The sequence below is a fragment of the Coregonus lavaretus genome (genome assembly GCF_964263955.1).
Source record: "Coregonus lavaretus genome assembly, chromosome: 19".
Classification (NCBI taxonomy): Eukaryota; Metazoa; Chordata; class Actinopteri; order Salmoniformes; family Salmonidae; genus Coregonus; species Coregonus lavaretus.
In genome coordinates this window covers 30,317,891-30,371,445 of record NC_140006.1, presented here as the reverse complement: position 1 = coordinate 30,371,445, position 53,555 = coordinate 30,317,891, and the positions used below count along the sequence as shown (strand labels likewise).

Below are 53,555 nucleotides of genomic sequence, written 5' to 3'. Positions count from 1 at the left end.
CATATGGAACATTTCTGGGATTTTGTATTTAAGCTCATGAAACATGGGAACAACACATGTTGCATTTATATTTTTATTTAGTGTATTTTGATAAAATAATTAAATTATTAGTGGGTTTTATGTTTGTGGAAGGCTTATATTTAGCCTAGGTATAAACTTCACAAGCTCTGAATTCATTAGATTATTGCTGACTGTTTGAAATACAGTGTATTTGACCTTTAATTGTACAACAACGCTTATTTGGAGAAAACAAAAAAATTGCGATATACTGTATATCGTGAATCGCCCATGAGTTTGATAAAATCGAGGTATGATTTTTAGGCTAAATCGCTCAGCCCTAGTCAGTCCCCAGCCAGTCAGTCAGTCACAATAAAGCCTAATTTATACCTTTACGCAAGTATAACACAATTAGCTATAAGAAAGAGCATTGTTCATTCACAGTCTGATTCACAGGGAGTCATCCTCTCATCTTCCTGTCTGGAGAGGAATCTTCCTGATATGTTTCACCTGTGGAGTGACATATTCAACAGGTAGGCTTGCATGTCCATCAGAATAATACCATGACACATAACCCATCTATGGTCACATGGTCACTAATAAACCACATGTCCATTGTTTTTTAACGACAAATTTGGTTGATATTATTTGAGCCCTTCTCCCTCTCTGCTCTGACCCATGAACCCTTAACTTGACCCACAGCCCGCACTTTGATGATGAGGAGCGTCTGCGTGTGCTGGTCATGATGTCGGCTCAGGAACTAGCCAATGGGATCTCTTACTCTGGTCACATGTACGCCATGACGAGGGCGGCTCGCAGCCTGACCCCAACAGGAGAACTACAAGAGACCTTCGGAGGGATGGAGCAGGTGAGAGAGGGGGGAGTACAATGAGGCTGAGGGTTTAGCAGCAAAGAAAAAGCTGTATGATGAAGGACACTGGTTATTGTACCCTCTGAGTGAGAATATGATGCACTTCTGTACACTCAAATGAAATAAATCTCAGTTTTCTTGTGTATCTTGAATATCAGGTCAAGTTCATGAAAAGGATTGCAGAGATGCCAGACCTCACCCAAGTTCTACGGACACTTCCTAGAATCAAGAGACACATTCTCAACCCACTGAACATGAGGTGGGTATAGTCTTTACACTGACAGCTACTTCAAGATTTTACTATAATTTCTCTATGTTGACTTGAGGGTAAAGTAGATTACAACTTCTCGTTGTTCGGACAGATGTGCGGTCAACGCAACGCCTCAGAAGATGTCTGATGCCGCAGGACAGTTGGATAACTTCATGTCTAACGTTGCTTCCAATAAGAAGGAACGCAAACCCGTCCGGTCCGATATCATTGAGGTATGAATTTGTCAAACTATCTTGGTACTGTACTGAGACTGCACTGTAACAAAGTGAAATAAATACTTGGGTATGTCCCGAATGGCAGCCTATTCCCTACATAGTGCACTACTTTTGACCAGAGCCCATAGGACTCTGGTCAAAAGAAGTGCACTGTGTAGGGAATAGGGTCCCATTTGGGACGTAGCCTGAATCTTGCTGTGAGTTGACAGGTGTTCTTTTAATCCTAACAGAGACCTCTTGACCCACTGGCAGCTCCTGGATCTGGCCCAAGTAGAAAACTAATCGCTGTGCGTACCGCCTACACTTTTAAACTAGGCTCTATGTATCAAGCATAACCGTAGGAATAGTGATTGAGGATCAGTTTAGCCTTTTAGATCACAATGAATAAGATTACATGTTGGACAGGGGGGGCCTGATCCTAGATCAGCACTCATACTCTGAGACAATTGATCCATACAGCCTCTGAACATTAGTTTGCTCTTCCTTTCATTGTTGTTGAGTAACACTTTTTAATAATTGGTTTCTGACCATTGACCATATTCTACCATTGAGCTAATGTCAGTGTGTTTGATCATCACCCCACAGGAGCCCAACTTCAAGCCCTGCCAGATGAAGACATTTTTCCCAATGCCCTTCCCAATCAACTTTGTCAGCGAGTGTATCCGCACAGTGCCCTTCACCCATGAGGACTATGCCAGGTGACTGTCTTAAAGGGATAGTTTGGGATTTTTATGTCTCTGCGTTCAGTTTGAAGGAAGTTGCTAACTAGCGTTAGCGCAAATGTTAGCTGTTCCTGTAGATCCATGTTCATATTTACTAGGGTTGCAAAATTCTTCTTACTTTCCCAAAATCCCCTGATCTTCCAGAAATCCAGTTGGGATATTGCTGGAATCAGGAGGGAATAAGCACAAAATGTAGGATATTTCTAAAAGTTACAAATGTTGTAACCCCGTATTTACCCATGCTCGTCCCCTCTCTCTCCCTCAGCCTGAATATCCTGTCCCGGATGATGACTGCTAAGTACCTGCACGGAGAGATCAGAGAAAAGGGTGGGGCCTATGGTGGAGGGGCCAAGGTGGGAGGAGGACTATTCACCTTCTATTCATACAGGTTTGTAGTGTATTAATGTACTGTAATACATCAGGATTCTACTGTAGTTAAACAGGTTTTAACAGTAGTTACACAGATTAAGACATGAAAAAGCTGCAGAAAGACATGTTGCAGAAAATCTCCAAAACTGGAACTTTTCTAGAAATTGAAGAAACTGCCATATTTTACCATTGATGAACATACAATCACAAAACTTCACAAGCTATTTTGAATACATTTTCTTGATCCTAGAGTCATGAAATGTTCAGAGTACATTAAGGGGAGTTACACATTTTAATTAATGTACGGTTTGAATACATGTATTAAATAACTTCTTGGCATATTTCATTAGCTTTAACCCATTGTTCCATGTCCCTGTGTTGATTTCAGAGACCCTAACTCGGTGCAGACTCTGTCAACGTTCCGCAAGGGTGTGGACTGGGTCAGATCAGGACAGTTTACCCAGCAGGACATCGATGAAGCCAAGCTGTCCGTGTTCTCAGCCGTGGACTCCCCCGTCGCCCCCTCCAATAAAGGTGAACAGAGGATGCATCCCAAATGGCACCCTATTCACTATATAGTGCTACTTTTGACCAGAGCCCTACAGGCCCTGGTTAAAAGTAGTGCACTATATAGGGAATAGGGTGCCATTTGGGATGCGGCCAGGTCCTTCCATACTCAACAGAAACCCCACAGGATGACAAATACCACAGCTGACAAAAGATGTGCCCTTCCTTATCTCTCCTAGAGTTGCCTAAATGCCAGCTCTAAACCTCTTCACCTGACATTTAACATGCTGTTCTTTTATGTCCTGTTAAGTTTTACTGTAGTAACTTGTTATAATACATTTATAACATGAGGACAGCACTGGACACATTTAGTGTCTACAAAGAGAGACATTTACTTAGAGAGGTTTTCCCTTACCAGCGTCTCACTTTGGCGAGAAACATGGCTGACTTCTAAATGACATGTTATAAATGGACCATGATAAGAGATTAAAAAGACCCAAGTGTCAATCCTTGTCTTGACATGTGATATCACATCATCGTGTTGCAGGTATGGGCCGTTTCCTGAGTGGAATCACAGATGAGCTGAAACAGGCCCACAGAGAGAGACTCTTCGCTGTCACAGACAAGAACCTGGTCGATGTGGCTGGCAGGTAATGTGTTTTTTTGTTGAATATTATTTCAGGTGTTGTTAAATCTGTTTTTTTGAGTGCTCCAATGCCTGTTTAGCATGAATTAGTCCTTTTTGGATTTTTTTTGAGTATGCCCTATTATTGGACTTTGAATGAAAGTGAAAATGAGGAGTATGGCCTTTTAATACACTGCTCAAAAAAATAAAGGGAACACTTAAACAACACAATGTAACTCCAAGTCAATCACACTTCTGTGAAATCAAACTGTCCACTTAGGAAGCAACACTGATTGACAATACATTTCACATGCTGTTGTGCAAATGGAATAGACAACAGGTGGAAATTATAGGCAATTAGCAAGACACCCCCAATAAAGAAGTGGTTCTGCAGGTGGTGACCACAGACCACTTCTCAGTTCCTATGCTTCCTGGCTGATGCTTTGGTCACTTTTGAATGCTGGCGGTGCTTTCACTCTAGTGGTAGCATGAGACGGAGTCTACAACCCACACAAGTGGCTCAGGTAGTGCAGCTCATCCAGGATGGCACATCAATGCGAGCTGTGGCAAGAAGGTTTGCTGTGTCTGTCAGCGTAGTGTCCAGAGCATGGAGGCGCTACTAGGACACAGGCCAGTACATCAGGAGACGTGGAGGAGGCCGTAGGAGGGCAACAACCCAGCAGCAGGACCGCTACCTCCGCCTTTGTGCAAGAAGGAGCAGGATGAGCACTGCCAGAGCCCTGCAAAATGACCTCCAGCAGGCCACAAATGTGCATGTGTCTGCTCAAACAGTCAGAAACAGACTCCATGAGGGTGGTATGAGGGCCCGACGTCCACAGGTGGGGGTTATGCTTACAGCCCAACACCGTGCAGGACGTTTGGCATTTGCCAGAGAACACCAAGATTGGCAAATTCGCCACTGGCGCCCTGTGCTCTTCACAGATGAAAGCAGGTTCACACTGAGCACATGTGACAGACGTGACAGAGTCTGGAGACGCCGTGGAGAACGTTCTGCTGCCTGCAACATCCTCCAGCGTGACCGGTTTGGCGGTGGGTCAGTCATGGTGTGGGGTGGCATTTCTTTGGGGGGCCGCACAGCCCTCCATGTGCTCGCCAGAGGTAGCCTGACTGCCATTAGGTACCGAGATGAGATCCTCAGACCCCTTGTGAGACCATATGCTGGTGCGGTTGGCCCTGGGTTCCTCCTAATGCAAGACAATGCTAGACCTCATGTGGCTGGAGTGTGTCAGCAGTTCCTGCAAGAGGAAGGCATTGATGCTATGGACTGGCCCGCCCGTTCCCCAGACCTGAATCCAATTGAGCACATCTGGGACATCATGTCTCGCTCCATCCACCAACGCCACGTTGCACCACAGACTGTCCAGGAGTTGGCGGATGCTTTAGTCCAGGTCTGGGAGGAGATCCCTCAGGAGACCATCCGCCACCTCATCAGGAGCATGCCCAGGCGTTGTAGGGAGGTCATACAGGCACGTGGAGGCCACACACACTACTGAGCCTCATTTTGACTTGTTTTAAGGACATTACATCAAAGTTGGATCAGCCTGTAGTGTGATTTTCCACTTTAATTTAGAGGGTGACTCCAAATCCAGACCTCCATGGGTTGATACATTTGATTTCCATTGATAATTTTTGTGTGATTTTGTTGTCAGCACATTCAACTATGTAAAGAAAAAAGTATTTAATAAGATTATTTTATTCATTCAGATCTAGGATGTGTTGTTTAAGTGTTCCCTTTATTTTTTTGAGCAGTATATTTTGGATGTATGTTTTACACAGGTACCTTGGCATTGGACAGAGGACATGTGGAGTTGCTATTCTTGGTCCTGAGAATGACACCATCAAGAAAGATCCTTCATGGGTGGTAAAATAACAGGACATCATGGAAAATGATCCACATTTATCTTCTCCAATTAAGAGACTTCAGATGCACTGTGATAAGATGGTAAACATCAGTGTTACTTGATTGTCCTAAAAAACTGGACTGTTGGTACAGTTTTATAATATACATTTATTATTGAATTAACCAGAAAGTTGCTTTGGTTTTGGATGTTGTTACGGCTTGGTGTTTTACACAAAGTTGAATATTCCATTGAGGTATGTGTATAAAGCTTTTTTGTAGGCAAATACTGAATGCGCACACCAGTAAACAGATAATCTCGATATCATGTCTAACCTCACCCGAATACCATATTCATAGTGTATCAAATATGACAACATACATTTAATATGTTAGTATTTCTTTGATATAGAACCCTACCTCTGGCTTCAGAATGTGTGCAAGTATGTACAACGATGGCTTCTGTTTACTGAAATATTGTATTTCCATAGTACATTAAATGATCATGACGTTGTAATACAATGTGTTATTTGTTATCTAGTCCTGAACTCACACCTTCCATACTAGACACAATGCTACATGCAGGTTTATCCTGTGAGATTTCCATGCCCATCCTCTGACCTCAAATGTTGAATAGTGTTGTGAGGAGAGGTGATGTGAACATCACATTGAGGTTTCACAATTGTCATCACAATAAATATTCTTTAATACTTGGAGAAAACACTTGGATCACACAGTGAGTTAACATTAAAATGGGTTTCACAAACACATCCTCAACTAAGCCACAAAATACAGCAGCAGAACTAACATGACCTACTCTTAGATGCCAACCCAGGTTTGATACAAAGTGCAAGTACGGAGTGACAACACAACATAACACTGGAGTAGACCTACAGTAGGTGGCGGGATAAACAGTCAGCTCTCCCTTTAGAAGACGGAGAGAGAAAAAGCACCTATGGGAGTAGACTCGGGTTACTTCCCGGTTCTCCACCCTTTTCCAAAAGTGTGCACTTGCACACTCCCCATCATGAATTTAAAAGGATTGGTGTAAGCATTGGCTGGAAACAGTTTCCACCAGTGTAAAATCCATACGAGAAAGTGTGCAAGTGCATCCTTCGGAAGAAGGGTGGACAATTGAGCCCTAAGTAGCTTCTGAGGGGACGTGAGTATGGGACGGACTGAAAGTGCTGGTAAGAGTTACCGTGATAGGAGCTAAGTTACACTGAATAGATCAGCTCAGAGCAGACCAGGCCAACTAGCTATCTGCTGGTCAGTCTATGCTGGCCAGCGAGGGAAGCTGGTCAATTCAGTCCACCTTCTTGGGCCTGACCCGGGTCACATGCTCCAGCTGGCCAGAGTCAGACACGTCATAGCTGGTCTTGTACTTAGCCAGGATCTTCATCAGGGGGCGAAGCTTCAACCACCATTGTTCCTTAGGGATCCTGTGGCTGATAGTGTAGAACAGGACAGGACAAAACACACACACACACATTTTAGTCATTTAGCAGACGCTCTTATCCAGAGCGACTTACAGGAGCAATTAGGGTTAAGTGCCTTGCTCAAGGGCACATCGACAGATTTTTCACCTAGTCAGCTCGGGGATTAGAACCAGTGACCTTTCGGTTACTGGCACAACGTTCTTAACCACTAAGCTACCTGCCGCCTCAACACAGAGACCATGATGACACAAAATATACAGTTTGAAGCTTTAGTTAATGCACTCAATTTGGCATGTTACGTTTGAACAGGTGGACATTGTCAGTTAAATTGAAGGAAGAATTGTACTATGTTTTAACCTTGTGCTACTATGGTCTACACAAATGTTGTCTTACACAAAGTCTGTCTCGTCTTTGAGCTGCACCACTGGTTGGAAGACCATGGCTCTGCGACGCATCCCCAGCAAACAGGCAGTGTCCTCTGTGTTCGCAAACACCTTCCCTGCACATGGAGATAAAAAAATACAGTCAGCACACACTTATGTGAGTCCAAATTACACCCTATTCCCCTATGGGCCATGGTCAAAAGTAATGCATTATATACAGTTGAAGTCAGAAGTTTACATACACCTTAGCCAAACACATTAAAACTCAGTTTATCACAATTCCTGACATTTAATCCTGGTAAAAATTCCCTGTTTTAGGTCAGTTAGGATCACCACTTTATTTTAAGAATGTGAAATGTCAGAATAATAGTAGAGTGATTTCTTTCAGCTTTTATTTCTTTCATCACATTCCCAGTGGGTCAGAAGTTTACATACACTCAATTAGTATTTGGTAGCATTGCCTTTAAATTGTTTAACTTGGGTCAAATGTTTCGGATAGCCTTCAACAAGCTTCCCACAATAAGTTGGGTGAATTTTGGCCCATTCCTCCTGACAGAGCTGGTGTAACTGAGTCAGGTTTGTAGGCCTCCTTGCTTGCACACGCTTTTTCAGTTCTGCCCACAAATGTTCTATAGGATTGAGGTCAGGGCTTTGTGATGGCCACTCCAATACCTTGACTTTGTTGTCCTTAAGCCATTTTGCCACAACTTTGGAAGTATGCTTGGGGTCATTGTCCATTTGGAAGACCCATTTGCGACCAAGCTTTAACTTCCTAACTGATGTCTTGAGATGTTGCTTCAATATATCCACATCATTTTCCTTCCTCATGATGCCATCTATTTTGTAAAGTGCACCAGTCCCTCCTGCAGCAAAGCACCCCCACAGCATGATGCTGCCACCCCCGTGCTTCACAGTTGGGATGGTGTTCTTCGGCTTGCAAGGTACCCCCTTTTTCCTCCAAACATAACAATGGTCATTATGGCCAAACAGTTCTATTTTTGTTTCATCAGACCAGAGGACATTTCTCCAAAAAGTACCTTTGTCCCCATGTGCAGTTGCAAACCGTAGTCTGGCTTTTTTATGGCGGTTTTGGAGCAGTGGCTTCTTCCTTGTTGAGTGGCCTTTCAGGTTATGTTGATATAGGACTCGTTTTACTGTGGATATAGATATTTTTGTACCTGTTTCCTCCAGCATCTTCACAAGGTCCTTTGCTGTTGTTCTGGGATTGATTTGCACTTTTCACCCCAAAGTACGTTCATCTCTAGGAGACAGAACGCGTCTCCTTCCTGAGCGGTATGACGGCTGCGTGGTCCCAAGGTGTTTATACTTGCATACTATTGTTTGTACAGATGAACGTGGTACCTTCAGGCGTTTGGAAATTGCTCCCAAGGATGAACCAGACTTGTGGAGGTCTACAATTTTCTTTCTGAGGTCTTGGCTGATTTCTTTTGATTTTCCCATGATGTCAAGCAAAGAGGCACTGAGTTTGAAGGTAGGCCTTGAAATACATCCACAGGCACACCTCCAATTGACTAAAATGATGTAAATTAGCCTATCAGAAACTTTTAAAGCCATGACATCATTTTCTGGAATTTTCCAAGCTGTTTAAAGGCACAGTCAATTTAGTGTATGTAAACTTCTGACCCACTGGAATTGTGATAAAGTGAAATAATCTGTCTGTAAACAATTCTTGGAAAAATTGCACCAAGTAGATGTCCTAACCGACTTGCCAAAACTATAGTTTGTTAACAAGAAATGTGTGGAGTTTTAATGACTCCAACCTAAGTGTATGTAAACTTCCGACTTCAACTGTAGGTGATAGGGTGCCATTTAGGACGTAGATTAACCAACATGCAAACTAAAGAGGCCCCAACTTTTTAGTATCATAGAAATGATTAATTAAATTCAGTACATGCACTCTACCTTCTTTATAGGACTCCTTGAGCTTTCTTGAAATCCATTGAATCGCTTTGGCTGCAATCTTCGTTCCAAAGTTCCTGTCAAATGGGGAAGGAGCACCTCCCTTTGGAAATCAAACAAATAATCTGTTTTACAGGTTCATGTCATAATAAACTGTAAGCTAATATGTGGATTACACAGCAACATGATCAATATACAGTATGCCGTCATTTAATTCACATCTGAGTGGTATCAGTTGCAATCGGGCTCCAGTGAGTGTGAGTGTGTCTGTAACGACACCTGCTGCATATGTCCAAGGACGTTCTTCCTGCAGTCAAACACTCCTTTCCCCTCCTCAGAGTACAGCTGGTAGATGAAATCTGTGGTGAAGTTCTCATTGGAGTTCTCATTCCTGTAACGTCACGCACACATACAATGTCAAGGTTCCATTTGTCCTGCTGATGCGTTACAGGGTGATTCTTCCTACTGAGTTCAGTTATACTGAGAAATATTGAGTGGCCTCTATAGAGCCTCAATAGACCATCACAAAGAGTAGAGTATTTTAACATTCAAATGAAGAGTTTTCTTAGACAATTTGTATTAATAGCCTACACAGTGTGGCATAAAGATAGTAAGACTATCATACATAGCTGGCTACGTACATGTATGCCTTTATTGTTAACATACTGTCCGTCTGTAAAGAGACTATCATGTTAGACGTGAGCTCTGCCTTACCTCAGCACCAAGCCCCTCTGGATGCCCGTCTTCATCTTCTCTGTCAAGTGCTCGACGTTGGACTGAAGCAGAGAGAAAAGCCTCACATTAGTGAGTCTGAAGTATTCCTCCTCTATCTGTAACCTACATGAGCTTTCCGAGCTGCAGAATGAAGCTCATTCCTCTGCTGTGTCTCAGGGACAGAGTACTGCAGAGTGCTCTGGTGACCAGGAGGTGGCACACCTTACTGCTGTTCTGTTCCCTACTTAGATGAGTTGTCGCCATTCACTCCAATTAATGTAGGCTACAGTATACAGCATGCCGATGGAACATATGCTAGACCACTGAATTACACCAACTCAACATTATCTTTTATTTATAATGTGTGTGCTCTTTGCAACACATGGGTAAATATCGACATCACCTTGTTCCACAATGTAGCATATATATAACATTCATTGCATTAAAGAATACATTCATTATTTCATCTGTCATTGGTCTGGTCTCAGAAGGAGCAACCTTATGTAAAACAATGTCCCTCACCTGGAGGTCTCTGATGTCGAAGGGTTCCTCATAGATGTAGACAGCATCAGCCCCCGCAGCCAGCCCCCCGACACTAGCCAGGTAGCCACAGTACCCCCCCATGGTCTCAATGATGAACACACGCCGCTTGGTCCCACTAGCAGACTGCTTGATGCGGTCACATGTCTGACACACACACAGAGATGCTCATAGTGAGATCAAATAGACACACAGGGTGCATCCCTAATGGCACCCTATTCCCTCTTTAGTGCACTACTTTTGACCAGGGCCAATAAGGCTCTGGTCAAAAGTAGTTCACTATATAGGGAATAGGGTGCCATTTGTGACTCATACAATGTTAGGGTATCAATAGCATGCAGAAAATGTTGTTTTATTAGGTAGTAGCTACTGTACATGCAAAATGCTGTCTATAGGTATCAAACATGCCCACACAATTACCCAAAACATGCTCCATGTCACAATATAATACGATCATAAAAGACAAACAGTATCGCAAGATTTACCAGGACTCAGATCGAGTCTCAAAGAATTCTTCCATAACATCAAACCAGAAACGAGTTAGTAAAGGAACAGGAAGTCTATAATTCTAACTAGTAAAGCATGTTATGTTCTATGTATACACAAATGGGGTTGTTTACAGTGTGTGTGTGTGTGTGCATGTATGTGGGAGAGAAATCGTGGGAAATGTCTGTCTGTTGTCAGTCTATATTCCCACAATAGTTTCACAATGTCAACTAGGGTCGCACATCTGTCCAATAAGTGAACTAGTTTTTGTTTTCGTATTTGAGCTAACACAACGCTCATAAGTATGACTTGTAGATCTCTAGGAAAGCAGACCACATAATAATACAAATCTAGTGATGACTGATAACTTCAAATGGTACAGTATAATTTCACCCCTGTTGAAAGCTGTGTTCTAGCCTGAGTGCCAGTCTGTTTGTGCTATCATGCCAACTCATTGTCACTCCTCATTGTCACTCCTTGTCATGCTTGGCTTGACAATATAATATAATATAATATACCATTTAGCAGACGCTTTTATCCAAAGCGACTTACAGTCATGTGTGCATACATTTTTACGTATGGGTGGTCCCAGGGATCGAACCCACTACCCTGGCGTTACAAGCGCCATGCTCTACCAATTGAGCTATAGAGGACCACGACACTAATGGAGTTGGCAAGAGCACAAACAGATCTGGGATCAGGCTACCTTACCTCCACGATGGCATTGAGGGAAGTGTCTGCCCCGATACTCAGATCAGTACCAGGCATATTGTTACTAATGGTGGCAGGCAGCACACACATCGGGATGCAAAAGTCCTCATGGCTGGTCCGGGCCTCATAGAGCTGCAGCAGACACTCAAACGCCTGATGAAGTGATGCGGCACAAACGCTTTAGACCACTAGGGGGAGTATCTCAGACTCAGAGAGACCTTACTACATGTTACCCTAGTATGACCTGTGTCCCAAATGGCACCCTATTCCCTATGTAGTGCACTATGTGGCCCATAGGGCTCTGGTCAAAAGTAGTGCACTATAAAGGGAATAGGCTCTCATTTGGGAGGCAGACAATACTACATGTTACCCTACTAGGGCCTAATCTACACCCTACACCACAATATGTAGTATCTGTGTGTGTATCCTGAGGATGTCTCTTTCCGTGTGATAGAGGGGTTGGCTTGGCATCCCATTGGCAAATAGGAGACAGAAGAGGGGCGGGGTTGGTTGGTCACTCTGGCTGGCAGACAGACAGAAGTGTTGTCGTGGAAACAACAGTAGACTCAGTCAGTCACGATGCAGCCTGGCGACACTGCACTTGACCTGACGACATGAGGGAATGTTTGTACGCGAGTGGCAAAATGCTGGACGTTATTCGTCAGGTCCACTACCCATGCAGACAATCGTGTTCAAAACAAGATGGAGGTCTGGCCTGGTTCAAGACAACAATTAGATAGGCTATTACTGTTCTATGAATCATTCAATCTCCCTTTTTTTCTGTATATCAGCAACAGATTGTCAGTAAACTCACATTAAAATACTGTATTTGTTTACAACAAGTAGGTTACTTAAGTGAATTAACTTATTTATCCAATAGAGTATAGTGGCTATTCAAATGCTTTTCAGATGCTTAGTGAGAATCTAGTTTTGGTTGATGATGGAAATAAAATCAACTAGAGAAGACAACATCTAAATGTTAGCTAGGGGTTGTGTTAAACCAGACCAGGGACCAGTCATCTCATCGTGTTTAGTACACAAGCATAGAAGGGTGGAGGTGCAGACAGAACATTGGAAGCCGCAGGGTCCAAAACACGCCACGTCACTAGTGCATGCCCCTCTCTATCACTTACCTGGGACCTAACTGACAGCTCCACTATGACATTTACCAGCAAAGATAACAGACACCAGAGGCCTCAGACTGAAAGAAGTAGCCCTAATATAGTACTACTCCCCTAATACTACCCCTACCCCTAATATAGTACTACTCCCCTAATACTACCCCTACCCCTAATATAGTACTACTCCCCTAATACTACCCCTACCCCTAATATACTTACCCCTAATACTACTCCAACCCCTAATATACCTACCCCTAATACTACTCCAACCCCTAATACTACCCCTACCCCTAATATACCTACCCCTAATACTACTCCAACCCCTAATATACCTACCCCTAATACTACTCCCCTAATACTACCCCTACCCCTAATATACTTACCCCTAATACTACTCCAACCCCTAATATACCTACCCCTAATACTACCCCTACCCCTAATATACTTACCCCTAATACTACTCCAACCCCTAATATACCTACCCCTAATACTACCCCTACCCCTAATATACTTACCCCTAATACTACTCCAACCCCTAATATACCTACCCCTAATACTACTCCAACCCCTAATACTACCACTACCCCTAATATACCTACCCCTAATACTACTCCAACCCCTAATATACCTACCCCTAATATACCTACCCCTAATACTACCCCTACCCCTAATACTACTCCAACCCCTAATACTACCCCTATCCCTAATATACCTACCCCTAATACTACTTCAACCCCTAATATACCTACCCCTAATACTACTCCACCCCTAATACTACTCCAACCCCTAATACTACTCCAACCCCTAATATACCTACCCCTAATACTACTCCAACCCCTAATACTACTCCAACCCCTAATATACCTACCCCTAATACTACTCCAACCCCTAATACTACTCCAACCCCTAATATACCTACCCCTAATACTACTCCAACCCCTAATACTACCCCTATCCCTAATATACCTACCCCTAATACTACCCCTACCCCTAATATACCTACCCCTAATACTACTCCAACCCCTAATATACCTACCCCTAATACTACCCCTACCCCTAATATACCTACCCCTAATACTACCCCTAATACTACTCCAACCCCTAATACTACTCCAACCCCTAATAGTACTCCAACCCCTAATATACCTACCCCTAATACTACCCCTACCCCTAATATACCTACCCCTAATACTACTCCAACCCCTAATACTACTCCAACCCCTAATATACCTACCCCTAATACTACTCCAACCCCTAATACTACTCCAACCCCTAATATACCTATCCCTAATACTACTCCAACTCCTAATATACCTACCCCTAATACTACCCCTAATACTACCCCTACCCCTAACACTACTCCAACCCCTTATATATCTACCCCTAATACTACCCCTACCCCTAATATACCAACCACTAATACTACTCCAACCCCTAATATACAGTGCCTTCAGAAAGTATTCACACCCCTTGACTTTTTCCATATTTTGTTGTGTTACAGCCTGAATTTAAAATTGATTCAATGTAGATGTTTTTGTCACTGATCTACACACAATACCCCATCATGTCAAAGTGGAATTATGTTTAAAATCTGAAATGTCTTGAGTCAATAAGTATTCAACCCCTTTGTTATAGCAAGTCTAAGTAAGTAAAAGGCTTAACAAGTCGAATAATAAGTTGCATGGACTCACTCTGTGTGCAATAATAGTGTTTAACATGATTTTTGAATGACTACCTCGTCTCTTTACCCCACACATACAATTATCTGTAAGGTCCCTAAGTCGAGCAGTGATTTTCAAATACAGATTTGACCACAAAGACCAGGGAGGTTTTCCAATGCCTCGCAAAGAAGGGCACCTATTGGTAGATCAAATGGTAAAACAAATGTTTGGGACATTGAATATCCCTTTGAGCATGTTGAAGTTATTAATTACACTTTGGATGGTGTATCAATACACCCAGTCACTACAAAGATACAGGTGTCCTTCCTAACTCAGATGCCGGAGACGAAGGAAACTGCTCAGGGATTTCACTATGAGGTCAATGGTGACTTTAAAACAGTTACAGAGTTTAATGGCTGTGATAGGAGAAAAAGGAGGATGGATCAACAACATTGTAGTTACTCCACAATACTAACTTAACTGACAGAGTGAAAAAAAGGAAGCCTCTACAGAATAAAAATATTCCAAAACATACATCCTATTTGCAACAACGCACTAAAGTAATACTGCAAAAACGTGGCAACGCAATTAACTTTTTGTCCTGAATACAAAGTGTTATGTTTGGGGCAAATCCAATACAACACATTACTAAGTACCACTCTCCATTCTTACAAGCATAGTTGTGGCTGCATCATGTTATGGGTATGCTTGTAATCGTTAAGGACTGGGGAGTTTTTCAGGATAAAAAATAAATGGAATGGAGCTAAGTACAGGCAAAATCCTAGAGGAAAACCTGGTTCAGTCTGCTTTCCACCAGACACTGGGAGATGAATTCATATTTCATCAGGACAATAACCTAAAACACAAGGCCAAATCTACACTGAAGTTGCTTACCAAGAAGACAGTTAATGTTCCTAAGTGGCCGAGTTACAGTTTTGACTTAAATCTACTTGAAAATCTATGGAAAGACCTGAAAATGGTTGTCTAGCAATGATCAACAACCAATTTGACAGAATTTGAAGAATTTTGAAAAGAATAATGGGCAAATGTTGCACAATCAATGTGTGGAAAGCTTTTAGAGACTTACCCAGAAAGACTCACAGCTGTAATGGCTGCCAAATGTGCTTCTACAAAGTATTGACTCAGGGGTGTGAATACTTATGTAAATGAGATATTTCTGTATTTAATTTTCAATAAATCTGCAAAAGTTTCTAAAAACATGTTTTCTCTTTGTCATTATGGGGTATTGTGTGTAGATTGGTGAGAGAAACCCCCCCAATTTAATCCATTTTGAATTCAGGCTGTAACACAACAAAATGTGGAATAAGTAAAGGGGTATGAATACTTTCTGAAGGCACTGTACCTACCCCTAATACTACCCCTACCCATAATATACCTACCACAAATAAACCTACCCCTAATACTACCCCTAATAAACCTACCCCTAATACTACCCCTAATAAACCTACCCCTAATATACCTACCCCTAATCCTACTCCTACCACTACTAATCATATACTACTGTACCTCTCTACATGGGTTGAGCTTTAATGAAATCACAGTTAACTGCTTGCTGTTTGTACATTACACAGTCTCTGCAACTGATCAGAGAATCAGTTGTCATACTATATCTAACTATTTCACTTAGTGTTTATTATGCCCTTCTCTGGCTTTTTAAACTCCACCTAACTATTTCCTTTCAGATGATAAAGTAGCACATGCATACCTCGGTCAACACAAATCAGTATGGTGCCTTTAGGTAACGCTCATTTACGTTCAGCCAGTTGTGATGCTGGTAAATGCCACGCCCTGAGCTGCGATCAGTGAAGCCCCCAATTCTGATTGGCTGGTGGGTGTTCTTAAAACACGTACACTTGTGACCTCTGACCCCCAGCCAGACTTACATCAGTAATAGCATTCAAAGCTGTGTCTGCGCCAATGCTGAGGTCAGAGCCCGGTATATTGTTGGAGACCGTGGCAGGGACCATAACCATGGGGACACAGAACTCATTATATTTCTCCCGGGCAGCGGACAGTTCCATGACTCCCAGGAAGGCCTGCAGTACAGGGCAGAGCCAGGGCTTTAGAGCGGAGAGTTAATGGGGCAGCATCCCAAAATGGCACCCTATTCCCTATTTAGTACACTACCTTTGACTAGGGCTGGTCAAAAGTAGTGCACTGTATAGGGAATAGGGTGCCATTTGGGACACAGCCATTACTAAAGACAGGACAAGGTGGGAGCGGAGCCAGTGTGAGAGGACCAGGCCTATCACAACGGACAGTGTGACACAGAAAAGGAAGCACCACACAGTGAAACTGACACAGAGATGGGGGACACAGGAAGGAGAGCCTGAAGGGTGCTAGGAGTTGATAATCGTAGGAGGGAATAATTGAGAATATTTCGTAACTTTAGATTGTGAAATGAATGAATACAACCGTGTGAAAGACTTAGAAAAAGATATGAGACAAGAGTATATTACAGTGTATTTCTCAAAGATTATTCTTAGTATTACTATTAGAGTGTATTACTATTACTAAGATTCTAATTTTACTCAAAAAATAGGACTCTAATGTAAGATCTTCTCAGTGTGCCGGACAAAGCATTTAACCATCAAGTACTTAAAGTATTTGAGGATTACTAGAGTAGACAATGGTAAAAACTTTTAATATTTATAAAAAGTACAATATACAATTTGGTAATGCATAGTAGTGGTATAATACTGTAATAATATTCAACTGTTATTTCAATGTGAAATGCATTTGATGCTGTGATGTGCTGTACATACCTCAAATCCACCGATAACAAGCAAAGCATTGATGTTATGTATCGTGATTTGTTCAGCAATCTTATCAAGATGCTTCGCTGGAAGGGTTCTAAAATAAGAAATGAAAATCTATGTTCATCTACAGTACCCGATATGTCAGTGTTGAATTTCCACGCTGCAAGTTTTGAAACACTTGTTGAGTCCCAAATGGCACCCTATGGGCCCTGTTCAAAAGTAGTGCACTATATAGGGAATAGGGTGCCATTTGGGATGAAGACATAAACATTAGCCTACCTCTTTGTTCCCAGTATGGACCCCCCTTGTCCAGTCCAACCACCTACATCTCCCCATTTAATCTCCTTTATCTATGTGGACACAAACACAACAAAACTGCGTTTGAGATTGAGGTTTCAAATGTGTTCTGAGCAGTCTACATAAAGCTCTGCTAAATGCTTACATCCTCATTCATTATGTTTATTTCAAGGGGACACAAAACATGCTAAATGGATGAATGACATTCTAAAAAACAATCACGCAGATCAGATTTGCAGTCAATGATATAGACCTATAACATCTATCCTGCTTTGAATGACAGCTTGATTGTACTGTATTTTAGCTCACTGAAGCACACAGGCTCTAATCTCCCAACGGTACTCTACCAAGATCTCCCTCATCCCTCAGTGTTGGGCGAGGTACAGTAGCATTTGACCATGGACGAAGGAGCAGACCATTATTTTCAATCACTTATCCCTGCCTCCATGCTTTCCTCCAGCTGAGTGCACAGGGCCCTTGAAACAAAGGCTGACCCATGCAGTGTTGTTTGAGGTCTGGTGACAGAGAGATGGAGTGACAGAGAGAGGGAGTGGGTGTGAGGGTGAGAAAGTAAGGGTTAGAGGCCTAGGAAAGAGTGGGGGTGAGAGAGAGGCCTGCATAAAGGACAGGCTGTAAGAGTGGGGGTGAGAGAGAGGCCTGCATAAAGGACAGGCTGTAAGAGTGGGGGTGAGAGAGAGGCCTGCATAAAGGACAGGCTGTAAGAGTGGGGGTGAGAGAGAGGCCTGCATAAAGGACAGGCTGTAAGAGTGGGGGTGAGAGAGAGGCCTGCATAAAGGACAGGCTGTAAGAGTGGGGGTGAGAGAGAGGCCTGCATAAAGGACAGGCTGTAAGAGTGGGGGTGAGAGAGAGGCCTGCATAAAGGACAGGCTGTAAGAGTGGGGGTGAGAGAGAGGCCTGCATAAAGGACAGGCTGTAAGAGTGGGGGTGAGAGAGAGGCCTGCATAAAGGAGAGGCGTGAGAGTGGGGGTGAGAGAGAGGCCTGCATAAAGGACAGGCTGTAAGAGTGGGGGTGAGAGAGAGGCCTGCATAAAGGACAGGCTGTAAGAGTGGGGGTGAGAGAGAGGCCTGCATAAAGGACAGGCTGTAAGAGTGGGGGTGAGAGAGAGGCCTGCATAAAGGAGAGGCGTGAGAGTGGGGATGAGAGAGAGGCCTGCATAAAGGAGAGGCGTGAGAGTGGGGGTGAGAGAGAGGCCTGCATAAAGGAGAGGCGTGAGAGTGGGGGTGAGAGAGAGGCCTGCATAAAGGAGAGGCGTGAGAGTGGGGGTGAGAGAGAGGCCTGCATAAAGGAGAGGTGGTGAGAGTAGAGGTGAGAGTAATTGGCTTACTGTAAGCACTGCTGTTTATCTCCCCACACAAGTATTTTCTACTCTGCAGAGCCAGTCAACAAGGTCACTATAACCTTTAGCTTATCTGGCTTGGTTTTATGAATCATTTTAAGTATGCGCTCTGGTTATTCTAATGGATTTGAAATATGGTGTAGACTGCATTTCAAGATTAATGGTGTAAAACAATACTAGGGGACAAATATGATCAAATGTGTTTAACAGTGAACAAACAAGGCTATCTTCTTATCACATTGACCTGTTGATCATATGGCAGTGAAACTATAATCCTTATTGGGCAAGAATGGAATGAGAACAATTATGTGTCTTAACCCCAGTACCTGTCCCTTGTAGAATCCCTCGAAGCCGTCGTTAACGGCGAACATCTTGTGCCCCTCGGTGATGCCCACCCTGACGGCGGAGCGGACAGCTGCATTCATGCCCGCAGCAGGGGCGCCCACGTTCAGCACTGCCACGTTGAAGGAGCTCTGAGGATCAACAGCACAGCTGTCACACACACACATTTTGAAATACACACACACACACACACACACACATTTATTTAGAAATACATACACATTATAAACTAGCAGAGTTGGGGTCAATTCAATTTATATTCAGTACATTCAAAATGCTAATTGAAAAATGGCATTTGAAATGGGATTGACCCCCACCCATGGATACCCATATCGCCAAACCCTTCTGTATACATTCAGTGCATTCGGAAAGTATTCAGACCCCTTGACTTTTTCCAAATTTTGTTACGTTACAGCCTTGTTCTAAAATTGATTAAACTGTTCCCCCCCCCCCATCAATATACACACAATACCCCATAATGACAAAGCAAAAACAGGTTTGTAGAAAGTTTTGCAAATTTATGAAAAAATAAAATAAAATAATAATATGACATTTACATAAGTATTCAGACCCTTTCCTCAGTACTTAGTTGAAGCACCTTTGGCAGCGATTACAGCCTCGAGTCTTCTTGAGTATGACGCTACAAGCTTGGCACACCTGTATTTGGGGAGTCTCTCCCATTCTTCTCTGCAGATCCTCTCAAGCTCTGTCAGGTTGGATGGGGAGCGTCCCTGCACAGCTATTTTCAGGTCTCTCCAGAGATGTTCGATCGGGTTCAAGTCCGGGCTTTGGCTGGGCCACTCAAGGACATTCAGAGACTTGTCCAGAAGCCACTCCTGTGTTGTCTTGGCTGTGTGCTTAGGGTCATTGTCCTGTTGGAAGGTGAACCTTCAGCCCTAGTCTGAGGTCCTGAGCGCTCTGGAGCAGGTTTTCATCAAGGATCTCTCTGTACTTTGCTCCGTTCATCTTTCCCTCAATACTGACTAGTCTCCCAGTCCCTGCCGCTGAAAAACATCCCCACAGCATGATGCTACCACCACCATGCTTCACCGTAGGGATGGTGCCAGGTTTCCTCCATACATGATGCTTGGCATTCAGGCCAAAGAGTTACATTTTGGTTTCATCAGACCAGAGAATCTTGTTTCACATAGTCTGCATCCTTTAGGTGCCTTTTGGCAAACTCCAAGCAGGCTGTCATGTGCCTTTTACTGAGGAGTGGCTTCAGTCTGGCCACTCTACCACAAAGGCCTGATTGGTGGAGTGCTGCAAAGATGGTTGTCCTTCTGGAAGGTTTCTCCCATCTCCACAGAGGAACTCTGGAGCTCTGTCAGAGTGACCATCAGGTTCTTGGTCACCACCCTGACCAAGGCCCTTCTCCCCCGATTGCTCCCCCGGGCGGCCAGCTCTAGGAAGAGTCTTGGTGGTTCCAAACTTCTTCCATTGAAGAATGATGGAGGCCACTGTATTTTTGGGGACCTTCAATGCTGCAGAAATGTTTTGGTACCCTTCCCCAGATCTGTGCCTCGACACAATCCTGTCTCGCAGCTCTACGGACAATTCCTTTGCCCTCATGGCTTGGTTTTTGCTCTGACATGCACTGTCAACTGTGGGACCTTAAATAGACAGGTGTGTGCCTTTCCAAATCATGTCCAATCAATTGAATTTACCACAGGTGGACTCCAATCAAGTTGTAGAAACATCTCAAGGATGATCAATGGAAACAGGATGCACCTGAGCTCAATTTCGGGTCTCATAGCAAAGGGTCTGAATGCTTATGTAAATAAGGTATTTCAGTTGTAATTTTTAATATATTTGCAAAAATTTCGAAAAACCTGTTTTCGCTTTGTCATTATGGGGTATTGTGTGTAGATTGATGAGGAAATTGTTTTATTTAATATATTTTAGAATAAGCCTGTAACGTAATTTTTTTTGGAAAAAGTCAAGGGGTCTGAATACTTTCCGAATGCACTGTACAACTGCTCATAGTGGTTGATATTGGGTAGAGATGCTCTACAAGCCTGGCAAATCTGTTGTCTCTGTGGAGAATGGAGCAGCATGCATAGATAATCTCTCGCAAGGCCTCATGCTACAGCTCCAAAATGCTGCATCTTTATAGGCTGTTGTCGTACTTCACTTAGACCACTGGCTCTGAGCTCAGGAAAATCCTTTAGCTGTCAATCACATGATCACAGTGAGATCATGGACAGATAGACCCCACGTATATGAGTGACCTCATAGGCGTGGTAATCTCAAAGTAATCTCTTACTTTGAGCAGATCACAAGCATGTGTCTGATTGATACTTTTCTGCAGCAGAACTAGTTAGTAGGCTACTATGGCAACAGCAAGCATACTGAAAGTGCAGCAACACGGCACTTCTTAGCAAGGTCTACGGCGCTTCTACTAAGCAGAGCCACTAATAAATAAGTAATGAGGGTTAGGCTACAGCAACAGGCACAGACATCTGTCATTTTGTGGCACTATTTATGCTCAGAATGGTCTAATCCTACATTTACTATGTCAAATGCTGACCTAAAAGCTACTTGTTGCTCTATTCTACAGTTTTTTTTTTCTAAATGCATAGTTGACGTTCTACCATTGATGCAGCAAATTAGTATTTCAAACAAAGCCTTGTCCCAGATCCGTTTGTGCTCTTGCCAACTCCATTGTTGTCATTGGCAGGTAGCTTAGTGGGTAAGAGCGTTGTGCCAGTAACCGAAAGGTCGCTGGTTCTAATCCCTGAGCTGACTAGGTCAAAAATCTGTCGATGTGCCCTTGAGCAAGGCACTTAACCCTAATTGCTCCTGTAAGTCGCTCTGGATAAGAATGACTAAAATGTAAATGTAAACACAAGAAGTTGGCATGATAGCACAAACGGTATACATATAGGAGAACTTAGCACTTGTCAAGAGCTGGTATATTATAGTAGGCTACAGTACAGTACGTACATTATATGGGAGCTCATCCTCTTCCTATTCCCTCAAGACAGAAAACAATTTAACAAAGACGCTCTGTTAATGTCACAAAAAGACCTCAGTATGACCCACAATGCACCTCAACAGGAAGTACCTGATCCTAATGCACAAATCTGAGAAATGCTGGAAAGACACAAAGGTTAGGGAAAACACATGTGAATGTCACAGTAACTTTGTCAACGTACAATATAAATGTTTACCTTGGGTTATCTGAGGATACTTACATTTGGGAGTTCAGAGTCTGCTTTCCGGTAAGACAGGAGTTTGTAGGTGTTCAGGTTGTTTTCGAAACTCCTGCAAAATATTAATGAAACATACTGTTATTCATCCATCTACCTTTGTCCAGAAGCCTCCATTACTAAGTTACATAAGCTTTTAAAGGCAGAGGAAAACATTTATCTGAATCCTGTAAAGCTAGACTAGACTGCTGGCCAAATAAAGATATGCATCTTATAAATACAGAGATATCAGTTTATTTTACCAAAGAATGTATGATAGACACAAAGTCAGATAATATACCTGCCACGCAGTCTCACAGCTTCCTCAAAATTCTTCTCATCCATGGCTTTCTGGACGTCTTGTGTCTATTGAGAAAATAAATACAAGTGGTTAATTTGTCTTGAATTAATAGCCTACCAATTGTCTTTATTCATAATAGATCTACAATGTATACTGTAGGTAGAAGTACTTGATGCATCCTGTAAATGAGGGTGTACAACATGAAAACATCACAATGGGGTAGGCTATCACTCCATACGTGTTCTTTGTTTACGGTTGAGTAAAGCAATCTCACAAACACTATCTTGTCTGGTGGCCATCACCATCTGTACACTGTACAGTATACTTATCCAAGGTCCCAGCAGGGCCTGTGTAGCATGTGAACACGCAGTGTAAGTGTACCATCTGAACACACTCCATGAGGGGCAGACGGACAGCCTGGTTCCCACACAGAGACACTACGCAGGCCGGGGTGCTGGCAGACGCCTCCAGCAGGGCCAGGACCGCCTCCACTCCCATACGACTGGCCTGGACAGACAGGGTGGAGGTCAAAGGTCAGATAATATTTATACTGGGGGTCAACTTAGAATTAATGGTGATTTGGGACACAGGGAAAATAATTTCAAGTTCAAGTTAGAAATTGCATAACAGTATGAAATAACATGCTCTTTAAATGATGACGATCACTCTGAAATTTTGGTTGCCTCATGGTTACTAACTAAAACAAACAAACCAGGGATATTATTCAGCTATTAGACAGGCGGCAGCACAAATGGCTGTGACTCTAACTGAAAAGTAGTGCACCATATAGGGAACAGGGTGCCATTTAGGAAGCAACCCAGTCTATAAGTGCCTTTACATTGTATGTGAGTATGTGGGTAACACTCACCAGGATCCGGTCGAAGGCAGAGGGGGTTCCTCCTCTCTGGACGTGACCCAGGATGGTGACTCGGGTGTCAAAGCCCAGACAGCTAACAACCAGCTACAGTAGGAGAGGAAGGCCAGGGATTGAGCAATGTACGTTTCCTCAAAGTAGCAGAGTACTTAAATAACACTTACGTCCCAAATGGCACCCTATTTCCTATATAGTGCACTACTATAAAAGTAACGCATTATATAGATCAATGTTTCTTAATCCTGGTCCTGGGGACCCAAAGGGGTGAAGATCTGATTCCACTAATCAAAGATTTGATGATGAGCTGAGTATTTGAATCAGCTGTGTAGTGCTAAGGCAAAAAACAAAATGTGCACCCCTTGGGGTCCCCAGGACCAGGATTAAGAAGCACTGATATAGAGAATAGTGTTCCATTTGGGAAACAACAATTGTCTATTTGACAACATGATATTTGTGTTATGTTACATAATACACTATGTATGGTAGGAAGAGAATGACAATGGCATGCTATTTCTTAGGAAGAAAGACAGAAGGGGAAAGCACTGTACACCCATGCAAAACAATTCCTGTCATGTACACAGTAAGTGAGTCTCCAACACTTACACCTGGTGCATCCCAAATGGCACCCTATTCTCTATATAGTGCACTACTTTTAACCAGAGCTGGTCAAAACTAGTGCACTATATTATAGAGAATAGGGTGCCATTTTGGATTCAACCCTTGTTCTTCTGTTCTCCCAGGTAAAATGTACTTTATAAGACTCTTACCAGAACAGAGATCCTATAAGTTCTATATGTATTTCTATGCTTACCTGGTTAGGTATGCTGATGAAGAACAAGGTTGCAAGGCACAAACAGGAAGGAGTATAACTCACAGAAGTTCACATCACTAAGAAAATCCATTAAAATACTTAGATGAAGAGTTAAAACATGGACAGCATGTTGTTAATGGAACAGAGAGAGACCGAGATGACGATGTCCAACCAGAAGGTACCACGGCACACAGAAGTACTGTACCAGACCTGGGTTCAAATACAATTTGAAATCCTTTCAAATACTTCAGCTGGGCTTGATTGAGCTTGTCTGGCGCAATGGAACCAATAGAAAAGTCGCAAAACTGCAAACCCCACCCATCTAAAATCCAGGTAAGCTAAAGCAAACACTCAAAGTATTTGAAAGATTTCAAATAGGATTTGAACCCAGGTCTGCAGAGGAGTACTGCACCAGTACAGGACAGCTGAGTACTTACTTCCTTAATATGGTCTGTAGTGATAGGCTTGTTGTGAGAATCTATCGCCCCCTCTGCTACAATAATGATATTGAGCCGTTTCTTATCTGCACGGTTCTATAAGAATACAAACAAAGCACAGATATACAGTACATGACAGAAAAGTTTTGCATTCGGCTTTTCAAAAGCTGGACCCGGTTTATGCTGAGACAGCTGCATGCCTACCATAGAGAGAGAGAAAGAACAGATCTGCCTACTACCTCTCTCCATTCTCTATCTCTCATTTAACAGAGTCCTTTCATCTGTAAAGCATGGAGCTATTCACGCATCTGTAGGACCTGCTTTCGGTTCCCCCTTCGTTGCATATTCAGGTACTCACATCCTTGACATTATTAACAGTAATAGCCTTTCCTTGTCTGTCAATGGCACCTTCAGCGACAATGATTATATTCAGCCTTGAACCCCTGGATCGGCTCTGGGCAATAAGAAACACACTGTTGCAATGAACACTGTTGCTTTTGCTATGGTTGAAGGAAATACAACAAACTACAACAATTGTGATCACAAAGCAGTAAATCCTATTCAATGTAAGGTATAGATTAAAATGTATTTATAGTTACATCTGCAGATGTCACCTGTGTGTGTGTGTGTGTGTGTGTGTGTGTATGTGTGTTACCTCAGACAGTTTCTGACACATCTGTTCCTCCCACCCGTCCTCAGGGGGCATCTCAGGGATCAGGACCCAGTCAGCCCCACAGGCCAGAGCACTTACAAGGGCCAGGTACCTACAGTTGAAGTCGGAAGTTTACATACACTTACGTTGGAGTCATTAAAATTCGTTTTCAACCACTCCACAAATGTCTTGTTAACAAACCATCGTTTTGGCAAGTCGGCTAGGACATCTACTTTGTGCATGACACAAGTCATTTTTCCAACAATTGTTTACAGAGAGATTATTTCACTTATAATTCACTGTATCACAATTCCAGTGGATCAGAAGTTTACATACACTAAGTTGACTGTGCCTTTAAACAGCTTTAAAGAAAGTATCACTGCCTCCTTCTCACAAATGATCCCAAAAATATAAAAATTAAATAAAGTTGGTTCAACACAGTGGCGGGTAATTTTGACCCTAGGACAACAGGAGGGTTAAAAAGCCAGACTACGGTTTGCAACTGCACATGGGGACAAATATCGTACTTTTTGGAGAAATGTCCTCTGGTCTGATGAAACAAAAATATAACTGTTTGGCCATAACGACCATCGTTATGTTTGGAGGAAAAAGGGGGTTCCTTGCAAGCCGAAGAACACCATCCCAACCATGAAGCACAGGGTTGGCAGCATCATGCTGTGGGGGTGCTTTGCTGCAGGAGGGACTGGTGCACTTCACAAAATAGATGGCATCATGAGGAAGGAAAATGTTGTGGATATATTGAAGCAACATCTCAAGACATCAGTCAGGAAGATAAAGCTTGGTCGCAAATGGGTCTTCGAAATGGACAATGACCCCAAGCATACTTCCAAAGTTGTGGCAAAATGGCTTAAGGACAACAAAGTCAAGGTATTGGAGTGGCCATCACTAAGCCCTGACCTCAATCCTATAGAAAATGTGTGGGCAGAACTGAAAAGGCGTGTGCGAGCAAGGAGGCCTACAAACCTGACTCCGTTACACCAGCTCTGTCAGGAATTTGTACTAGGATTAAATGTCAGGAATTGTGAAAAACTGAGTTTAAATGTATTTGGCTAAGGTGTATGTAAACTTCCGACCTCAACTGTACACATACACACACACACTCACACACACACACACACACACACACACACACACACACACACACACACACACACACACACACACACACACACACACACACACACACACACACACACACACACACACACACACACACACACACACTGTACATTTGGTATTCAATCAAATATAAATACATGCAATACAAACCCATTTGTATGTATTATGTACAAACATTGTCAAAGCAGGACCATAGCTAAATTGTAGCAAGTACAAGAATAAAGCAGGAAATAAAAGCAGCAATGAAATGCCATTCCATACCCACAATGTCTTCCCATGACCTCCAGCACAAACGTCCTCTGGTGGCTGAGAGAAAGGAGAGAAGTCTGTGTAAATGTTGACCGTGTACAAACAACACCACTGAGCTAAATATACCACTGTTTCTGTCAGTACCTCTGTCTATGTGTAAATGTTGGTTCATCTAAAAGTTAAGAAATGTACCATTCAGCAACAATCATCTATGTCAGTACCTCTGGGCTGTAGTCATGATTGCGTCCACCACCTCTATGATTCTGTGCAGGGCAGAGTCTGTCCCGATTGTCATGTCAGTGCCACAGAAGTCGTTGTCGATGGAGCCCACCATTCCCACGATATGCAGCTCTGAGTTGTTCTGGGCAGCCTCCTCATCAATCAGACCTTTAAACAGGATACACAATACAACGCAATATGAAACTACTGGCTTCACTACTGAGTAATGTACACTCATAGATGGAATGACTGTATACAGGCTTTGATAATACATAGTAATACATGTTTTACTACAACATATCAGGCATATAAATATTTTTTTTTGCAATTTGCCTAAGAAATATGTGATGGAGTAGATTACTGTGAACATTTGGTCCACTACATTGACTACAACATTGAGATACCCTGCTGGACCAGTTCCTCCAGTAGTCCGCTCCACTCCTCTCTGAAGAGGTTGGCCCCAGTGAGGCTGCCGTCCCCTCCAATCACACACAGGTTGGTTATGTCACGCTGCACCAGGTGGTGGGCAGCCTTCAGACGCCCCTCGTGGCTGCGGAACTCCTTGCAGCGGGCACTGCCAATGACTGTGCCACCCTGACAGGAAAACACAACAGCTAAGAATTCGGATGAATGGATGGATGACAGTTGGAAAGATGGATTGATGGATGGATGACAACTGAATTGATGGATGGATAGGTTGAGGTTGGATGGATAGATTAATGAAGATTGGATGGATGTGTGAAGGATAGATGGGGGGATGGATGGATGCTTGAATTAATTAATGTTGGAAAGATAGACGGATAAATGTGTCACGGTTTCGGCCGAGGCTGCCTCTCTCCCTTGTTCGGGCAGGCTTCGGCGTTCATTGTCTCCGGAATACTAGCTGCCACCGTTGTATGTTTCATGTTCGTTTGCTTTTGTCTGATTGTTGTCACACCTGTTTTCATTTAGTGTCATTAGTGTCCTATTTAGTTCTCGTTGTGTTTGTCAGGTGTTGTGTGTTATTGATTTGTGTCAGTCGTGTATTTCGCTCGGTTGAGCTTCTCTCCACTGCGCTGGAGTTATTTTCGCACTTATATTGTGCGCTGTTGTTTCATTTTCGCCTTTGTGCGTATTTCGCCTTCGTGCGTATTTCGCCTTCGGGCAAGTGTTGTCCGTTTGCCGTGTTTTGGCATTAATACAAGTCTGTTGGATTATCCGTCTGCGTCCTGCGTTTGATTCCACCACTGCACCTACAGCACGCTCTGACAGAATAACACACCACAATGGAATCAGCAGGAGCCGCAGCAGCCCAGGCGACTCTGGAGGACAGGGTCCGGGAACAAGGTGACCAGATCCTGCAGATGGGGACCGCACTGCAGGAGGTGATCACCACCATCCGAGGCTGGGGGACGCCTCCACCGCCACCCTCCGTGCCAGCACCATCGGCCAGTCAGCCTATTCCCGCACCAGAACCCCGAGGAGTCCGACTCTCGCTCCCGAGGGCTTACGATGGGACCGCGGCCGGGTGCCAGGGTTTCCTTCTCCAGGTGGAGCTGTACCTGGCCACCGTGCACCCGGCGCCCTCGGGACATGAGAGCGTGTCCGCCCTGATCTCCTGCCTGTCCGGGAAGGCGTTGGAATGGGCCAACGCGGAGTGGAGGAGGATCGACGCGGACACCATCACTTACAACGAGTTCTCCCGCCGCTTCAAGGCGGTGTTTGACCATCCCCCGGAGGGGAAAGCGGCGGGGGAGCGTCTGGTCTTCCTCCGGCAGGGGAGGAGGAGTGCTCAGGAGTTCGCCCTCGAATTCCGTACTCTAGCGGCAGATGCAGGGTGGAATGATCGGGCCCTCGTCGATCACTACAGGTGTAGTCTACGAGAGGACGTCCGTCGGGAGCTGGCCTGTAGGGACACCAGCCTCACGTTCGACCAGTTGGTCGACATGTCCATCAGGCTGGATAACCTGCTAGCTACCCGCGGACGTTCCGAGGGGGGTCCGTCCATTTCACCCTCCAGCGCTTCCGAGCCGTGTCCCATGGAGCTCGGAGGCGCTGGCGCTAGAGAGAGGAGGGGTCGGCTTACTAGGGGGTCCATCCCCTGCACCAACTGTGGTCGGGGAGGACACACCGCGGCTAGGTGCTGGGGATGGCCTCCTAGGGGAGAGGACGACAGGTCCCGCACTGGGGATTCCCTCCAGGTGAGTAGGCGCCCCACTCACCCAGAGCTCTCTGTTGCACATTTTTGTATGCCTGTGCGTTTTCCACAGGTAGCACCTCATTCCCAGCATAAGGCGCTGGTAGATTCAGGCGCGGCTGGGAATTTTATTGATAAGAAGTTTTGTTTAGCTTTAGGGATTCCCCTTCTTCCTGTTGATGTTCCTTTCCCCGTTCATGCCCTAGATAGCCGTCCGTTGGGTGCGGGCTTGATCAGGGAGGTCACTGCGCCACTTAGGATGTGTGCGCAGGGGGGTCATCAGGAGATGATTCAGCTATTTCTGATTGACTCTCCTGCGTATCCGGTGGTGCTGGGCATGCCCTGGTTGAGTACCCATAACCCATCCATTTCGTGGCAGGAGAGGGCTCTGATGGAGTGGTCTGCCCAGTGTGTGGGTAGATGTTTAGGCGTTTCCGTAGGGGCTACCTCGGTGGAGAGTCCAAACCAGGTGCCCGCATTGCACGTTCCCCCTGAGTATGGGGATTTGGCTATTGCGTTTAGTAAGTCGAGGGCGACGCAGTTGCCGCCCCATAGGCAGGGAGATTGTGCGATAGACCTCCAGGCAGGAGCTGCGCTCCCACGGAGCCATGTGTATCCTCTGTCTCAAGAGGAGAAGAAAGCTATGGAGACTTACATAGAGGAATCTCTGAGACAAAGATACATACGGCCTTCCACTTCCCCTGCGTCCTCGAGTTTCTTTTTTGTGAAGAAAAAGGATGGTGGTTTGCGCCCGTGCATCGATTACCGTGGTCTCAATCAGATTACGGTGAAGTACAGTTATCCACTCCCGCTGATTGCGACTATGACTGAGTCGTTGCATGGGGCGCGTTTCTTCACTAAATTAGATCTCAGGAGCGCGTACAACTTGGTGCGCATCAGGGAGGGCGATGAATGGAAGACAGCCTTTAGTACCACCTCGGGCCATTACGAGTATCTGGTCATGCCATACGGGTTGATGAACGCTCCGTCAGTTTTCCAATCATTCGTGGATGAGATCTTCAGGGACATGCAGGGGCAGGGGGTGGTTGTGTACATAGATGACATTCTCGTGTACTCGCCTACCCGTGTCGAGCATGTGGCCCTGGTGCGTAGAGTGTTGCGGAGGCTGGTGGAGCACGACCTGTATGTGAAGGCAGAGAAGTGTCTGTTTTTCCAGGAGTCGGTCTCCTTTTTGGGGTATCAGTTGTCTGCGTCAGGGGTGAAGATGGAGGTAGACCGGGTGTCGGCCGTGCGTAATTGGCAAACACCAACCACTGTGAAGGAGGTGCAGCAGTTTTTGGGGTTTGCGAATTACTACCGGAGGTTTATCCGGGGTTTTGGACAGGTGGCAGCTTCCATCACGTTTTTTTTTGAAGGGGGGTCCGGTGCGTATGCAGTGGTCGGCCGAGGCGGACAGGGCGTTTGGGAAGCTGAAGGACCTGTTTACCTCGGCCCCGGTGCTGGCGCATCCGGATCCCTCTTTGCCGTTCCAGGTAGAGGTGGACGCGTCAGAGGCCGGTCTAGGAGCCGTGCTTTCACAACGGTCTGGCGCGCCACCTAAACTCCGCCCCTGTGCTTTTTATTCTAAGACGCTCAGTCCGGCGGAGCGGAACTATGACGTAGGGGACAGGGAGCTGTTAGCCGTGGTACAGGCCCTAAAGGTGTGGAGGCACTGGCTTGAGGGGGCTCAACACCCTTTCCTCATTTTGACGGACCACCGTAACCTGGAGTACATCCGGGCAGCGAGGAGGCTGAACCCTCGCCAGGCAAGATGGAATATGTTCTTGACCAGGTTTACTTTTAAGATCACGTACATCCCTGGGTCACAGAATGGTAAGGCAGATGCGCTGTCTCGGCGGTATGACACGGAGGAGAGGTCCGTGGAGCCCACTCCCATACTGCCGGAGTCGTGTCTGGTGGCACCGGTAGTGTGGGAGGTCGATGCTGAACTCGAGCGGGCGTTATGCACCGACCCTAGTCCACCACAGTGCCCGGAGGGTCGGAAGTACGTTCCGCTCGAGGTTCGGGATCGATTGATCTATTGGGCTCACACGTCACCCTCCTCTGGACATCCGGGTATCGGCCGGACAGTGCACTGTCTTAGTGCCAAGTACTGGTGGCCCACGTTGGCAAGGGATGTGAGGGTTTATGTTTCCTCCTGCTCGGTGTGCGCCCAGTGTAAGGCGCCTAGACATCTGCCTAGGGGTAAGTTACTACCCCTGCCCGTGCCACAACGACCATGGTCCCACCTCTCGGTGGATTTCCTTACTGACCTTCCTCCTTCACAGGGGAATACCACTATACTGGTCGTTGTGGACCGGTTTTCTAAGGCCTGTCGTTTGCTCCCCATGCCGGGCCTTCCTACCGCCCTGCAAACTGCCGAAGCCCTATTCACCCATGTGTTCCGGCACTACGGGGTACCCGAGGATATTGTGTCTGATCGGGGTCCCCAATTTACCTCCAGAGTCTGGAGGGCCTTTATGGAGCGGTTGGGGGTCTCGGTGAGCCTCACCTCGGGTTACCACCCGGAGAGTAATGGGCAGGTGGAACGTGTAAACCAGGATGTGGGCAGGTTTCTTAGAACATACTGCCAGGACCGGCCGGAGGAGTGGGCAAGGTACGTTCCCTGGGCCGAAATGGCCCAGAATTCCCTACGCCATTCCTCCACTAACCTAACCCCTTTCCAATGTGTGTTAGGTTACCAGCCGGTTCTGGCACCCTGGCAGCAGAGCCAGATCGGCAGAGTGATCGAGTCTGGCTCTCTACCAGAAACCTGCCCCTCCGCCTGCCCTGTCGGAAACTGGGTCGGCGGTTTGTAGGGCCATTTAAAGTCCTGGGAAGGTTGAACGAGGTGTGTTATAAATTACAGCTACCTGTTGAATATAAAAGTATTAACCCCTCGTTCCATGTGTCCCTTCTCAGGCCGGTGGTAGCTGGCCCACTCCAGGAAAGTGAGATCAGGGAGACTCCTCCGCCCCCATTGGACATCGAGGGGGCACCGGCGTACTCCGTGAGGTCCATCTTGGATTCGAGACGTCGGATGGGGGGTCTCCAGTATCTAGTGGAGTGGGAGGGGTACGGTCCGGAGGAGCGGTGCTGGGTGCCGAGGAGAGACATTTTGGACCCGTCTCTCCTGACGGAATTCCATCGTGGGCACCCGACGCACCCTGCTCCGCGTCCTCCGGGTCGTCCCCGAGGCCAGAGTCGGCGCACGTCTGGAGCCGCGCGTCAAGGGGGGGTACTGTCACGGTATCGGCCGAGGCTGCCTCTCTCCCTTGTTCGGGCAGGCTTCGGCGTTCGTTGTCTCCGGAATACTAGCTGCCACCGTTGTATGTTTCATGTTCGTTTGCTTTTGTCTGATTGTTGTCACACCTGTTTTCATTTAGTGTCATTAGTGTCCTATTTAGTTCTCGTTGTGTTTGTCAGGTGTTGTGTGTTATTGATTTGTGTCAGTCGTGTATTTCGCTCGGTTGAGCTTCTCTCCACTGCGCTGGAGTTATTTTCGCACTTATATTGTGCGCTGTTGTTTCATTTTCGCCTTCGTGCGTATTTCGCCTTTGTGCGTATTTCGCCTTCGGGCAAGTGTTGTCCGTTTGCCGTGTTTTGGCATTAATACAAGTCTGTTGGATTATCCGTCTGCGTCCTGCGTTTGATTCCACCACTGCACCTACAGCACGCTCTGACAAAATGTGGATGGATGGATGAAGGATGGATGAATGGAACAACAGCTCTAGATTAAACCAATGGATGACATATTCTGACACAATTGAGCACTGCTGCATTGATAGGCCTCATTAATTCAACCTCTCACATATTTTTGTTGGTGTTGTGTGGTGTGTTTTTTTGTCATTAACTATCAGGTTCATGTAGAATCCACAGTGACAGGGCACCTTCCACTCTGTTTAGCATCGGCCAGAAATGCAGCTGCGCTCATCTGTCACATGCCATTTGTAAATTCTGGGACCACAAATATATTCAAACCGTTAACCATAATAATAATAATAATATGCCATTTAGCAGATGCTTTTATCCAAAGCGACTTACAGTCATGCATGCATACATTTTTGTGTATGGGTGGTCCCGGGGATCGAACCCACCACCCTGGCGTTACAAGCACCGTGCTCTACCAACTGAGCTACAGAGGACCACCATATACTGTATTATATACTGTAGCCTCTGGCCAAAATATTCATTAACCACTTCGTATACTATATACAGTGGGGGAAAAAAGTATTTAGTCAGCCACCAATTGTGCAAGTTCTCCCACTTAAAAAGATGAGAGAGGCCTGTCATTTTCATCATAGGTACACGTCAACTATGACAGACAAATTGAGAAAAAAAAATCCAGAAAATCCCATTGTAGGATTTTTTATGAATTTATTTGCAAATTATGGTGGAAAATAAGTATTTGGTCAATAACAAAAGTTTCTCAATACTTTGTTATATACCCTTTGTTGGCAATGACACAGGTCAAACGTTTTCTGTAAGTCTTCACAAGGTTTTCACACACTGTTGCTGGTATTTTGGCCCATTCCTCCATGCAGATCTCCTCTAGAGCAGTGATGTTTTGGGGCTGTCGCTGGGTAACACGGACTTTCAACTCCCTCCAAAGATTTTCTATGGGGTTGAGATCTGGAGACTGGCTAGGCCACTCCAGGACCTTGAAATGCTTCTTACGAAGCCACTCCTTCATTGCCCGGGCGGTGTGTTTGGGATCATTGTCATGCTGAAAGACCCAGCCACGTTTCATCTTCAATGCCCTTGCTGATGGAAGGAGGTTTTCACTCAAAATCTCACGATACATGGCCCCATTCATTATTTCCTTTACACGGATCAGTCGTCCTGGTCCCTTTGCAGAAAAACAGCTCCAAAGCATGAAGTTTCCACCCCCATGCTTCACAGTAGGTATGGTGTTCTTTGGATGCAACTCAGCATTCTTTGTCCTCCAAACACGATGAGTTGAGTTTTTACCAAAAAGTTATATTTTGGTTTCATCTGACCATATGACATTCTCCCAATCCTCTTCTGGATCATCCAAATGCACTCTAGCAAACTTCAGACGGGCCTGGACATGTACTGGCTTAAGCAGGGGGACACGTCTGGCAATGCAGGATTTGAGTCCCTGGCGGCGTAGTGTGTTACTGATGGTAGGCTTTGTTACTTTGGTCCCAGCTCTCTGCAGGTCATTCACTAGGTCCCCCCGTGTGGTTCTGGGATTTTTGCTCACCGTTCTTGTGATCATTTTGACCCCACGGGGTGAGATCTTGCGTGGAGCCCCAGATCGAGGGAGATTATGAGTGGTCTTGTATGTCTTCCATTTCCTAATAATTGCTCCCACAGTTGATTTCTTCAAACCAAGCTGCTTACCTATTGCAGATTCAGTCTTCCCAGCCTGGTGCAGGTCTACAATTTGGTTTCTGGTGTCCCTTGACAGCTCTTTGGTCTTGACCATAGTGGAGTTTGGAGTGTGACTGTTTGAGGTTGTGGACAGGTGTCTTTTATACTGATAACAAATTCAAACAGGTGCCATTAATACAGGTAACGAGTGGAGGACAGAGGAGCCTCTTAAAGAAGAAGTTACAGGTCTGTGAGAGCCAGAAATCTTGCTTGTTTGTAGGTGACCAAATACTTATTTTCCACCATAATTTGCAAATAAATTCATAAAAAATCCTACAATGTGATTTTCTGGATTTTTTTTCTCAATTTGTCTGTCATAGTTGACGTGTACCTATGATGAAAATGACAGGCCTCTCTCATCTTTTTAAGTGGGAGAACTTGCACAATTGGTGGCTGACTAAATACTTTTTTTCCCCACTGTATACAGTTGAAGTCGGAAGTTTACATACACCTTAGCCAAATACATTTAAACTCAGTTTTTCACAATTCCTCACATTTAATCCCAGTAGAAATTCCCTGTTTTAGGTCAGTTAGGATCACCACTTTATTTTAAGAATGTGAAATGTCAGAATAATAGTAGAGAGAATTATTTATTTAAGCTTTTATTTCTTTCATCACATTTCCAGTGGGTCAGAAGTTTATATACACTCAATTAGTATTTGGTAGCATTGCCTTTAAATGGTTTAACTTGGGTCAAACGTGTCGGGTAGCCTTCAACAAGCTTCCCACAATAAGTTGGGTGAATTTTGGACCATTCCTCCTGACAGAGCTGGTGTAACTGAGTCAGGTTTGTAGGCCTCCTTGCTCGCACACGCTTTTTCAGTTCTGCCCACAAATGTTCTATAGGATTGAGGTCAGGGCTTTGTGATGGCCACTCCAATACCTTGACTTTGTTGTCCTTAAGCCATTTTGCCACAACTTTGGAAGTATGCTTGGGGTCATTGTCCATTTGGAAGACCCATTTGCGACCAAGCTTTAACTTCCTGACTGATGTCTTGAGATGTTGCTTCAATATATCCACATAATTTTCCTTCCTCATGATGCCATCTATTTTGTGAAGTGCACCAGTCCCTCCTACAGCAAAGCACCTGTCATGAGAATTTCTCTCTCTCTCTAATCAAACTTAATGCGCTGAATAATTCCCAGAGGGTGTAAGGCTCTGGTTTAATCATGAATTAAACAAAGGTCCACAACCGGCAAGAATGATCTATATGTTTAATCATGGAGAGCTCTCCCGCCAAAACACATAACCAGCCTTTATATATGCTTCACACAAAGGAACTTTGCTCCGCCCACCTTTAGGCGGCCTTTAACCAGTTTCTCAGTCCCCTTTATCCTGGAATGTTTGTCTCAGCAGTTTCTAACTCACCCCCTCTGTTAGTGGGTTTATAATGATAACCCTAACACAGTTCGCACAGTCATCATCAGTATTGGGGTTAACAATTTTAGTCATAATCATAATTCCTCTATCAGCACCCCCGCAGCATGATGCTGCCACCCCCGTGCTTCACGGTTGGGATGGTGTTCTTCGGCTTGCAAGGTACCCCCTTTTTCCTCCAAATATAACGATGGTCATTATGGCCAAACAGTTATATTTTTATTTAATCAGACCAGAGGACTTTTCTCCAAAAAGTACGATCTTTGTCCCCATGTGCAGTTGCAAACCGTAGTCTGGCTTTTTTATGTTGGTTTTGGAGCAGTGGCTTCTTCCTTGCTGAGCGGCTATTCAAGTTATGTCGATATAGGACTTGTTTTACTGTGGATATAGATACTTTTGTACCTGTTTCCTCCAGCATCCTTTGCTGTTGTTCTGGGATTGATTTGCACTTTTCGCACCAAAGTACGTTGATGAACGTGGTACCTTCAGGCGTTTGGAAATTGCTCCCAAGGATGAACCAGACGGAGGAGGTCTACAATTATTTTTCTCAAGTCTTGGCTGATTTCTTTTGATTATCCCATGATGTCAAGCAAAGAGGCACTGAGTTTGAAGGTAGGCCTTGAAATATACCCACAGGTACACCTCCAATTGACTCAAATGATGTCAATTAGCCTATCAGAAGCTTCTAAAGCCATGACATCATTTTCTGGAATTTTCCAAGCTGTTTAAATGCACAGTCAACTTAGTGTATGTAAACTGCTGACCCACTGGAATTGTGATACAGTGAATTATAAGTGAAATAATCTGTCTGTAAACAATTGTTGGAAAAATTACTTGTGTCATGCACAAAGTAGATGTCCTAACCGACTTGCCAAAACTATAGTTTGTTAACAAGACATTTGTGGAGTGGTTAAAAAACGAGTTTTAATGACTTCAACCTAAGTGTATGTAAACTTCCGACTTCAACTGTATATAGCCTGTGACTGTGATGATAATGTTAAACAAATCCATAGTATTTTGCCTAAAGGCATTCACTGCACTCCTTACCACTTGCAGCATGCTTGAGACACTTTCCCATGATGCCTCTTCAATGTTATCCCCACCATCTACCATACCCTGGTAACCCTGCATGGAGAAAATAAACATTAACATTATCTCACAGCATAGACCTATATTTCCTAATATTAATATGAACATATTCATGAATTACAATGTTGTTACATAGTAACAGTCGTTGACACTGCAACGCATCTTTGATAACATCAGGGATATTGACTTACATTCATTTTCAGAGACAATGCTACATCATGCTAACTACTACCTGTAGCAAAAGTAAACAACAGATTATCATGGATGCTGTCACTACTGGCATACATAGACAACTAGAGGTAAGATCAATTTGACACAAACATGAAAATTAGATGAACCATCCCTTTAACACTAGCACAAATGATGCCCACTTATTAAAGGTACACTGATATATCTCACAGCATACAGTTGTTTATTCAAGACTCATTGCGATGCCACTACAGGGACGTCTGAAGCTTCCTGTAATCCAATTATTTAGACATTGACACCAGAGCTCATATCCTCCCGCCTCCATTGAGTCAGACACAGTAGATAACAACATGTTACAGTAAGCCTCTTGCAGTGTATGTCCCAAATTGCACCCTATTCCCTATATAGTGCACTACTTTTGACCAGGGCCCAGACCCCATTCCCTATATAGTGCACTACTTTTGGTGTGCATAGGGCTCTGGTAAAAAGCTGTGTGCCATTTGAGACACAGTGAGTGTACTGTGAGCCTCCTCAACGGAATACCTTTCATCAGTCATCAAACACTAGAGTCTCCAACAATAGACGACACTTAAGCAAAGACTCCAGCCACCCAAGTCATAGACTGTTCTCTCTGCTACTGCACAGCAAGCGGTACCGATGCACCAAGTATGGAACCAACAGGACCTTGAACAGCTTCTACCCCCAAGCCATAAGACTGCTAAATAGTTAGTTAAATAGTTTACTAATTACCTACTTGCATTGACCCTTTTTGCACTAACTCTTTTGACTCATCACATATGCTGCTGTTACTGTTTATTATCTATCCTGTTGCCTAGTCTCTTTATCCCTACCTATATGTACATATCTACCTCAATTACCTCGTACCCCTGCACATCGACTTGGTACTGGTACCTGTGTATATAGCAAAGTTATCGTTACTCATTGTGTATTTATTCCTTGTGTTATTATTTTTCTGTTTTTTCTCTCTGCATTATTGGGAAGGGCCGTAATGAAGCATTTCACTGTTAGTCTACACCTGTTGTTTCCCAAGCATGTGACAAATACAATTTGATTTGATATGTTCATACAGTATTCCATCATGACCTCTTATGACCAGGCGTTATGTCATCCTTATAAAAGCATTAAGTGAAAACTGTAGAGACAGAATCCCACCTAATTTAATTCCTAAGCCCTGGAATTATTTTATTTGACCCCATTGTTGGGAAGGGCCCGTAAGCAAGCACTTCACTCTAGTCTACACCTGTTTACGAAGCATGTGACAAATACCATTTTATTTTATTTGACCCCAGTGGACAGGAACAGTATTGGATAACCTCCAGAGCCAGAAGTATGATTTCCTTATGGTATTAATTAGCTGCTTATGTATGGGAAACTGCTCCCGCTACTAACACCATGACTTCGCAAGTTTCCAATTCAAATACTTTACATGACCCTTAAATGAAATACAAGTCATTTTGTTGAACAGTTATACCAAAGAATCGCTCTTCCTCTGTTTTATTTAAACATAATACATTTTGCATAGAGATCCTTTTAATAACCAATTTAATTTAGTGTTCTATTTAATTCTGTAACATGTTGTTTATCCAAACCACTACTTCTGTGCTCAAAGAAAAGCATTGCCCAATGAGCACAGAGCTTGTCGGTGTTGATTTGTCTCAGTGTCAGTGGTAGAACAGTACAAGCCCCCGGGAGTGTCTGTCATGATCTCACCTCATGGACGAAGTACACTTTAGCTCCCACATAAATACCCATGCGGACCACAGCACGTACAGCAGCATTCATACCTGCATAACAACACAGAGAGAGAGAGAGAGAGAGAGAGAGAGAGAGAGAGAGAGAGAGAGAGAGAGAGAGAGAGAGAGAGAGAGAGAGAGAGAGAGAGAGAGAGAGAGAGAGAGAGAGAGAGAGAGAGAGAGAGAGAGAGAGAGAGAGAGAGAGAGAGAGAGAGAGAGAGAGAGAGAGAGAGAGAGAGAGAGAGAGAGAGAGAGAGAGAGAGAGAGAGAGAGAGAGAGAGAGAGAGAGAGAGACATAGAGACATATGACAATGCATGTTACATTTGGTAGGCTACCGGCTGAAAATACTAATCAGGGAGATGGGATGAATCATGTAAATCAAGTTAACAGGGTGTGCTCTGTCCAGCAAAGAAAGATGCTTGCATTGGCATTGGCCTTGATTTAGTATCTAATACATTTTCCATTGACAGTGTGAAAATTGATCATAATGATTACAAAGATCTTAGTTGCACCAAAACTACTTTAACATTGTAATACAAGTGTGGTAATAATTTTGAATGCAATATCTTTGGTCACCTTATTATGGACAAGACTCTTAGAAAAAAAAGTTTTATCTAGTACCTAAAAGGGTTCTTCGGCTGTCCCCATAGGAGAGCCCTTTGAATAACCGTTTTTGGTTCCAGGTAGAACCCTTTTTGGATCTATGTAGAACCCTTTCCACAGAGGGTTCTACATGGAACCCAAAAGGGTTTTACCTGGAACCAAAAAGGGTTCTACCTGGAACCAAAAAGGGTTCTCCTATGGGGACAGCCAAATAACCCTTTTAGAACCCTTTTTTCTAAGAGTGTAGCACTTACTGCTTACAGCTACATTCTCATTAGAGTCTGTACACGCAGCCAAGAACAGTAGGGCAGCCCTGTGGTGCCAACACTGCTCTGTGCTGAGGCCCTCCCACTTCTCCCACACAGCACAACAATGCTACTATTCACTGGCTTCCCAGGGCATTCTGAGTGTGGGCGGGAGCAGGCGCTGCCTTGGATGTCATTATTGTTAGTATCAGCGTCCAAGAGCATCTTAGGCCCACAACAATGGACTCACGTGTGTCTGAAATGACACCCTATTCCCTATAGTGCACTAGTTCTTACCCCTATTCCCTATATAGTGCACTTAGTTTGACTAGGGCCCACATAGGGTGCACTATATAGGGAATAGGGTGTCATTTCAGAGTCAGCATGCCTTCACAGTAAACAGACTGTAGAGAGACCAGAGTGCATGGTTGGTCTGGCACAGATATTAAGGGTCTGTTGTCTGGGTCGATGCTAACGAGCACTGATTCCGGTACTGTGGGTTGGCTGGTGCCAATCAGTGTTGCTAGGAGACCAGTAACAATATAAGATGAAGGAGACCTGTGTGTACACAGAAAATAGTACATAGATTATCCAATGTGGGCTAATAATGATAAACACTTCAAACATTCTTAATCCCACTGGAAGATTTCCTGAAGCATGGCTAATGGTTCTGTAAGTCATTTTAGATATCACCCTATATACAGAACCAACTGATATTTTCTGGCAGGTAAGACTTGCAAGTGGTTTTTACTCACATCATGTGAGAAAATATGCATATGGAATTCTCTAGTCTACAGGGTAGAGAATTGTTCTTATTGCTTTCTAGCTTCGACCGCAACTGGATTCTGACAGGACTTTTGTCCAAATCGCACTACATTCCTGCTGTGTAGACAGTGGTAGATTTCATGGTAGTCTCGCACAAAGTGCTTGGTCTAATGGTAGACCACTGTCGACATAGCAGGAATGAATTGTGATTGTGACAAAAGTTTGATTCAGATGTTTATTTGATAGCGAGGGACAAATTTAACCTTATGACGGCCAAGTAGTGTTCCTAGAGATTATGGATTAGGTATGTTTAGGTTTGTTTGATTTCTCTACAGCAGGCAGTGGTGTGTATTCATGCTTCCCCAAAAAATAAAACATAAAATAATGTATCTTTCGTTTCTCTGTTTCATAATTTTGCTTCAATTCTCAAGAGGCTGAATATACAGTGGGGAAAAAAAGTATTTAGTCAGCCACCAATTGTGCAAGTTCTCCCACTTAAAAAGATGAGAGAGGCCTGTAATTTTCATCATAGGTACACGTCAACTATGACAGAAAAAATGAGGAAAAAAAATCCAGAAAATCACATTGTAGGATATTTAATGAATTTATTTCCAAATTATGGTGGAAAATAAGTATTTGGTCAATAACAAAAGTTTCTCAATAATTTGTTATATACACTTTGTTGGCAATGACACAGGTCAAACATTTTCTGTAAGTCTTCACAAGGTTTTCACACACTGTTGCTGGTATTTTGGCCCATTCCTCCATGCAGATCTCCTCTAGAGCAGTGATGTTTTGGGGCTGTCGCTGGGCAACACGGACTTTCAACTCCCTCCAAAGATTTTCTATGGGGTTGAGATCTGGAGACTGGCTAGGCCACTCCAGGACCTTGAAATGCTTCTTACGAAGCCACTCCTTTGTTGCCCGGGCGGTGTGTTTAGGATCATTGTCATGCTGAAAGACCCAGCCACGTTTCATCTTCAATGCCCTTGCTGATGGAAGGAGGTTTTCACTCAAAATCTCACGATACATGGCCCCATTCATTCTTTCCTTTACACGGATCAGTCGTCCTGGTCCCTTTGCAGAAAAACAGCCCCAAAGCATGATGTTTCCACCCCCATGCTTCACAGTAGGTATGGTGTTCTTTGGATGCAACTCAGCATTCTTTGTCCTCCAAACACGACGAGTTGAGTTTTTACCAAAAAGTTATATTTTGGTTTCATCTGACCATATGACATTCTCCCAATCCTCTTCTGGATCATCCAAATGCACTCTAACAAACTTCAGACGTGCCTGGACATGTACTGGCTTAAGCAGGGGGACACGTCTGGCACTGCAGGATTTGAGTCCCTGGCGGCGTAGTGTGTTACTGATGGTAGGCTTTGTTACTTTGGTCCCAGCTCTCTGCAGGTCATTCACTAGGTCCCCCCGTGTGGTTCTGGGATTTTTGCTCACCGTTCTTGTGATCACCAAGCTGCTTACCTATTGCAGATTCAGTCTTCCCAGCCTGGTGCAGGTCTACAATTTTGTTTCTGGTGTCCTTTGACAGCTCTTTGGTCTTGGCCATAGTGGAGTTTGGAGTGTGACTGTTTGAGGTTGTGGACAGGTGTCTTTTATACTGATAACAAGTTCAAACAGGTGCCATTAATACAGGTAACGAGTGGAGGACAGAGGAGCCTCTTAAAGAAGAAGTTACAGGTCTGTGAGAGCCAGAAATCTTGCTTGTTTGTAAGTGACCAAATACTTATTTTCCACCATAATTTGCAAATAAATTCATTAAAAATCCTACAATGTGATTTTCTTGATTTTTTTTCCTCAATTTGTCTGTCATAGTTGACGTGTACCTATGATGAAAATTACAGGCCTCTCTCATCTTTTTAAGTGGGAGAACTTGCACAATTGGTGGCTGACTAAATACTTTTTTCCCCCACTCTATCTCACAGGAGAAAGCATCAGAGCGAGCGAAACAGTGCTCCTCTGTCTCTCTCCGTGTAGGCCATCTATCTGATGCTGTCTGGTACAAACGAGTATGACATTGTTGCCGCCCGTAGCATTGAAGGCAATGTAGGGGTGCGCCAGGAGGTTGCTATCTGGTTTTGTGATAAAACAAAGCTGTGGTTGAATTTATTCTGCCACTGTGTCTTCTTATTGTCTCGGCCTTTAGGCCTATATATCACTGTCGCAAGGCATATGAATTAACAGGTTGAAGCAAACAATGTAATTATCACAACACATAGGTTGTAATATGGCTTTTTTGGGGGGAGGGAACGCTTGGCTTCCCCAGTGATTTTACCCACGCACCGCTACTGACAGCAGGATTCCCCAACTGGTGGTTTTATTTGAGCAAAGAAAATGATACACAAATGTATTTTATTTTTATTTATTTTTTGCATTGTCATTGTTGGACAAAAGACTGTAACAACACCAGGAAATCGGCTCAAGTGATTTTAATTTTGGTAATCTGTTCCCATGTATTCCCACGCATAATAGAGATTGTATACAAATGTTAGCAAGGTTTGAAATTATGTTTTAGTCAAACATTATATCTGTTTGAGCATCTTGTGGTCAATTTGCAGTCTAGAAATTGTTTGTAATTACGTTTATAATGATAGTCACATTGAAATAGGCAGATATAAAATGAAATGCATTACAATATTGATAGGCTAGTATGCAGTGGCAACCCGTCATTCAGGGCAGCTGGGGCAGAGCCTCTTCAGCAAAATGTTGACATTAATAAGTGTCATATATCAGTTTGCAAACAATGTATAAAAATATATATCATTGAGTTAATGAAGCCGCATACAAACATGGTCTCTTTTTTGCTTTCTTGAGTAAGGCAGCTCCAAAATCCAGGTCTTTCAGCCTAGCTCAGTGCTTTCTGTGGTGGTGGTGGGCAGCCAGCGGAAAATACGGAGCGTAGGGGTTGGTAATGTTCTCTAGTTGCGCTGTGATTGGCTCAGTGTTCTGTCACTCATGGGGACACTACGTCACCGCAAAATCTACGGGGAGAGCTCGAAAATTCTAGCCCCTTGGGTGCTGCCATAGAGTTACATTAGAAGTGCCCATCAAAGAAAGCTCAAGGTCATTGGCCACAGATCAAATGACGTCAAATCACGTTACAGTTGAAGTCGGAAGTTTACATACACCTTAGCCAAATACATTTAAACTCAGTTTTTCACAATTCCTCACATTTAACCCCCACAGCATGATGCTGCCACCCCCGTGCTTCACGGTTGGGATGGTGTTCTTCGGCTTGCAAAACCTCATTTTTCCTCCAAACATAACGATGGTCATTATGGCCAAACAGTTCTATTTTTGTTTCATCAGACCAGAGGACATTTATCCAAAAAGTACGATCTTTGTCCCCATGTGCAGTTGCAAACCGTAGTCTGGCTTTTTTATGGTGGTTTTGGAGCAGTGGCTTCTTCCTTGCTGAGCGGCCTTTCAGGTTATGTCGATATAGGACTCGTTTTACTGTGTATATAGATACTTTTGTACCTGTTTCCTCCCGCATCTTCACAAGGTCCTTTGCTGTTGTTCTGGGATTGATTTGCACTTTTCGCACCAAAGTACGTTCATCTCTAGGAGACAGAACGCGTCTCCTTCCTGAGCGGTATGATGGCTGTGTGGTCCCATGGTGTTTATACTTGCGCACTATTGTTTGTACAGATGAATGTGGTACCTTCAGGCGTTTGGAAATTGCTCCCAAGGATGAACCAGACTTGTGGAGGTCTACAATTTTTTTTCTGAGGTCTTGGCTGATTTCTTTTGATTTTCCCATGATGTCGAGCAAAGAGGCACTGAGTTTGAAGGTAGGCCTTGAAATACATCCACAGGTACACCTCAAATTGACTCAAATGATGTCAATTAGCCTATCAGACGCTTCTAAAGCCATGACATCATTTTCTGGAATTTTCCAAGCTGTTTAATGGCACAGTCAACTTAGTGTATGTAAACTTCTGACCCACTGGAATTGTGATACAGTGAATTATAAGTGAAATAATCTGTCTGTAAACAATTGTTGGAAAAATTACTTATGTCATGCACAAAGTAGATGTCCTAACCGACTTGCCAAAACTATAGTTTGTTAACAAGAAATTTGTGGAGTGGTTGAAAAACGAGTTTTAATGACTCCAACCTAAGTGTATGTAAACTTCCGACTTCAACTGTATATCTACCGTAGCTTTGATTGGACTGATCATGTCAACATCATACTTTCAAAATGTTAGCTAGCAAGCTAGACAAGCAGTCATTATCATGAATCAAGTCGACAATCTACTGGCAAATCCTTTTCAATCCTTGTCCTATGAAGATATAATATAGATAAAATGTATCGCTGCTCATCGGCCATTGGACAAAAAACATTACACAACAAGTTGGAAATCGCAAATTCAACAATGAGAGGTTTGGAAGGAATCAGTGGCTAACTGCAAGCATTGCAAAGCAATCACTATCCTGCTATTCAGTGGAGTGGGTGTGTGGTCCAAGTCTGGCTTTAAGGGTCTCTTTTCCAAGCTTAAAAAGATAAACATTCACATGCAACAGACTTCAGTGAGTTCAAGACAACTGGGAACTCAGAAAAAAACGAGCTCTGACTGGGAAAATATGTTTTGAACGGTCATCCAACTCGGAATTCCAAGTCGGGAACTCAGGCCTCTTTCTAGAGCTCCGACCTGAAGATCACTGGCGTCATGATTCTACCTTGTTTTTTTCTGAGTTCCCAGTTGTCTTGAAAGCACCATAAATCCGGAGAATGCCAGACTTTGATGACAAAGTTTGATGACAACATTTTCCCACAAGGACCGCCGCGCCACCTTCCTGTTCAAGTGAGCACAGCACAAAAAGGTGAGTCCAAAAATGTATTGTATGCTGCTCCATAAATGATGTAATATGCCAGGGAGATATGTATACTGTAGCTAAGAAAGTAATACTAAGTGTATGTTGTGTAGTAAGCTGTCACCCTAATAATGTGGTCCCTTTACCCCTCATAACTTAGCCTACTGTTCTGACTTGGTAGTGTAGCCTATAGCCTGTTTTAGAGAAATGTAATCATCGAATATTGTAAGAGCTTTCATTGTCTGCTTATATGCCCCCTTTATTTATCCTACGGTTCTGACTTGGTGTACAGGGAGAATCCTGTAAGAAGGCCCATGTTCTGAATTCTGTTGCTGTACATTTCAAAAGTGCTGAACAAATAGTTAGGACTACTTCTGTCCTAGCTCACTCATTAATGTCTTAATCGAAATTACGGATTGCCTCTTATCCGCTCGTCGTCCCCTTCATAGTTTGTACATTTCAATTGTCAGTAGAAACCCCATTTGTTTAAGCAAGTCAGCCATATCAGCTCTGTTTTTTTTAAAGGCAGTAAATGAGGCTGAATGAACTGTTTAGCTGCCAGACAAGGCTCCGCTGATATCCAGATGTAGCAGTGGTAAGGATTCAATCCATGGTGCTGAAAAGAAAGCTCTGCTGTTGGGACAGCTTTATATAGGCCCTAACAGTTTGTGGCCACCGTTTGTCACCGTTTTAGTGCAATTAATGTATTGTTTAATGTTGTGTTGTGTAGTGGCTTTGCTGGCATGCATCCCAATTTGTTGTTGTTGAGTTCGCCCCACCAAGATTGACATGCTAAAATCGCAACTGCTAGTATGCACATATCCTTAGCGCTCTACAATTGGCATGTTGAGTTTAACATGCAGGGCGTGCGCCTGCAGACGTGATGACATCTCTGCGCCATAGGTTATCAACGAATGGAATTCCGCAATGCAGGCTTCAGTGTCGGTTCGTGCTATGCGGGATCCTTGGAACGTCCATACCCTTACCCTAACCCTTACCATAAATAACCCTTACCGGATAGCACCGACCCTTCAGTATGATACACTTTTTTTCTCCATGTTTTTGTTGATTACAATAATGCATAATCTCTCTTCTTGCAATGGTGTGACAATTCTGAAAATAGCTTACCAATTGCCTACATATTCCACAAATAATGTTATTATTCGTTTTTATTTCCAGTTTTTTTTGTTGTCAATACTCATACAGCCTACATTATCTTTTGAATAATTGAGTCAAACATATGAGAACAAAATACTGAGATGGTTTAGACTAAACACAATGCCAGCACTTATAATCCTGATAACAACTCGACACTTTGTTTCCCTTTTAGTATCGTAATGATTACACAGTTCTAGCGTGTATTACAGTATCCCTCTAATCCACTTGTAGCCTAACAGTAACTGATACCTTGAGCATCTCCTCCGCTTGTCAGAACGCCGATGGATTTTCCAGCACCGGAAAGATTCTCAAAGAATTTCTTGGTATCCTGCCGCTTCGCCATGTCTCCCTCTTCTATCCTTCACAAGATTATATATGAAAAGTATTATTTGTTGTTGGTATGTACGTTTTGAAATGAAATAAGTGTCAGTATTTGAGAGAGCGACTGTACATGTATGCAGTGGTTTACGCCCCCTTCCTTTCCATGCTTCGCTGACTCGCTTCTTACCGTCCCCGATGGCTAGATGGGATAGCGTTTATGTCCCAATTTTTTTTTTTAGCTAACCCTTACCCTTTTTATAACCTTAACCTAATTATCCTAACCTCATACGTTAATTTCCCTAACCTGCTGCGTAAATCAAATCTGTTCCATTCTGACATAAACTGTATCCCATCTAGTCAAAATCCAGCGGGGAGCCTATAAAGAGTTCCTCCTATAATTAATTGACAGTGGTGTCTTCCAATAGATTGCTGCATCACGTATATTCCTCAAACTATTCTGACCAATTGGGCCGGTAGAAATTACTAGAGCGACAACGATGAGGTAGGGACTAGGAACAGTTAAACAGGAAGAAATGTAGTAGTTGGCATTTTTCTAGTTTATTAAACATTTTTGAATAAATCTGTCCACAGGCATGGTTGAGTTTTAACCTCAAAGTGAATTTACTATGTAATGAAATATAGTCTCTAATATTGTCTGATTATAACTATTTTGTCCTGCATCAGTCCTTCAGCCTAGACCTACTGCATCACATTACATAACATGCCACAGCCCCATTATGAGCAAGAAACCAAGATGGCATCTCAGAGACTCAAAGGATCCGCTGTGGTACTAATAATGATGGCAGTAAAGGTCACATAGCCCCCACCAAGCTTGTTACCATCCAGGCATCCTTATTTTCAGATTTCGTCCAGACTGAAATGAAACTACTCTGGAGAGGGGTGGCTATAGAATATTTATGTGAAGCATCATTTGCTTGGCCAGAAAAGAGAGTGGGGCACACCTACTGTTAGTAAGGACATGGATGATGAAGAACAGACACAAGGATAGCATGCAATATTCTTCTGCCCCACACCACATTACCCAATTGGTTGTGTTTACACAGGCAGCCCAATTTTGATATTTTTTCCACTAATTGGTCTTTTGACCAATCATATCAGATCTTTTCACATCAGCTCTTTTTCAGAGCTGATATGATTGGAAAAAATACCAATTAGTGAAAAAGTTCAAAATTGGGCTGCCTGTGAGGGGTGGTGTGAACGCAGCCATAGTGACACAAAGCTATTGTCTGCCTAAATGTTTTATTATTCCTGGAAAGCCTCCCCTTACAAAGTCCTAAAATATTAATGAAAGTCCAGGTGGGGGGAGTAGTAGAGCCTTTTGTGTGTATGTTGTTCTCTGAGTTGATATGACAAGCAGTGATGCAGTACTTCTAAATATAGAGTAGCCTGTGGGTCAGGCTGGTGCTGTGTGTGATGGAGAGAGAGAGAAGGGGAGGGGAGGGGGGGGGGGGGGGGGGGTTCTGATATTGCACATACAGCACCGAGCAGTTTTGGTCCTGCATGTCACAATGAGCAGTCTCTTGTTGACAGGTTTAACTGGCCAGGAGTTAGTGCTCACGCGAGATTAGGTTCTGGGTTTTACTCATAATTACTCATAATGAGAAAACATATCCTTTGTTTTAATGGCCTCTGACAGTTCAGTGTTGGTTATTTAACCCTGTCAAAATATTTATATTTGCATCTGTTTATTTACTGTCAGTAAAGAGCGACATCTAGTGGCATATTGTATCTCTGCAGGCTGTTGTGGCCCTCTATGAATGTACTCTGCTTTCCAACCAGAAAGGGGAGCTCAAACCAAAGAAAATTACTCTAAAATTAGACTTGGGGAAAACATGAGTGGCTTATCTTTTGTTGCTAGGACCAGGTTTGGGTAGGTTACTTTCTAAATGTAATCCCTTACAGTTGCTAGTTGCCTGTCCAAAATTATAATCAGTTATGCCATTTTTGGATTACCCAAACTCAGTAACGTAATCTGACTACTTTCAGTTACTTTTGGATGACTTTCCCCTTAAGAGGCATTAGAAGAAGACAAAAAGGATCCATCAAACACATTTGGTGTGTCATCATAGTGGTCTCTGACTTGTGATCAGACTCACTGAGGTGGAACAAATGTAAACTTGTGCCATTTTTCAATGCTGAATTCAATGCCATTGAGAAATCAGAAAGGTGTCATAATGGGAGGGTTTTCTCGCAAACATCCTTTCTGAATTTTAAAGTTATCCAAGGAGTAATCATCTTGTTTTTTAAAAAGTATCTGTAATCTGATTACAATATTTTTGCTGGTAACGTAAATGATTACAGTTTTTACATGTAATCAGTTACTCCCCAACCCTGGCTAGGACAGTAGGATTAATCTGGAAAAACAACAACAAAAAACTTAGCCAGTACCCCCAAATAAGAAAATTTTTCTGTCAGATTTTGTATCTGTGCCTGTATCTTACTCAGGCACAGATGAGACAGACTGACTCTTTCTTGAACCAGCTTCTCCCAATCATGTAACCTTTCATCAACACATCCCATTTGGTGAGGCACAGGCAAACAACATCTCACATGCAGACTAAACATGACATATTCAGTGACATGCATTCTCTTTATATAGATAGTTGGCTGGAAATGTTGCATCTAGAGGATGATCTTTCTCCTATAATCAACATAAAGTTGTCCTGCTTAAATGTCATATGCTTGGTTCTGATCATCCCAAGCTGAGGATCGTATTCATTAGTGCACATTGTTATAAAACATTTTACATGGAAAACAAGCTTTTCTTATTGGATAAATTCAAGTAGGTCCCTCACAGTTTTGGCTCATTTACTGCCATTTGGTTCTTAGTGAATACGACCCAAGCCACACGTTCAAAGTTTCCCAAAGTAAGGTTGCTCAAGTACAAAATGCCTACATTTGCACATTTAGATTAATCTGGTTTGTGTTTTGCCTGAATCAGATAGTTTATGGTCCACTTCTGCTTAAAGGTTCTATTATTACTCTGAGCATGAAGGACTGAACCGAAGGTCTTTTTCTGAACAGAGTTTTTCCTCGTCAGGTCACATGGTCAGGAAAAACTCAGGGCCAAACCTATCAACTATAATTTTGCTATATTGTTTTTAAACATGGCTGTAAATGTTTCTTGTAAAACACTTGAAATGAACTAAATATTTGATAATGCAATAACAGAACATAAGAAATACTACGTAACTGTACACATCTGATCATCATGGGTTAATAATAGAGGCAGAGATACAGTAAGGAGTTTGGGAGATATGGAATGATACCTCACACCGCTAGAATTAAACTACCAGTAAATATTTAATCACCAATTTGATATGCCTTTAAAATATTCAGGAAATGTAATCAAGCTAATCATAATTTTTACTCTGTGTCTTAATGAAAGATCCTAGTATGGAATTTTCAATCAAGCATGACATGATTAGATGACTAGTGGCTCATAGATACAAAAAAACACCCCTTGACACCCGTCTCCACCCAAAATATGAGGGACAAGGTCAAAATCGAATGCTGACAACTGTAGTAGGTTTCATATGAAAAAAGGTTAGAGTCAGGTTTCATGCCAAATGCTGCATTTAACTAAATAGAAAGCATTTTACCTTCACATTTCCATTCTGATGCCAAATCTGGTTGAAAAAAACAAAGAGAGAATAGAGCCAAACATTATAGGGTAAACATCTCTTTAAAGAGAAGCATTTTGTCACATATCTTGGAGGAAGAGACACTTCCATTGGAATTGGGTCAGATCTATATTCTCTAATCTGCTTGGCCTCAGGAGAGTGTATGCAAGATGTTGTACCCCATTTGGCTGAGCGGCCAATGGGCTCATTGTGAGAGCAGCTCATTCCCCCTGCCTGTCCTCTGGGGTCTCAGCTGGCTGGAGCATGTGTTTTCTGTTCCTTATGAGGCACAATGAGGCTTGCCTCTGATGCCAAAACAATGCTGATATCTCATAATGAATTCAACCTGAACTGAGGTGAAGCGAGGTCACATCACTAGCTGTGTCCCAAATGGTACCCTATTTCCTACCTAGGAAATATAGGGAATAGGGTGCAATTTGGGAGCATCCTGGCAGTTACAACAAGATGTAATTTCATAGGTTGTCTAATACAAAATCTGGGTAACACTTTTATTTTAAGGTACACATATTAGCCACTCATTTGTAGTTTATAAGTATGTATATATCTGTGGCCACTCATGTGTGTCTGTCTTCTGCAGTCCTGTTGGCATAAACATGCGGTTGGTTTGTTGTCATAAACTCTTGTTATTCAAACTGAAACAATACAAATGGACATTTCAGCAATGTTACTGTTACCATTCAGTGGATCAACCTGCCATTATGTTCATGTTTGTGCATCCCCCCATTTTATTCAAACCACACACAGAACCTTAACTCATAATGCGATCTTGAGAACTATCTCATGTGGCCCTTTTTCAAATGCTTTCCTTTGGCGGATATCTGGAGGCTTGCCACTGCTTGAGCTATGGCTTGTGTCTCAATTGGCACCCTATTCCCTACGTATTGCACTACTTTTGACCAGGGCCTATAAGGAGTAGGGTGCCGTTTAGGACACAGATATAAGCAACAGCTAAAATAATCTTCATGGCGTGGAGAAAACCCCACTGGGTTTAAGATTGACTTCACTCATGCCTCTCTTACTCTCTGTTTCCATGTGGAATAATTTCAGGATATAAGGATAAGTCCAAACTTTGGATTGGAAATAGAGGGACAGGGTGAGATGATACATGGCCTGCATCACAAATGGCACCCATTTCCTATATAGTGCACTACTTTTGACCACTTCAGAGTGAAGTTTTTATTATTAATATTTGTTTTATTATTATTTTTCATCTTTATTTAACCAGGTAAGCCAGTTGAGAACATGTTCTCATTTACAACTGCGACCTGGCCAAGATAAAGCAAAGCAGTGCCATAAAAATAACAACAACACAGAGTTACATATGGAATAAACAAAACGTACAGTCAATAACACAATAGAAAATCTATATACAGTGTGTGCAAATGTAGTAAGTTATGGAGGTAAGGCATTAAATAGGCCATAGTGCAAAATAATTACAATTTAGTATTAACACTGGAGTGATATATGTGCAAATAGAGATACTGGGGTGCAAATGAGCAAAATAAAGACAATATGGGGATGAGGTAGTTGGGTGGGCTAATTACAGATGGGCTGTGTACAGGTGCAGTGATCGGTAAGCTGCTCTGCCAACTGATGCTTAAAGTTAGTGAGGGAGATAAGAGTCTCCAGCTTCAGAGATTTTTGCAGTTCGTTCCAGTCATTGGCAGCAGAGAACTGGAAGGAATGGCGGCCAAAGGAGGTGTTGGCTTTGGGGATGACTAGTGAGATATACCTGCTGGAGCGCATACTACGGGGATGAGTATGCGCTCATCCCCGTAGTATGTCAAACAAAGTAATGCACTGAATATGGCATAGGGTGCCATTTGTGACTCAGAATCTAAAGGAACTGTGGGGTAGAGACCACAGGAGGCTGCTGAGGGGAGAACGGCTCATAATAATGTCCGGACCGGAGCACATGGAATGGCATCAAACACCTGGAAACCTTGTGTTTGATGTATATGTTACCATTCCACCTATTCTGCTCCAGACATTACCACAAGCCTGTTCTCCCCAATTAAGGTGCCACCAACCTCCTGTGGTAGAGACTAAAAACACACAGAGGCAGTGAGGTGAAATGCTATCTGGAAGAAGGGATCCGAGGGGCCCAATACAATCCCCCAGACACGTAGCGGTAGCCAGAGATAAAGGAGGAGGCTTCTAGTTATAGTCAGCACCCACTTTGAAATACAAGGACCCAAACAACCTGAACCTGCATCTCTCCTATCCATACAGCTGGAACTGAAACAAATATGACAGCCACAATTAGCAAGATATTGATATGGTATTGTTATATCCCTGTGTACAAAGTGTGCCATAATTGGAACAATAATTGGGATATGATTTATGATCATTATCATTCTGAGGACAATAATGGTATGTGACTGGCAGGGATTAAATACCTGTTAATTAAAAGTAAAGTATTGGGAGGATTATGCAAAATAGGTATTATGATACAAATGACATGCGTTTGAGGATTGCATGAACCACCTTCAAACATGCGTCCACTGAAAAGCGATTGCTTCAGCATTCTTCATGGATATGTTTTTTAAAGCTGCGGATAAGTGATAGCAGGTAATGGTTCTACCATTACGATAATGACTGTTTGCAATGTATGATTCAGGCAGGAAAGCAAATATGATTGCCATAAGCCTGAGTTTCCATGACCGGAAGAGGGGCTAAGCTCTGACACTATCAATGAAAACAGTTGCCTATTTACATTTCATGTGTTCATTCATTTTAATGGATGGTCACTTGATTGTTGTAAGATAAAATAATAGTCATGACTCTTTTGACATTTCAGGCATATAAAGACAATACACTTGTGCTATCCTGAGGATATGTGCAATTGCGCACATTCCAAAAAAAAGCCAGCATAAATGTGTTGCGTTCTTGCGCTAAAAGTATGTTTAATGCATAT

General features: G+C 43.4%; 2 protein-coding genes across 5 annotated transcripts; one reads left to right on the top strand and one right to left on the bottom strand.

Annotated features, from left to right (window-relative positions):
- The first annotated feature begins 453 nt into the window (after window positions 1-453).
- Window positions 454-6,147, top strand: LOC311146791 (presequence protease, mitochondrial-like). Its single transcript, XM_084183378.1, has 10 exons — window positions 454-530; window positions 700-865; window positions 1,027-1,127; window positions 1,231-1,351; window positions 1,585-1,641; window positions 1,940-2,052; window positions 2,342-2,464; window positions 2,834-2,979; window positions 3,500-3,602; window positions 5,375-6,147. The coding sequence occupies exons 1-10, from the start codon at window positions 499-501 to the stop codon at window positions 5,466-5,468; spliced, it is 1,056 nt and encodes a 351-aa protein (XP_084039504.1). The 5' UTR covers window positions 454-498; the 3' UTR covers window positions 5,469-6,147.
- Window positions 6,148-6,289: 142 nt separating this feature from the next.
- Window positions 6,290-47,151, bottom strand: LOC311146786 (ATP-dependent 6-phosphofructokinase, platelet type-like). 4 transcript variants are annotated; one of them, XM_084183367.1, is made up of 23 exons: window positions 46,902-47,151; window positions 39,022-39,095; window positions 37,060-37,137; window positions 27,466-27,655; window positions 27,064-27,229; window positions 26,855-26,899; window positions 25,457-25,565; window positions 24,802-24,897; window positions 23,548-23,640; window positions 23,061-23,186; window positions 22,680-22,744; window positions 22,385-22,454; window positions 22,134-22,157; window positions 19,172-19,318; window positions 17,470-17,540; window positions 17,197-17,284; window positions 16,315-16,467; window positions 10,414-10,578; window positions 9,892-9,953; window positions 9,457-9,568; window positions 9,181-9,280; window positions 7,268-7,373; window positions 6,290-6,883 (listed from the first exon to the last, which is right to left on the bottom strand). In XM_084183367.1, the coding sequence occupies exons 1-23, from the start codon at window positions 46,993-46,995 to the stop codon at window positions 6,742-6,744; spliced, it is 2,376 nt and encodes a 791-aa protein (XP_084039493.1). In that variant the 5' UTR covers window positions 46,996-47,151; the 3' UTR covers window positions 6,290-6,741. The 4 variants fall into 4 exon arrangements, with proteins under 4 accessions (XP_084039493.1, XP_084039496.1, XP_084039494.1 ...); XM_084183370.1 differs by lacking the exon at window positions 22,134-22,157 and adding an exon at window positions 11,629-11,781 and having other exon boundaries at window positions 46,902-47,104; XM_084183368.1 differs by lacking the exon at window positions 22,134-22,157 and having other exon boundaries at window positions 46,902-47,104.
- Window positions 47,152-53,555: the final 6,404 nt, after the last annotated feature.

Bases quoted from the DNA above. Each gene is read 5' to 3' on its own strand.
- LOC311146786 (XM_084183370.1), bottom strand. From the start codon at position 46,995: ATGGCGAAGCGGCAGGATACCAAGAAATTCTTTGAGAATCTTTCCGGT. The intron at 39,096-46,901 runs GTATCAGTTACT...GTTGTTATGCAG, and splicing joins AAGCGGAGGAGATGCTCAAG to GTATGAATGCTGCTGTACGT. The intron at 17,541-19,171 runs GTACTGGGGTTA...GTGTCCACATAG, and splicing joins AGGGATTCTACAAGGGACAG to ATAAAGGAGATTAAATGGGG.
- LOC311146791 (XM_084183378.1), top strand. From the start codon at position 499: ATGTTTCACCTGTGGAGTGACATATTCAACAG. The intron at 1,642-1,939 runs GTGCGTACCGCC...ATCACCCCACAG, and splicing joins CAAGTAGAAAACTAATCGCT to GAGCCCAACTTCAAGCCCTG. The intron at 2,980-3,499 runs GTGAACAGAGGA...ATCGTGTTGCAG, and splicing joins CGTCGCCCCCTCCAATAAAG to GTATGGGCCGTTTCCTGAGT.